At 49.0% G+C, this 70,811-nt stretch overlaps 1 protein-coding gene and 2 long non-coding RNA genes across 6 annotated transcripts in view; 1 reads left to right on the top strand and 2 right to left on the bottom strand.

The window, feature by feature from the left end:
• SLC66A3 (solute carrier family 66 member 3) overlaps positions 1 to 11,476 on the bottom strand; it is a 21,745-nt gene extending 10,269 nt beyond the window's left edge. The window contains exons 1-7 of one of the 3 annotated variants that reach the window (XM_059079394.2): positions 11,196 to 11,466; positions 8,601 to 8,683; positions 8,456 to 8,525; positions 5,669 to 5,726; positions 3,389 to 3,509; positions 2,626 to 2,667; positions 1 to 917 (exon numbers count right to left, since the gene is read on the bottom strand). The exon at positions 1 to 917 is cut by the window's left edge and continues 227 nt beyond it. In XM_059079394.2, coding sequence (XP_058935377.1) covers positions 826 to 917; positions 2,626 to 2,667; positions 3,389 to 3,509; positions 5,669 to 5,726; positions 8,456 to 8,525; positions 8,601 to 8,683; positions 11,196 to 11,338 — 609 coding nt within the window. In that variant the 5' untranslated portion in view covers positions 11,339 to 11,466 and the 3' untranslated portion in view covers positions 1 to 825. Of the gene's footprint in view, positions 918 to 2,625; positions 2,796 to 3,388; positions 3,510 to 5,668; positions 5,727 to 8,455; positions 8,526 to 8,600; positions 8,684 to 11,195 lie in introns of those variants that run through there. The other 2 variants (XM_067008147.1, XM_067008148.1) reach the window with 2 other exon arrangements.
• Positions 11,477 to 41,945: 30,469 nt separating this feature from the next.
• LOC136792098 (uncharacterized) lies at positions 41,946 to 47,598 on the top strand. 2 transcript variants are annotated; one of them, XR_010835263.1, is made up of 3 exons: positions 41,946 to 42,035; positions 45,082 to 45,247; positions 46,991 to 47,598. It is a non-coding gene; the product is annotated as an uncharacterized lncRNA (long non-coding RNA). The 2 variants fall into 2 exon arrangements; XR_010835264.1 differs by lacking the exon at positions 46,991 to 47,598 and adding an exon at positions 46,648 to 46,682.
• Positions 44,252 to 55,156, bottom strand: LOC136792097 (uncharacterized). The gene is made up of 6 exons (XR_010835262.1): positions 54,639 to 55,156; positions 54,346 to 54,538; positions 54,052 to 54,237; positions 47,416 to 47,481; positions 47,225 to 47,324; positions 44,252 to 46,742 (listed from the first exon to the last, which is right to left on the bottom strand). It is a non-coding gene; the product is annotated as an uncharacterized lncRNA (long non-coding RNA).
• Positions 55,157 to 70,811: the final 15,655 nt, after the last annotated feature.

A 70,811-nucleotide genomic window follows, 5' to 3' on the forward strand; every position in this document is an offset into this window, starting at 1 on the left:
TAAGAACTTGGTAGCAATACCCTGCACTGAATATACTTTCAATAGGCAAAACCTGGTCGAGGTCAGCTGTATTTTGTACCAAATTCCAGTAATGGTATCGTGTAGGTGTGATCCTTTTAAAAACGGCAGCATTGTGCTTGAATCAGAAAGTATACTGGGATTGCCTCTTCATGAGTAGAGGCTGCAGGTACCTTTTGTTACGAATTACTTGAAGGCACAGTACGAAGTTAAAGGATTACTTTGGTGTATGAATTCAAGCCAGTTAAATTTTTGCTTGCCTTCGTATCCTTGCTGTAACCTAAGGAGGTATTATACGGTAATATGATACAATAAGGCCATCCTGTTATGTCTATATTACAATTAAACATTAGTCCCAGAAAGTGAACTCTGGTAATTTATTACAATTCCACTTGAGCAAAATCCCACTCCATTCATGTTAGTCTGTGTTACGGAGAGGATCTATTTTTTAAAAGATTGTGAAAGCTGAGAAGTAGATGTAGGTAGCTCTTTGGAGGGGACTTAATCATGACTTTAAGAATAAGGGTCAGCGCTGTCTCCTCAAAATGGGCTTCTTGGGAGGCTTCCATCAATCACCAGCCTTCTCAGAACTGCAGATGTCTGAACCCTACCTTAACCTAATGAAGTGGAGACAGGGATTTTAAAAATCGATGTTTTTAAACAAGCGTTTAAGCGGGCTCTTCCAAGTCTAAAATACCTTTGGCACGGTTGGCTAAATTTATAAAAGACCTGGTTTAGCAATGAGCTTTTTTTTCCTCTGGTTCAGTTATTCAAAATCCACTCTTGTGTGTGGGAATAATATATCCATCATTCAGACTTCACATCGGTCTTCCGGTAGTGAAGTATTGTAGCTGCTACCCATGTATTTAAGGCCAGCATGATCACAAAACGTATAAGAACTGAAATCAGTCAAAAAGAAGAAGTATGTGTTAAAAAATACTGTTTTCACATAAAACAAAATCACCTTCTCTAAGGAGAAGCCCACCCCCCGCCCCCCAAATGAAACAGAACCATGGATCATGTGGACTTTTGAACAACTTTGGTTCCAAATATTTCTGGAAAAATGATCTTCCTATCATGACTACCTTTGGTCACTTGGCCTGATTTCATGATTAATTTCGTCCTAAATGCTTAATTTGGAGGAATCTGACTCTGGTTGGTAAATATTACAACTTTTTAAAACCCCGTTACTCATTTTTTAAGTCTTGAGGGTGGTGGCGTCTCAGAACATTCCATGTTAATTAAGCAAAGGTGGTACACCGCACTCAGATAAGGTAATTGTGAAAAACTAGCCCAAATGTCAAAGCATGTTTCATATTGAGGTAACCATGAAAATGTGGCTCTTTGTTAAAAAGAAACAAATAACCTTAGTGACTTGACAGACACTCTCCTGATAAATAAGGTTTATGAGATTTAATGTATCTTTGGGGTTGTAAAACACTTTGAAGATAGCTAAACTGTTTTTAAAAGAGTATTCTCAGATATATTGATCACTTTCAGGAACAGCTGTCACCTTAGATACAGAACAAATCACAATTAACATGAGGTTTGTTTTGTTGTTTAATTATGGTTTGACTTTCCTTTCCAAGCAGAGAATTCTTGAAGTCCTGTAGGGAAGACTCAGGTCTCTCTCTTTTCCCTTCCCCACTTGACCCAAGTTTATGCTTTGGCCAGAACACTTTTACTCCTTCTCTCAGAGCTGATGGAAAGTATTTGAACCAAAGATAAAAGCCTCGGGGAAGGGACTAGCAAATGCACCCTGCTGTTCCGTAGCGATATTTCTCAGACAATGATTAGCTTATTTAAAAGGTCTACACACCAGGGACATATTTCTAGTCATCATAGAATGGGTGACACCACCTGTTTTAATCATTTTCCAAAAGTTTATATGCTTAATTTGGGAGTTGAAAACTCAACCTAAGGAATTAATGAAATTCTCTTTAGGTTAACCCAGGTATATTTTATTTCCTCCTCCATCACAGTATTCCTTTAAAAATAACAGAACAAGGACATGGAGTCGAATGATTACGTCCCTCCCTTTCCTGCTGCTTGTGGGCAGTTCTCTGAGGCTCTGGACCATCTGGCCACTACCACCTCCTTCCCTCTCATTAGACCCGCCCCCGTGCTCTCACGCCAGCCCTGCTGGTGCGCTCTCCATCCTCTTTGCTCGTGACCTCCACACACGCTGCTCCTTGTAACAATCTCTTCCCTCGTCCCTGATCTCTCTCTTCTTCAAATTAATCTCCCCAGCTCCCTCCAACTAGGTCAGGTTCCCATGTTAGGTGCTCATCCTGTCCTACTCCTTCAAAAAATGTTTCACAACACTTTTCAATAGTTAATTGTGTGATTACTTCACTGTTCATTTCCACTGCTGGTGTGGAAGCTTCACGAAGATAGGAATCTACTATCTTGTGCATATTCTATCCCAGGTACAGCAAGTAGATGCTTAATACTATACATGGTGACTGATGAGGACCAGGAATATATTGTCGCTGGCCTCCAGTGGGGCTAACTGGCTCCGTTAAACCCTAAGACAATTTACAAGTGACGGAGGCACAGATGGCATAAAATTCAAAAAGGAAGTGGGCAGGAAAATATTTTGCTTACTTGTAAGATCACTGGTGGTCATTAAAGTTGTCATTATTCTTGCTGTAAAAGCAAAATTTCAGCAATAAATATCAACTTCTCAGACATTCTGGTATTTAGCTAATATCTTTCCGTTTTAAATGCAGGAATATATGCTGACTGTTCTTGAAAGATTTGGGTAGAAGAGAACCCTGGATGGAGAAAATGGTCCTTTAAGATATAGACGAAACATGAAGAAGTATAATTCAAATATCTAAAACTAGTAATAGCTCTGAATTTTTTAAATGTTCCTACATACATATAGCATATATTCATTTTAGGTAGTTCCTGCAAGAATCCAAATGAACAGTGGAAATTCTAAAGTTGAGACCAAACACTGTGGCTCCAGAGAAACGCCACTGCTGCAAATTATATTCATTCGCAAAAGCCAATGTATGATTCTCATCTCTTTAATCTGTTACATCATAAACATTCACATTTTTAAAACAAGCTAGTGGATTCAGTATAACCAAACTCAAGATGCTTTTCAAACAACAAGAGAGGACTGTTAATATTAGGCCAGGTTTTTGGAGAAAAGTGTGCTTTCACTTCTTTTTAGCAACTTGCAGAAAATGGAGAGTGGTGTGCATTAAATCAGCCTTGTAAATATGGATACACTAGGAGGGTCTATCTGAATAGTTACTTGCAAAGGATTTAAGCTCGAGGGTCTATGACATACGCACTCCTCTGGGTAGACACCCCACGCTGGCAAAGGACACCCCACCAATTAGAGGCTTGTTCTTACCCGCACAGGTATATGAAGCCAGGCTCCACGTGAGAACGCTGACGGCTCCTGAGTCCCTGCTTTTCCACAGGTACTGGAGCTGTGCAAACTTACTGGCTGCACTGATGAAAGTACATAAATTCTGTTTGAGGATAAAACAGGAGAAAGTTAGGAGTTCCTTAGTTTCACCAGAAACTAGATACTGAAAGAGCACCAGATACTTAAAGCATTCTTTGTTTTCCTGGCTGCGTCGTGTGGCTTGCGGGAAAGCGCTGAGTCCTGACTGCTGGACCACCAGGGAATTCCCTGAAATCGCTTTTGAAGCCAAATTTTCATGCCAAGTAATAACCAACTTGCACAAGGACAAAACCCAAATTTCGTGATAAAGAATGGACGCAGCAGTGGGACGTTTACGTATAACCCACCAATTCCACTGCTTAGTGAGTAACTGATGGGTAGCAGGTAGTTGGAAGCTGAGAGTAAGAAAGAACCTGCAATGGCTACAAAGGCTTATCTGTCCCCACCTGCCAAAAACAAATAGATGTATAGCTATTATGATGCTTTCAGAGCCTAGGGGGAACCATGCTGCTTTGCACTGACAGACTCACAAACTCAAAGCAGCAAGCTGGAGCGCATTGGCTCTGGGTTTCTGGCTGTTCTGATGAGCCACGTGGTGAGGTTCCTGCCCTCTGCTCCCCGCAAGGTCAGAGTCTAGCACCCTCCACCCTAAGCCGGGCCCAGGCTGCCGTTCACCAGGCTTTACACATTCACCTGCAGATTATTAGGTTTTCCCGTAACACAGAGTCTAGCAGAGAACAGGGCGGGAAACGTGAAGGGCGCTCAGGCTGCTGCGCGGTCATTTTTAAGTACTTGAATCGTATCTTTGCGAATGAACTAAGAGGAGGTGATTTATCAGTTTATCTAACCACGAAAGCACAGTGTAGGACTTCCGTGGAAACCATCTCTCGATCTGAATTGGGGCTCGCTCTTGAAAGCCACAGAACTGTAAACCTTCTATAACTTGGGTTTTTCAAGAATTCAAACAGCTTCCCTCCCCTACAGGATCCGAGGGTTCGCTGCCCCGCGGAAGCTCTGAAACGCAAGCTCTTTCTCCTCTCTGGGGCTCCAGGACCCTCAAGCCAGCCACCCTGTCCCGAGGCGCCAGTGGCTGCTGCCGAGTTGGCGCCCAGGAAACACGTGTTGTGGACAGTCCCTGCTTGACAAGGGAAACCGGAAACTACCGTTTATGAACTACTAGAGCATCACCCGTGTGGTCAGAATAGAGCATTCGCTGAGAAGGGAACAGAAAAACCCGAAGCTTCCGGCCTTTGGGCCTGATTCCTGACGAGCCTATAGCAGCATTTTCCCGGGATGATGTTCCTGGGGGTGAAGGAACATCACCCCCCAAACAACCAGACCTGCAGCCACCTGACCACAGCGGCAGCTCCGAAGAGACTAGACGTGACCTACTTGTAGCGCGGCCAGGTTGAGCAGACATACAGGACACCCAGTTAAATCTGAATTTCAAATCAACGACAAGTAATTTTTTAGCACAAGTTTTGTCCCATGTAATATGTGGGACATAATTACACTAAAAAATTATTCGTTGTCAGTGTGGTAACCCTTCTAATCTGCTTTCCATGCGTCATAAGGTTGAGAGCCAAGTTCCCCTTCCGACTAGACACCGGAGGGAGAAAGGGTGGCAATTCAGGAGTCTTGGGTGTGGCGGGCAGTGACCGCCAGTTAGCTCTGCTGCTTTTCCCACTGGGTGGAGAAGTTCACGTCAGCCACCGTTTGATCTGTGGTCAAATGCTTCCGGACCCACTGCCAGAATCCTATGCTCACAGCAGGGAATTTTGGGCCCTTAACCAAGGAAGGAGAAAGGGTATAGGGCTTACTTACCCTTTTCCAAGGAAGAAAAGAAAAAAGTGCGGGGGGGGGGGGGAGTTAGAAAAATAATGAGTACGTGGCCCATATGTCATTATTTACCTGATAATAACCTGAAACTCTTTAAGTTATGCTCAGTTCTTCATTCTACTACTACCTACCCGATCCCAATCCGGTTCTCTAGGGCCCCCAAAAAAGGGAAGTAAAAAAAATTGTGCCGTACATTTCAGTGAGAATAATGTTTTTAATCTTTGGATAGCACTGGGCTTTCATCCCACTATCCTTTGGTACAGTTGAAAAATGAGCAGGGTGAACATCTGATCTATAAAGTTTTTTGCAGGGCAGGTGGCGTGGAGAGAAGAGGTAGACAGACTGCTGTGAACACACCTTCTTCTCCAGGGGCGATTTACTCACCATGGCCAGATCTATGATCCACTTCTGCAGGGTGAGGATGAACCAAGCAGACACATAGCTTACCACGTGCTAAGGGACACAGCAGTGGCTTGGCCGCCAGCTCCACTCCCCTCCCAACCCCGTGCGTGTGGAAACAAACCGAGACCAGAGAGGTTACACACCTAAGCTAAGTGTGGGACGGGGAACAGCTCTGCTAGACCTCGTCAGATTCGGAAAAGACAAAAATGATCCAAGTGAACACCTTCTAGGAGTTCAAAAGCACAGAAGCAGATTCTGGAAGAAAATTACAAAGAACCCTGCGTTCTTGGACCGATCCTAGGGCTGGGAACGTCCCTGATGATTTTAACTGCCGGTTTAACTCCTGACCATGCAGACCTCTCCAAGGTTAACGTCAACAGTGAAGCACTTAGGTTCGAATGAGAAAGCAGGTGTCTTCTGCAAAACTGGTGTCACGTGAAGCTGTTTACTGATTTCCTCTTTCCCACTAACTCCAGTGTAAAAATGACGCAGCTGGGGTGAGCAATGCTAGGAGATGGGAGGAATGATACCAGCTTTTCATCAAACTCAGTGATGCTGCAGGAAGACAGCCCGGCTAGAGAAGCAGAAGCAAACACAGGGAGGTGGTGGCCAGGCCAGGGAGGGGACGGCCAGGAGCCTCTGCTGTGAGCTGGGGCAAGTCATTTTCCTTCTCTGGGCCTTGGTTTGCTTATCTGCAAAATGGACTTAACATTCCTTGCCCAATCTACCTCCTCATGGCTTTGTGGAACATCGTAGGGACCCAACAGGCAGCTGTGATTATGATTAATAACATTATTTAAATGAAGAGATTGAAATAGATAAGGCCCTGTGCTCCAAGTCAGTAGAACTAGATACTAGTCAACACCAGAAAGGCAGCCTGAATCTAGGTGGATGGAATCTGGCTTTTTGAACACTCTCTAATTCAAGTCTTAAACTAATGTTGCCCAATTTTGTACCATTGCACCTCATTCCATTCATTCCAACTATACATTTTATAAAACTTCAGCAGTAGTAGCAGCAATTGAGATCCTAGAGGTGACTCGTTTGTAGGGTGGCCAGATTGAACAAATAAAAATACAGGACAACAAGTTAAATTTGAATTTCAGATCAACAACAAATACTTTTTTAGCATAAGCATGTCCTGTGTCATATCTGGGACATACTATTACTTTAAAAAAAATGTATTGTTAATATGGCTGCCCTGCTTATCGGCTCTCTGTAAGTCACAATTGGCATAAGGAGGTCATAAAACATCTTGCTGATACCGCAGAGGTGCCATCAGCAACCAAGTTTTCTAATCTACTGTCTCACCATTTGCACAAAGATAAGCTGTTGCATTTTATTTAAAAAATAAATCACACGGGGCTTCCCTGGTGGCGCAGCGGTTGAGAATCCACCTGCCGATGCAGGGGACGCGGGTTCGTGCCCCGGTCCGGGAGGATCCCACGTGCCGCGGAGCGGCTGGGCCCGTGAGCCGTGGCCGCTGAGCCTGTGCGTCCGGAGCCTGTGCTCTGCAATGGGAGACGCCACAACAGTGAGAGGCCCGCGTACCACAAAAAAAAAAAAAAAAAAAAAAAAAAATCACACAATGCTTTTAATTTCTTCAAAGTACTCTGTTTTCAAAAACCTTTAACCATCTGGCGCTGACCTTGAAGTGTTGAGGGGCAGTGGAGCCACACGATCCCTCTTTTTTTGCAGAGGGAAACTGAGTCAGGGGGCTTACAACTCCATTGAACAGCAGAGGGTCAGGACTCAGTCCGCACCCAGCTCCCCTCTGCAGACAGGCTTTTAGCACAAGAGCCACCACGAGCCTGCCGCCTCCTCAGCTTGTCCTGTGCTCCTGGTATTTTCGTTCTGGAAACGACCCGAAGAGGCAGGCATTCTGATCCCTCTTCACAGACGGGGCCACTGCAGCTTAGAGGCCAGTGCCCAAGGCCACCCCGATGGCAGTGGCACTGGGCGTTCCCACCACTCCACGCCCACCTCCTCACGTGCTCAGTGCAGACGGGGCCTGGCCGTCCCCTCCCTCTCTCCTCCACCCTGAAGACATATACATCAACAGCTCAGATCACTTCACGGATGGGGCAGGATTAACTGACTCCCATTTAAAAGGCTTTCTTGGCCTTTTAAGGAGAGTGAAGTTCAACAAGAGAATAAAAGGGTTTTTACAAGGAGAGTGAAGATGGAAGGCCGGCCCTCAGTTCACAGAAGGTGCTGAGTGATGTGAGCAGGGATAGGTCTGTGTGACTGACCAGAATCCACGGAGACCTTCCTAATGTCTTGACTTTCACTTTGAACCAGCCCTCAGGAGCCCAGACCCACCAACAGGCAGTAAGAAGCCAGGGTGACCAGGTGTGTTAGTGGCAGCGTGTTACACGCCACACGTGCTCGTTATTACATGGGGACATTTTGGGGGGAGGAAGAAAGATCTCCCTTCCCCTAAAGAATACATTTGGACAATGTCGCTCTTAGCAGGAGGGCTTCTGCAGCTAGCTCAGCAGTGAGGTACTAAGTCTACGTGGTGGGTCAGGGCACCATGGGGCTCCCTGACCTCAGAGGGGTGGCCCCTGGGCAGGGACTGTTCTAGAGCATCTCGAGGCTGTGGAGATATCTGCTCAAATGGAATCTTGCATTGGGGATTTTTTTTTTTTTTTTTTTTTAAGTTTAACCAAAAGAATATATATCTGGTAAAGGACCCTGCTTAATAACATCCTGTTAGCAAGGAACACCCCCAGTTCCATCTCGGATTCTCAGATGCTGAAAGGATACAGGACGATGTATGGTGCTGCCCGTTTCACATCCCCCTTGAAATGGAAGACACACAGCAGGAGGATGAGGTCTGGAAAAGAAAGGCTCCGAGTGAGAGGGAGGAGGGGCCCCGAGGGCCGAGGCTGGGCGCAGGGGCGTCGGTTACCTTGTGCGATGAGGATGGGGCACTCCAGGTAGGTCAGCAGTGGGTACTCGAAGTAACACTGGTACCGGAGAAAGACCAGGAACCTGGGGAGAGGGAGGGTGCCTCTGAGCTCGGACCAACCCGACCCACAGCAGGGAGGCCTGGCCGCCACCCAGGAGCACAGGTTTGTTTGCAAAAGCCTAGAACTGGTGGCGGAAGTCTGCAAACGTCAAGGAGCGAGGTACAGGATAAGAAGGATGAAATATCCATTTTTAATCATCTCCCCGATTTCTGAAGCTGGGCACTGGTGTCCGTCAAGTCCCTTGGATGGTCCGTTACAGACAACTTTTATGAATTTTACAGAACCACTGACCAGGATGAGAAGAGACAGGGCTTTCTGGACCCGGGCCTGCCTGTCTCTAAGGCTGGGCTCTTTCGAGGCCCCAGGCAGGTCCCTCGGAAGGTCGAACCCAAGAAGCCACACAGGCCGAGAAAGATATCTGAGGGGGGCTGAGAGCCATCCGTGGGTGGGGCTCCTGGGCAGGGCTTCTAAGCGGCTGAGCGCGCAGGGCCCAGCAGCGAGCGGGGGAGGCCATGTTTTGAAGACGAAGGACACCCCTAGAGGAGTCTGGTGGCCCCCCTGAGTGCTGCGCAGGCTGGCAGGGGGGACAGAAGGGACAACTCTTCAGTTGCTCAAGAAAATTCGAGCTCCGGAGACGCTTCGGCTTGGAGGGGTGGGAGACACCGAGCCCCGAGCCCCACTCCTCTCAGAAGAAGAGGCCCCAGCTTCCTGCCTTCCCAGCCCACACCCTGGCCAGCCAACTCCCTCAGAATCGCAATGCCCTCACTGTCCCTTCAGGGTCTGTCTCCATCCCCGCACCCAGGCTGGGAGGACCCCTCAGGCCCCCTCCTCCCCCAGGGTGAGCCAGAACCTCCACAGACCACGTGGACTTAATGGCTCACACCTTCCAAGCCGGACGTGGCGTTAACAGAGCCCCACGCCCTCACCCAGGCGGCACTCTGGGCGACCCCGGCCGGCGTTTGCCCCTCCACCCCCGGCTGAGCCACCTGCCCGAGGCTGCCCAGGCCTCGTCCCGCAGGCGTCACCTGCTGAGTGTGGAGCCCGAAGTGGAGTGCAGACTCCAGGGCTAGGGCGCTGGGCTCACAATCCCCGGCTGTTACTAACCTCTGGGGCCTCGGCTTCCCCATCTGTGAAATGGGGACAACATGCTCTGTATCTGCACACACGGAGGCTTTAAACGTGTTACCTAAGGTCATGTCTTCTGCCTCTTTCTCTGGCCTCACTGCTTCCAGTCCAGCCTCCAGACTTCGGATCACAAGCCCCTTGCCTGGAGGGCCCCTTTCTCGACGTCGCTACCTCCTCTCCTGCCTGAGGACGCCAAGGTGGCCCCCTCCTCGGGTGCAGATCAGGGCCTCCCCTGCCCCGAATGGGGAACTTCTCCTCCTAGTAATTATCTGTTTTCCTCAGAGAACTGGGCTGGCTCTGAGGCAGGATGTGCTTCCCCAAGGGGCCTGTGGCTCAGACACATCCTACGGCTGGCCCCTCAGATGGGGGTGTCCCGGGTGGGATCCCGCAGGTCCGAGGGTGGCCCCTCACCCCTTGTGCCCTGGAGGTCTCCTGTTTCTCCCTCTCTCGCCCCTGCCTTCCTTCTGGCCCGGGAAACCGGGGTCCACTGCCCCTCCGGTCCACTGCTTCCGCTGAGGACCGGCCCTCAGAGCCGCTGGAGGGTAACTGGGGTCCCTGGGCTGGTGAGGAGTAGAGGGGAGGGGGCCCCGCCTTGCAGGGCGAGGAGCTAGACTGCTGGGTTCACGTCTTCCCCACCAAGTCTTACAATTCTGCTTTTCACCGTTCGGGTCTTTATTATTACTTTGCTTATTCAGAACAGTACTTTTAATTTTTTTTTTTAATTGAGGTATATTTGACATAGAAGATTATATTAGTTTCAGGTGTACAACATAATGATTCAATATTTGTACATATTGTGAAATGATCACCACAATAAGTCTAGTTAACATTCGTCACGTTCAGGTTTTTAAATACTGGATCAGGGCACCCATTCCTGATTTTGATAGAAAAACCGGCCCTGGGAGCAGTCTCGGCTCCCGCTTTTCAAGCGCCAGTTATAGCCCAAGTCCAGGTCAAGTCCTCCTCTCCCTCCCAAAAGCTCTACGTTTTCTGACACCCCGCGCCCTCCGCACCCAAAGGTGTAACTTTTAAAAGCCAGAGAGAGGGTCCTACCCCTCATTTTACAAGCGAGGAAACCGAGACCCGAGAACGGAGTGGGGGATGGTGGGGGGTGGCTTTAGGGAGGATGCAGCTGAGAGAGCCTCGACGTGCAAGCGGACTTGCTCAAAGCTGGATGGTTAGTTTTGTCCCTAATGGGCGGAGTGATGATTTCCTTGAGTGTCGGTTTTCTCATCTGTAAAATGGGCGTGCGCCATCTTTCGTTACCTGCTCAAGGCTTCGGGGGGGAAGCAGCAAATTCGGAGGGGAAGTGAGAGGCCCGCGCTCTCGGCTCCGCTTCCCCCGCCCCTACTGTATTAGAGTCGAGGGTCTCCCGGGCTCCCGTCGGCTCCAGATCGCCCCGGCCTTACCCAGCCAGCTCCAGAAGTAGGCTCGGGAGGCTGATGCCCCGCGCGCTGCGCGCCCCCAGCACGGCGAAGATCTGCGGCAGCTTGAGCGTCGCGCACACGCCCAGCACGCTCCAGTTGCAGAACCACAGCAGCCGCTCCTCCATGGCGCCGGCGCGGCTGGGCCTCCGGACTCAGCGGATCCGGCCGCCGCGCGAAGGGGAGCCGCTCAGCACTCGGCCGCCGGGCTCGCCCGGTCCTTCCGCCTTCCCCGGTTCCCTCTCCGGGCCGCCCTGTCGGGGTCCGCCCCTCCGCCCCGATCCCCGCCCAGAACCCCGCCCAGGGCCTCCTCTCCCGCCCCTTTGTCCGCGCGGCGCCGGTCTCGCCCCGAAGCCGCCCCGGCTCCTCCCAGTCGGCGCAGTCGCTCCGCCCCTCCCCGCTAGCCCGGCCCAGCCCCGGGAGCGCTCCGCCTGGAGCCGCCCCTCTCGGGTCCAGACGGTCGGGGTCCGCCCCTCTTCCCTCCCGGTCGTCCGTCCGCCACCTCGCCCCGACCCCTCCCCAGGCCCTCTCCCTCCGCCCCGGGGCCCGCCGCTTGCCCGCGAGGCAGGTCAACGCTGGCCTTTGCGTAATCTGGCCGCAGCTGATTCACTTTTCCGTGTTAAACCGACTCGTGCAGTTCTGAACCTGCGGGCGACGTCTCCCGCTTTCCCACGGGTTGGATGGGCAGGAATTGAACCGCAGGAGGGCGAAGGGGCACCCCTCACGGGGGGCTGGGCCATTTTGTTGGGATTTTTTACTCCTGAAAAGTGTTTTCCTTTGTTTTTCTCACTAAGCATTTCAGAGGTAAAAACTTAAACGACCCAACTTAGTTTCTGTGCGCCCTCCTCGATTTACATACGGAGAAACAGGCCTTGCGGGGCCGCGCTTTCCTCCAGCCGAGAGTGGGGACGCGTCCTCCCCAAGGGCAGGCGGCTTCCTTCCTGAGGGCTTGGTCCTTAACCCTGAACACTCCCCTCCAGAGACTCGCACTTGAGAGTGAAATTTTTTCTTAAGGAGGTAAAACTAGATTTCTATTGACAAAAGAAGGTAATTTAGACTGAGGGGCTGGGGGTGCATTTTCAGGCTCAAAATGGTATAGGTACTGAGTCAAGGTTACAACGGAACAGAAAAGTCACAAAAATGCAATGCCGGAAACCACCGTAAAGAAAAAAATGCTGCCTGCCGTTCCAGTTCTATAGGATCAGGCCTCTTAGCCACTGCACTCGCCCACCACCGGTGTGGCCCGAGGGGAATTCAGGATGGAGAAAACCAGGAAGCATTCTGTGTGTTGGATTTACTGACCTTTTAGCTAGTTAAGACGCATATTTAAGGAAAAACGTCTAATGACCCCAGATTCTCGCATCTTCCAGTACAGAGAAAAGTCATAACATCATTAACTTGAGATGTCCGTTCTTTGTGCTTAGCAGTAATCTTTTGATGTTTGACTACATGTTTTTCCCAGCAAAAAAAGTTCATATATATCCTGGCTCTCCCTTATCTCTTCTGAGCAGTTCCTTAGAGCTATTTGAGAAGTTGTGTCCCAGGCTACAGTCCTCAATAAGGTCCCCAAATAAATCTTAACTCACGTCTCTTTTTGAATTATGGTTTTCTCAGAATACATGCCCAGTAGTGGGATTGCTGGGTCGTATGGTAGTTCTGTTTTTAGTTTTTTAAGGAACCTCCATACTGTTCTCCATAGTGGTTGTATCATTTTGCATTCCCACCAACAGTGCAGGAGGGTTCCCTTTTCACCACACCCTCTCCAGCATTTATTGTTTCTAGATTTTTCGATAATGGCCATTCTGACTGGTGTGAGGTGATACCTCGTTGTAGTTTTAATTTTTTTATTTTTATTTTTTTGCGGTACGTGGGCCTCTCTCACTGTTGTGGCCTCTCCCGTTGCGGAGCACAGGCTCCGGACGCGCAGGCTCAGCGGCCACGGCTCACGGGCCCAGACGCTCCGCGGCACGTGAGATCTTCCCGGACCGGGGCACGAACCCGCGTCCCCTGCATCAGCAGGTGGACTCGCAACCACTGCGCCACCAGGGAAGCCCCTCATTGTAGTTTTGATTTGCGTTTCTCTAATGATTAGTGATGTTGAGCATCTTTTCATGTGCCTCTTGGCCATCTGTATGTCTTCTTTGGTGAAATGTCTATTGAGGTCTTCTTCCTATTTTTGGATTGGGTTGTTTGTTTTTTTGATATTGATATGAACCTAGTGGCAGGGCAGGAATAAAGACGCAGACATAGAGAATGGACTTGAGGACACGGGAAGGGGGAAGGGTAAGCTGGGTTGAAGTGAGAGAGTGGCATGGACATATATATGTACACTACCAAATGTAGAATAGATAGCTAGTGGGAAGCAGCCGCATAGCACAGAGAGATCAGCTCTGTGCTTTGTGACCACCTAGAGGGGTGGGATAGGGAGGGTGGGAGGGAGACACAAGAGGGAGGAGATATGGGGATATATGTATGTATATGGCTGATTCACTTTGTTGTACAACAGAAACTGACACAGTATTGTGAAGCAATTATACTCCAATAAAGATCTATTTAAAAAATAAAATCATTTCAAAAAACCAAGAAAGAAAAAAAACTTAACTCACAACTTTTACCGTGTGTGTTTTTCTTTCAGTGGACACCATGATTGCTGGTTCTGTGCTGTGAGCCTCAGCAGGGCTTCTGAGGCTTCCCCTCTGCCTGCCCCGCCTTCCGTCCCTGACCCTCCAGCCCGCACTTGGCCGTCGTCCCCACCCGCTGGGAAAACCCAGAAGGTATGGAGTTCTTTCTCCACGTCTAAGGGAGAATGGGATCCATAGAAAAATCTTTCAGAGGAAAACAAAGAGTGTGTGTGTCGGTGGATCTAGTCCTTGTCTTTTAGAGATCCTGAAATATTTACAGATGAAATAATATGTCTAGAACTTGCTTCAAAATATCGGGGTTTTGGGTGGTAGGGTGGGGATGTAGATGAAACGAGAAGAGCCATGAGCTGATAATTTTTGAAGTTGGTGGTGGGTATATGGGGGATTATTATACTAGACTCTCTACTTCTGCATAGGTTTAATATGTTCCATATTAAAAAGTTTAAAAACAAAAGAGAGGATGTGCATGAAGTGCTGTGACTCTGAATGTGCGGATACTGAGTTCTAGAAAGTTGAGGGAGCCCAAGTTCCAGGACTAGATCTAGTCCTGGTGTTACTGATCTGGGTTCTGGGACTCTTGAAGCAATAGAAATCAATAAGAAGCCAGATGAGAAATTCAGGTGAGGCTTTACTGGGACATGGGTCCCAGCAGATTGGTGGGTTGAACCAGAAAGGTGGCTTAGGTGGTGTGCCCACCTCCTTGGCGGTGCCATGTGCAGGGGTCATGCGTGAAACCCTGCTTTTGCCCCCAGCACCTCAGAAGTGGCAGTTGAATTTTGGCCTTTTTGTATCTTATTGTTCATACTCTGCCCCAACTGCACAAGCGTGCAGTTATTTTTGGTCCCTTAAAGTGTCTTTGTATTTAGTTGCTCAAGGAGACGTTTGTCCAGGTGCAAGCTCTCCAATAAAGGATCGCAGGTCGCAGTCTGTCTCACTGGGACTGGATGTGCTTATAGCTCTTGAGATGGCATTGCTTTGGCCCTCTCAGGACACTCGTGTGTGTGTGTGTGTGTGTGTGTGTGTGTGTGTGTGTTATATTTGTCTGCTTGGGCTGCCTTACAAAATACCACAGACTGGGTGAGTTCAACAACAGGGATTTATTTTCTCACAGTTCTGGAGGCTGGAAGTCCAAGATCAAGGTGCCAGCAGGATTGGTTTCTGATGAGAACCTGTCTCCTCGGCTTGTAGACGGCTGTCTTCTCGCTGTGGCCTCACGTGGCCTTTCCTCTGTGTGTACAGCCCTGGTGTCTCTCTTCTTATAAGGACACCAATCCTATTGGATTAGGGCTCCACACTTAGGACCTCACTTAACCTTAATTACCTCTTTAAAGGCCTTGTCTCCCTAATTTTATCACATTGTGGGTTAAGGCTTCAACGTGTGAGTTTTGGGGGAACACAGTTCAGTCCATAACAGACATATATATATATATATGTGTGTTCATATGCACTCTGTACATACCCACATACATATATATATATGTGTTCATATGCACTCTGTACATACCCACATACATATATATATATGTGTTCATATGCACTCTGTACATACCCACAGACGTATATATATATATGTGTTCATATGCACTCTGTACATACCCACAGACATATATATATATGTGTTCATATGCACTCTGTACATACCCACAGACATTTATATATATATCTAAAATGCACATTGAGCTGAGAAGCCCTGGCTGGAGCACTGAGCACGGTGACTGCCCTCCCTGTAGGACTCCGTCTTGAACATTGATTACTTGGCCAAACTTCTGCTATGTGCGTAATGGACCCAGTGACTTCAAAATGCCACTCTCGGACATCCATTTATTTTTCGAATTTTTGAATTTTATTTTATTTATTTTTTTATACAGCAGGTTCTTATTAGTTATCCATTTTATACAAATTAGTGTCTACGTGTCAGTCCCAATCTCCCAGGTCATCCCCCTACTTTCCCCCCTTGGTGTCCATACGTTTGTTCTCTACATCTGTGTCTCTGTATTACTCAGCCATAAAAAGGAACGAAATGGGGTCATTTGTAGAGACGTGGATGGATCTAGAGACTGTCATAAAGAGTGAAGTAAGTCAGAAAGAGAAAAACAAATATCGTATATCAACGCATGTATGTGGAACCTAGAAAAATGGTACAGATGAACCGGTTTGCAGGCTTGACATCCATTTAAAGTGCAGCTCATCTTCAAAGACAGCCAAGTGACTCAGTGCAGGAGCGGCTTCCTTACAGCTGGCTGCATGGAAGGTCCTGTTGCACCATCTTATAAAAATCAAGTAACCTTGAGAGCAGCCCACCCCGCTCTCAGCACAGCCTCTGGGAACGCAAGAGTCAACATCACTCTTCTTCGAGTCACAGATTTGCGTGCCTGGGAGCTCACTCTCTGTGGCAAATTCCAAATGAGTCCCATGAGGCACCCAGACAGAGTCCCGGGAGATAACAGAATGTTCTGGAACTTTGAGGGGTCCAGAAGGGGTCTCTGCCAAGAAGAGTGTGTCAATGAGGGTTCGACCACAGACCACAGAATCTTCCTCCTTAGGCAGCTAATCGTTATTTCGAGGCGCTGAGCAGAGTGAGGAATCACTGGAAGGTTGAGGAGCAGGTATGAGGAGGAGTCTCAGGAACAGCTTCTAGAACCTCCTCCCATCCTTCCCCTTTGGGAACCATAAGTTTGTTTTCTATATCTGTGAGTCTGCCTCTGTTGTTTTTTTTTTTTTTTTTTTGGTGGTACGCGGGCCTCTCACTGTTGTGGCCTCTCCCGTTGCGGGGCACAGGCTCCGGACGCGCAGGCGCAGCGGCCACGGCTCACGGGCCCAGCCGCTCCGCGGCACGTGGGATCTTCCCGGACCGGGGCACGAACCCGTATCCCCTGCATCGGCAGGCGGATTCTCAACCACTGCGCCACCAGGGAAGCCCCCTGCCTCTGTTTTGTAAATAAGTTCATTTGTATTATTTTTTAGATTCCACATATAAGTGATATCATATACTATTTGTCTTTCTCTGTCTGACTTAATTCACTTAGTATGACCATGTCTAGGTCCATCCATGTTGCCGCAAATTCTTTTTTATGGCCAAGTAGTATTCCATCCATATATATTATATATATATAATATTCCATTGGAATATTCCAATGGAATATATATATTCCATTCCATACATATATGCATGCAACATCTCCTTTATCCATCATCTGCTGACGGACACTTAGGTTCCTTCTATGTGTTGGCTATTATAAATAGTGCTGTTATGAACACTGGGGTGCATTTATCTTTTCGAATTAGAGTTTTCATCTTTTCCGGATATATGCCCAAGAGTAGGGCTGCTGGATCATATGGCAACTCTATTTTTAGTTTTTTTAAGGAACCGCCATACTGTTTTCTACAGTGGCTGCACCAATTTACATTCCTACCAACAATGTAGGAGGGTTCCCTTTTCTCCACACCCTCTCCAGCATTTATTATCTGTAGACTTTTTGATGATGACCATTCTGACCTTTGTGAGGTGATACCTCATTGTAGTTTGGGTTTGCATTTCTCTAATAATTAGCAATGTTGAGCATCTTTTCATGTGCTTTTTGGCCATCTGTATGTCTACTTTGGAGAAATGTCTGTTTAGGTCTTCTGTCCATTTTTTTGATTGGGTTGTTTGTTGTTTTGATATTGAGTTGTATGAGCTGTTTGCACATTTTGGAAATTAAGCCCTTGTCAGTTGCATCATTGGCAAATATTTTCTCCCAATCAGCAGGCTGTCTTGTCGTTTTGTTTATGGTTTCCTTTGCCGTGCAAAAGCTTATGAGTTTGATTAGGTCCCATTTGTTTATTTTGAAGCAAAGAGCTTTCTTACAAGCATCAGAGGCTTATCAACAACAGCAGTGACAGCTATAGATGTGCCTAGAATCTGTTGAGTGCCTGCTGTGTGCCAGGTGTTTGACTTTCGTTAAGTTGTTCCACTTATCTGTTGAGGCAAGGAGGCTGTTCCCCAGCATGGCCCTTAGAGGCTGTATGATCTTGGGCAAGCCCTTGACTCTCCTTGGCCTCAGTTTCTTCATTTTAAAATGGGGGTAACTATACCCACCTCATAAGGTTATTGAGAGATACACAGTTGGTGCTCAAAATATGGTAGCTCCCTACCACGTGCAAACTAGCAAAACATTTTGGGGATTTGTGGGCAGTGGCTTTGCTCCTGAAGCAGTGGGGGAGAGTGGCCTGAGGTGGAGTCAGGTATGGGCCCCTAGGAAGGTGTGCGGGTCCCAGCCCCCGTGTCCCAGCTGGGACATCGCACTTGCATGATGGCTCATCTTCAGGGCTTCTCTGTATCCTCGGGAAGTTGGGGAGTGCTAGGATGGGGGGGGGCGTTCTTCAGTGCACACCCACTGGGATAGCTCTGCAGCCCATAATAAGTGTCCTCGTCTGAAAGAAACGCTGCCTCTTCCCCTCTGCACGGTTACATGGACACAGCCTGTCACATGAACCTGACCCCATTCCCAGGGCCACAGCTGACTGGAGCAGGGCAGCTCCCTGACTGAAGTAGGCCTGGAAATACCCTCCCAGGGACCTTGGCCTCAAGTACTGACTGACTCCGTTCTCACCCTGGCTCTTCAATAGGGGAGCCGTCAACTCAGGGGCCATTGGTCATGGCTATTCCCCTCACCCCCGCTTTTATTTGAAGATACCCAAACCCGTAGAAAGGTTACAAGAATAGTTCAGTGAACACCCATATGCTCTTCACTTAAGTTTATCAATTGCTAAGATTTTTATCCACCTTTGCTTTACGTGTCTTTCGACTCTCACACCACCCACACTTTGTCGTCGTCGTTCAACCATATTCGAGTTAGTAACAGACTCATGTGGCTTTCCCCGTAAATACTTCAGCATACATCTTGCAGGAACGAGGGTGTTCTTCTGCCTAACCCAGATATAATTATCACCCTGTGCACATTGCACACTGATACAGTGCTATCCTCTAATACTTAGCTCATGTTCTCTGATATTTAGCCCATTATCTGATATTTAGTCCTTTAGAGCTGGTCACAACCTTAAACACAGGTCACCTTTGATCAGGATCACCTCCTCAGTTATCCTTTGTCTTTTGTGACGTTGATGTCTTGAGGGGAACCTGGCGTTTCCTCTGTCCCCCTCAGGTTGTGCGAGGTGTCTGGGAGCGCTCCCTGGGCGAGTCTCCGCCCCTGCGGGTCCCACCAGGAGACTCATGATGTCAGCAGCCTATGATGGGCAGGTTACATTGAATAAGTAGTTGGTTAAAGGTGGAATCTCCCAGATCTCACCACCTGCTGCTCCCTAAGACTCTCTGACCCGGTGGTTACAGCGTCTTTTACGGATTCTTGCTTAAATCAATTAGTTATAAAATGGTAATTTTCTGTTTATATCATTTCTTCTGTATTCTTCAGTTGAGAAGAGCCTTTCTTCCTCTACTTAAAAGTTTAAAAATTATTGGCATGAACTTGTGGATTCCTTATTAGCAGCATTGTTCTCGGGTGGGATTTGTGGACCCTGGCTTTGCTCTCACAGGTGCGGTCCCTCTGACATTTCTCCCTCCTGTTTTGAACACTTCCTTACTTTCTGGCACAGGAAGGCGCCCTGGGCTGGTGCTCCCTGGACAGTAGTCATTTTTTAATCACATGGAAGCAGGGATGTTGGTTTGGCCATGGACAGGAGGGCGGGACGGGCGTGCTCAGAGAAGCAGTGATAAAAACTGACGAAAGAAGCCTTCAGGCTTCGCTGGGGCTCATCCGCTCCGATGCCAGTCCTTCCCGGAGCCCGCTGCTTCCTAGCCCCTGGGCTCTGAGACGCCCCCACCTACCTGTTGATAATGCCCCTTCTCGCCTTGGCTGGTGCTGACTCTGCAGGCTTGGTGCATCCAGCCTCTTTGCTCTGGCCCAAACGAGGTCTGAGGCTGGCGTCGGGGCCACAGACAGACATGCGTCTGCGCCTAGTGTCCGAGCTCCCACAGGCTGAGAGGCGCAGGGCCCCAGCCCCAGGGCGGGGTCGGGCATAAGCTGGGGCAGAAACAGGAGCAGGTGCCTGGCCCGAGAAGGGCTCATCCAAGAGTGGGCAGACCAGCTCTGGGGTCCTTTCAGTCCAAGGACTCCGCACGCAGCCGGAGACCCAGGGCTCTAGCTCAGGTGTCGTTTTAAGTGTCTTACAGAAAACTCTTGTCCAGAGCTTGTGGAATCGGTCAGGTGTTTGCCCTCTGACCCTCCCGCTGGGGGTGAAAAGTATGCTTTCTCGCCCTAGTGGGGCTGGGGCTGGCCACATGACTTCTTTGGCCAATAAAGGTTATCGGTGGGGTGTACGGAAGCCTGGCCTGGCCTGGCTCTTGGGCTCGAGTGACGTGCCATGAGAAGAGCATGCCCAGGAAAGCTGTTGGCCCGAGAGCACGAGAGACACGCGCGCAGACGTGAACCCAGTCCGAGGCTTGGAGCCAAGTCCAGCTGGGCCCCAGCTCCCTGTGGACCTTGGAGCAAGAAATGGGCTGGTGTGTCCCACAGCATGACTGCAGCAACTCTCTAAAAGAGCCCCCAAAGCTGTGTGATTCAGGGCTCACCGAGTGCTCAGAGCACGGAGCCCTGAGCTGGGGATGTCCTAGGAATCTGTCTCCCCTCCCCCGTCGACGTAGAGACTGAGGCCTGGAGAGGAGATGGCGTGAGATGGGATCCCAACTCTCTGCTAGCTGTGGGACCCAGACCAGACTGAATGATGTCTTTGGCTTAGTTTCCAAATCTCTCAGACGGTGACAATAACTTAGGAAGGAGGCGATTTGGGTGGTGCGCCAGGCACAGCGTCTGTGCACAATACGCCACACCGCCTCTGGGTGGCCGTGTTCCAGGAAGTGTGAGCCGGCCGGCCTCCTGCCTTCCCTCCTGGAGCAGGCATCTGCATCCATATTTAACCTCGATTTCGCTCACTTCCTGGGAGTTCCCAGAAGACCTCTTGCTTTGACCCTGTCTCTCTAATGGAAATAACTTTACTGTGTTGTTGTTTTTTTTCTGGGCATAAACATAAAATGGAGCGTCCTTATGGTAAAAATGCAGATAGAGTCTTTAAGGAGCCACCAGCAGCTGTCTTTTTCCTTTTTTTAACATCTTTATTGGAGTATAATTGCTTTACAACAAAGTGTGTCAGCTATACGTATACATATGTCCCCATATCCCCTCCCTGTTGCGTCTCCCTCCCTCCCACCCTCCCTATCCCACCCCTCTAGGTGGTCACAGAGCACCGAGCTGATCTCCCTGTGCTATGCGGCTGCTTCCCACTAGCTATCTATTTTACATTTGGTAGTGTATCTATGTCCACGCCACTCTCTCACTTCGTCCCAGCTTACCCTTCCCCCTCCCCATATCCTCAAGTCCATGCTCTAGTAGGTTGTGTCTTTACTCCCGTCCTACCTCTAGGCTCTTCATGACATTTTTTTTTCTTAGATTCCATATATATGTGTTAGCATACGGTATTTGTTTTTCTCCTTCTGACTTACTTCACTCTGTATGACAGACTCCAGGCCCATCCACCTCACTACAAATCACTCAGTTTCGTTTCCTTTTATGGCTGAGTAATATTCCATTGTATATATGTGCCACATCTTCTTTATCCATTCATCTGTCGATGGACACTTAGGTTGCTTCCATGTCCTGGCTATTGTAAATAGAGCTGCAGTGAACATTTTGGTACATGACTCTTTTTGAATTATGGTTTTCTCAGGGTATATGCCCAGTCGTGGGATTGCTGGGTCGTATGGTAGTTCTATTTGTAGTTTTTTAAGGACCCTCCATACTGTTCTCCATAGTGACTGTATCAATTTGCATTCCCACCAGCAGTGCAAGAGGGTTCCCTTTTCTCCACACCCTCTCCAGCATTTATTGTTTGTAGATTTTTTGATGACGGCCATTTTGACCGGTGTGAGGTGATATCTCATTGTAGTTTTGATTTGCATTTCTCTAATGATTAATGATGTTGAGCATTCTTTCATGTGTTTGTTGGCAATCTGGATATCTTCTTTGGAGAAATGTCTATTTAGGTCTTCTGCCCATTTTTGGATTGGGTTGTTTGTTTTTTTGTTATTGAGCTGCATGAGTTGCTTATAAATTTTGGAGATTAATCCTTTGTCAGATGCTTCATTTGCAACTATTTTCTCCCATTCTGAGGGTCGTCTTTTGGTCTTGTTTATGGTTTCCTTTGCTGTGCAAAAGCTTTTAAGTTTCATTAGGTCCCATTTGTTTATTTTTGTTTTTATTTCCATTTCTCTAGGAGGTGGGTCAAAAAGGATCTTGCTGTGATTTACGTCATAGAGTGTTCTGCCTATGTTTTCCTCCAAGAGATTGATAGTGTCTGGCCTTACATTTAGGTCTTTAACCCATTTTGAGTTTATTTTTGTGTGTGGTGTTAGGGAGTGTTCTCATTTCATTCTTTTACATGTACCTGTCCAGTTTTCCCAGCACCACTTATTGAAGAGGCTGTCTTTTCTCCACTGTCAGCAGCTGTCTTTGACCAGCCCAGTCCAAGGGGGGACACTTGTCCGTCCTGTGATGCTGCCACGATGTGACCCTGACCCTGACTGTACCGACCACTGACCTTTGCCGAGGCACGTGATCTCAGATTGGACAGGGAGCCCAGCGTCCGTCTCAGACTCTGAAAAAGAAGGCTGCAGCCTCCAGGTCCAAGTGCAGAGGGCTGTGTCCTGTTGTGGGTGACCTTGTCTCTTCCCAGCTGGGTCAGAATCAGGCCTGGTTTGTTCCATTACACTTTGCAGGAGTCGAGGGTTGGCAGTGAAGTGGGGTGGGCTTTATGTTGTGTGGAAATAGTGCGTCCTGAGTAACACCTGATAACGTGATCAAGGGTTCTGCAGATTGGAAAACAGTTCCTTCGTAAAGTTTACTCGGGCTGCTAACACGACCCTTGAGAGGGGAAGGAGACCAGCACTTAGCAAGCGTCCCCTTCCTTCCAGGCCCTGGGCCAGCACTGCTCACGTGAGCGTCACCTGGACCCCAGGCTCCCTGCTTCCCTTTCTGGCCCGAGCCCAGGTCCAGGTGCCTGTCTGTCTGCCCCACAGCACAGAGGATGTGGGATGGGTCCAGGGAACCTGTGACGGCGGCCAGCACCGCCTCGACCCAGGTGCCCTGTAGGCAGGCTCCCCGCTCTTAGCTCTAGCTTCGCTCTGACCACCCTGACCATTACACGGCCAACAGAGGCGATGGAGACCCTGACCGGAGAGCCAACCCTCTCAGCAGCCCCCGTCTGAGGACCGCAGCCTCCCCGGGTGACTGTGCCAGGATGGTGCTCTCCCTCCCGAGAGAGGGCCGCCCTCTGCAAACACATCCTCATACCGTGCTGGAGGCACTGCTCTAAACAAGTACACAGGGTAACTCCTTCGATCCTCACAACAGCCTTACAAAATCTACCATTGTGTCCCTGTACGTGGTAGGCAGAAAAGTAGCTCCCCGAAGATGTCCACGGGACCACGCATATGTCACCTTGCATGCAAAAGGGACTTTGCAGATGTGATTAAATTAAGGGCCATGAGCTGGAGAGGTTGTCTTGGATGATGAGGCTGAGTCAGTGTAGTCACAGGGTCCTTAAAAGACGGGGGCGGGGGAGAGAAAGAGAGAGGTTTGAAGATACCACGCTTGAGGATGACGGAGCCACGGGCCAAGGGATGTGAGGATGTTTCCTGAAGTTGGAAAAGGTGAGGAATCAGATTCCTCCCGCCTCCCGAAAGGAATGCAGCCCTGCCAACGCCTGGAGTTTAGGCCAGTGAGACCCACTTTGGATTTCTGACCTCCAGGACTGCAAGATCGCACGTCTGTGTCGTTTTGAGCCTCTCCGTTTGTGGTCACTGGTTACAGCAGCGACAGGACACGAACACACCACGCTACAGGTGGGGAAACGGTGGCGCAGAGGCTCCAGCAACGCGCGCAAGGCTGCGGCTGCTCAGTCAGGAGCAGGGTCCGAACCCAGCGGACGCGGCTCCTGAGCACACGCAGGGCCCCCTCTCGTGGGGCCCTGACCCTCAGGGAAGCCCCACTGTTGCCGGTTATACGGCCTTGGGCAGGTCCTCGAGTCCTCTCCATGTCGGGTGCGAAGAGGAGCCAGGAGCCCTCGTCCGGCTCGCGTGGGGCTCAGAGATAGCGACCCCCGGCGGTACGCAGGGTGCTGTCCGGGGCCCAGGAGCCGGACCCACAGCAGTGTCCCGCTGCCCCGCACCCACCGCGGGCAGGCCCGCCCGGCCCTCCTCCTGGATGGGCTGCAGCTCGTCTTCCAGCTCCTTCTTCTGCATTCCGTCCACAAAGAACAAGTCCAGGCTGATGAGGACTTTCCCCAGGGCCGGGCCCACCCTGCTGCCCACGGCCTGGCTCGTGGAACCGGGGACTGTGTCAGAGAAGAGAGGCACGTACTCCAGCAGCCCCACGGGGCTCCTTCTTGCTGCCCCGAGGAGAGGGGACAGTTAGGGTCACCGGCTGCGGGCAAACAGGAGAGGCCCGAGCGGGGAAGAGCAGGGAGGCGGGAGAAGACGGCCTCTGCACGAGGCATCCTCGGGGTGACCCGGACCCGGGACTCACCGCTCCAGCCGAGAGATGCTCACTTCCCCCTCCTCGCACCCAGGGCTCCCTGCACGGGTGCTTCCAGGACCCCTTCACCGAGATGCTCGAGCAGCCGAGGGAGGGACCACGCCCTATAACCCCTCCTCCACCCCCACCCCCCACCCCCGGCCTAAGACGCTGCCTCCCGCGTGGTGGGGACGCCGTGGCGGTGGTTTTGTTTTTTGGTTGATTTTTACTTGAAATCGAACGCACACACAGAAAAGTGCACCAGACACAACTGTACAGCTCAGCCGGCGCCCTCGCGGCGAGTGCCCTGCAACCCGACCTGGACCAGGAGACAGAACGCCGCCCACCTGAGATGCCTCCTTTTAGCCCCGCAGTCACTGCCCCGACCTCCAAGGCGACCTGCCCTTGACTTCTTTTGCCTGGTGTTGAACTTCACCTAACAGGGCCGGGTCTCTTCTCTCTGGCTCCGTTCTCTCAAGGATGTGTTCCTGAGATTCACCTGCGTTCGCGTGTGTGGGGGCAGCTCCTCGGTTCTCAGCGCCAAAAGGCAACTCCGCCGCGCGATTTGGGTGAAAGCTCCGCAAGTTATTTATCTGCTCTGCCACCGGGGCACTTGGGTTCGTTTCCAGTTTGGGGGGTCTTAGGAGCGGTGCTGCCCTGGACATGCTTTCGGGTGACTTCTGTAACTGAAGGACGGAGGAGTGAGGGAGTGTCTGAGTTATGACTCATCTGATGAGCCTTCCCTGCCCTTGTTTATAGTTAACTTCGTGCTGCCCCGCGTCAAGCATAAGAGACAGGACCAGTCTTAAGAAACAGGATCCGGGCTCTCAGCTGGCAGAGTCCATGCCGAGGTGGCCCCATCGTCTGGGCGGGCCGAGGGGTTCAGGGGCCAGGTTGCTCATACACAGCCCGGGGCAGGGAGAGGCTCTGTAGCCTGAGAGCCTGGGCCAGGGGCTCAGGGCAGGAATTCAGGCCCCGTGAACGAAATCTTCGATCGCAGGGCAGACAGCAACCCCTCAACGCCAGCCATACAGATGTCAGCCAGATGTCAGACCTTCCCTAATCCCCACAGGGCCGTGCCAGTGTGGCCACCACCTTGGTTGGCTTGCTACGCTGCTTGGCTTCCAATCATGGTTCTCTAACCATGCTTTATAGAGCCAGATTCCTTCGCCCATTTGTTCATTCCTCCAATGTGAACTGAGTGCTAAACAGCCGTTGGGTGCTGGGGGTGTTTGTGAAGTAACGAAGCCATCTCTATTCCTTCGCCAAGGGAGCCCACGGCCAGGTGACATTGCTCGTTGCACAGTTACACGATGTTCCTAAGGAACGGGATGGAGGTGCCACGGAGTGAAGACCACAGCGCTCCGGTCACGCTTGCTCAGCAAGGGGAGATTTCTCAGAAGGAGCCCCTTGGGCGGGGTCTTGAAGGATGAATAGGAGGCCAACATACCAACCCTCCTCTGTGTGCCCCGCCCTGGGCGTCTCTTCTGGATTCTGCTCTCATGAAGGAGGTGCCAAGGAGTTGGGTCTTCATGGGTGAAAAGGATTTACCAGGTGGAAAAACTGGGGCAAATGCCAAAGCTTGGATGCAAGAGAGAACATTGGTATTTGAGCAGCGGCGTTGGGGCTGGAGGGGGGCCCCGGGATGTTTGGAGCTGTGTCGGGCGCTCACGCACAACGGGGACACTGCTGCCTTTGAGCCACAGGGCAAAGAAGATCAGGAAGGGACAAGCAGGTGAGGTGACGGGGCCGTGGTCCAGGGGAGAGGAGGTGATGGAGCCCACGCCGGCCTTGGTGGAGCGCTGGAGCGGAGGAGGCGGGGTGAGAGCCGCCGGGCCACAAAGAGCCGCCAGCACTTGTCGGAAGGAACTGAGCGGCTGTGACCTGCTGGGACATCAGTGTAAAAGCAGAGGCTGTGGGGCTGGGACCCTGTCTCTCCTCCTTCTGTTCTTCCTGCAGAGCTGAGATGAGAATGGCTGGCATTTGGCGACTTTGAAGTTTTTCTCCAAAAAAGGTGAACTGAACGCGCCTGGGGCCCAGAAACAGGCTCCCCTGGTGGCTGCTCTCTCTTGGGTGTTTGTGACCCCAGCACAGCTAGGACAGGTCCCTGCTGTGCCTGAGGAGTGCCGGCTCTGACGCCCTGGAGCCTCTGGAAGGGGTCCCGTGAGTGCATTTTGAGAGCACAGTGCCTGCTGTGTGGAAAACCACTCATAAGGCTGACTGCAGAGTGTGGTCCAGAGTAGCTTGGAACAGCCTGGAACAGCCGAGCAGTTTGCTCAGATACCTCGGCCCGGGTCCCCCGGCCACATGCTCCAGAGATAAGGAACAGGACCGAAAAGGCCAGCGGGGGCATCCAGAATGACCAAGTGCCTGATGTATGGAGAGGCTGAATATTTCCTTGAGGCTTGGTTTAAAAAATTTTAAATTTATTTAGAAACTATTTCAGACTGATCGATGGTAGAGGGATGGATCGGTATCAACAAAGCAAATACAATAAGGTGTTAATTGTAAATCTAGGGGGTGGGTATATGGATGTTCACTGTACCAGTCTTTCAACCTTTTTTTTAAAAAAATAAACTTATTTATTTTTGGCTGCGTTGGGTCTTCACTGCCGCGCACCGGCGTTCTCTAGTTGCCGCGAGCGGGGGCTACTCTTCGCTGCGTTGCGCGGGCTTCTTATTGTGGTGGCTTCTCTTGTTGCAGAGCACGGGCTTTAGGCGCACGGGCTTCAGTAGTTGTGGCTCGTGGGCTCAGTAGTTGTGGCTCGCGGGCTCTAGAGCGCAGGCTCAGTAGTTGTGGCACACGGGCTTAGTTGCTCCGCGGCCTGTGGGATCTTCCCGGACCAGGGCTCGAACCCGTGTCCCCTGCATTGGCAGGCGGATTCTTAACCACTGCGCCACCAGGGAAGCCCTCAACGTTTTTATGTGTTTAGAAATTTCCAAAATAAAATGTTGATGGGAAAAAAGATTGCACCTGCCAGTCCAGCTGGAACACATTTTCTTTCCACAGTCACTGACCTGGAAAAGCATCCAGATTCACTCTGGGCGGGTCTCACTGAGCCCCAGCCCGGGACGACCCTCCAGCCAACCTCCCCAGCCCCGTGGAATCAGGACACCGGGTTCCCGTCCCAGCTCTGCCAGTGACTTGCTAAGTGTCCCAGAGAAAGTCATTGCCCCTTGCACACCTCACGACTTGTGATATAACTTTATATATGACTTTGTGAGAGAGGCCAAAAATCCCTGGATTTGGGGGATTGCTGGAGCTGTATTTTATCGGGTTTATCTCAACCCCAAGAAGGACCTTAACTGCAGTGCTGGTAGATCTGTGCAGCCTGGGCTCAGGGGTGCAGTGACAGGCGCTGTGGACTAGGTCAGGTGGGAGCAGCACCTGGGGAGGTTCCCAAAGCTGGGGGAGGCCCCGCCGGGCTGGGCAGGTGGGGGCGGGGCTTGCTCGAGGAGCCCCGCCCGCTTCGTATAAACTCCGCCCCTTCCGTGTTGGCCATGTAGAGAGAGTCCTTAACTGTAGTTCCCCACTGCAGGGTAGGACAGAGGGGCCCAAGAGCCCTGGGAGGAGCCCTTGGAGCAGGTTTAAAGAGCTGAGCACGTGTCGGGAGGGAGCAGAAATGAGGGTCAGCGGAGGAGAGGGCGGGGATGGGGTGCGGGAAGAAGCGGAGCTCGGGCAAGGCAGGGGCGCTGCCAGGAAATGTTCGTCTGCATCTTTCAGGCCTCCTTCTTCTCTGCTACACCTCCCTTTCCCGGATAAAAATTCTGGCTCAACACGAATCCCCTTTTCCCTGCAATGCACACACCTTGAAGGCTTTATAAAAGGCGGTGAAAATAAAGAAAGGATTCAGGGCCACCGTTCACACCTTTCCAACTGCCCCTACCAAGTCCCCAGAAAGTTTCTTAGTTTACTAGGAAGCATCATGAAAGGTAATTTATCTGCCGCTAAATCGACACCCCTTGGTCATCCAACCACTTGCACATTTGAAAACTCACTTTCCATCTTACTCCTTGTTATATACTTGCTGGCAATGTCCCCACCATTTTGTGTGCAGCTTAAAAAACAACAAACAGGGGCTTCCCTGGTGGCGCAGTGGTTGAGAATCCGCCTGCCGATGCAGGGGACACGGGTTCGTGCCCTGGTCCGGGAAGATCCCACATGCCGCGGAGCAACTAAGCCCGTGAGCCATGGCCGCTGAGCCTGTGCGTCTGGAGCCTGTGCTCCGCAACGGGAGAGGCCACAGCAGTGAGAGGCCCGCATACCGCAAAAAAAAAAAAAAAAAACAACAAACAAGTTAACCTATGGTAAACATCTTTTCGTGTTTCTCTTTTCCTACCTCTCACGTCAATCCGTTTCTTAGAGTTGATATACCTTAATTTACTTAGCCATTTTTTCTGTTCTTGGGCATTTATTTTGTTTTCAGGTGTGGCACTAGCTGTGATGAATATCTTCCTGCCTCTGTTTCTTTCTGTTGAATTGTTTCACCAGGACACATTCCCAGAATGGGATTGTGGGTCAGAGCACACAGACAGTTTAATGACTTTCAGTGTATAGATTCGGTGCATAGAGCAGTGTTGCTCTCCAGCAAGGCCTGAATGTGTCAGCTTTACTGGTCTTGCCAGAACTGGGAGCTGGGTGGTGTGTCGGGGTCTCCAAGACCACCCCAGGTTGACGATTCGCTAGGAGGACTCACGGGACTCAGCATACGGTGATACTCAGGGCTGTGATTTATTACGGCAAAAGGAAACAAAGCAAAATCAGCAAAGGGAAAAGGCACGTGATTTGAAGTCCAGAGGAAACCAGGCACAAGCTTCCAGAACCCCCATCCGGTGGAGACACACGGATGAGCTCAATTCCCCAGTAGCAAGTTGTGACGACACATGTGAAACGTTGTCCACCGGAGAGGCCCCTTGGAGACTCAGCTCCCAGGGGGCTGGTCACGTAGGCACCCTCTGCCTAGCACATACCAAAATCCCAGACTCCAGAAGGAAAGCAAGGGCTCGGCTTAAATCATATTGGGCCGCAAACTGGTTACGCACAGTGAGCCGTTCTTTTCAGAGGATGGAGGGAACCCTCCCGAAAGCCAGGGTCGCAGACACCAACGAAGGGCCAGTCTCATGAGCAGGCTTTCTGAGGACAGCAGTCTCAGGCCTGCTGTGTCAAGTCTTCTGTGCTTGTGCCACGTGGTAGCCTGACACTAACCACCCCCGTTTTCCCCAGGAGCGTCCTTGAGAATTTCCAGCAATTAGGCGCTCTACATTTCCAATACCAAGCTAGGCTCTGGGATATAATTTAAATATGCCCTGATAGCTAATTACATTAAAAATAGCATTTGTATAGCACTTCAGGACTGAGAGTGTGTTCACCTGCATTTCTCCCTGACGCAACATGACAGCCTTGTGCGGAGGGCTGATCATGTCTGGATTTGGGTGCAGAGCCTGGGGGCTCAGAAAAATCACCACCCTCACTGCTTGCACGGGCAGGAGATGCGGTGCCGGGGCCAGAGCCCCTGCTGACTGCCATTTTTGGTCTCTTCTTAAAATTGTTATTTGCAGAGGAAAAGCATCCCTCATAAACAGTCTTACTTTGGCTATGCAAAAAAGAAACTCAGTGGTTGGTATTCTGGAGGCTCTGGATTCCTGGAAGTTGGGAGCATTGGAAAAAATATTCTGGGCCATTGTCTTTATTTTCTTTATTGTTTTCTATTTTCTGTAACTTCCCGCTAAAAGGCAGCTGAGTGCACTTCAGGAGGAAGAAGTTGAATTGGGGATGGTTGCAATACTTATCTTGGGCAGCAGGGGGCAGTCTGTAGCTTTGCATCCTCTGTCGGGCCTGGAAACGCCAGGTACCTCTCCAACAGTCTTCCCAGGGCTCCGGAAAGAAGCCAGGCATCTTTCAGGCTTGAGGCACCGTGAGAATGACTGTGGCGTCCAGAGAAGGTGTCCGTGATGGAACCCAGCAGCGGGCCTGAGGGAAGACGTGCCAGGCACAGAGCCCTCGGTGAACAGTGGCTCAGGGCTGGGGTGAGGCTTTAACAACTGGTAGGGCCCTGGCCCGGCCAGTCGGAAAGGACCGGAGGCCTCCCGCTTGCAGGTGTGCAGAGGTGAGGGGGGCGAGGAGCAGGGGCACAGGGGCAGCTCTTTTCCAGTTGCTACGGGTGGGTATCAATACTTTTAACAACTGCACCAGTACTTACAGTCTGAATATTAGCCCAGGTGCCTTCCAGCCCAAGGGCCGTGGTGTCAGTGGCTCATAGGATTGGTTTTTTTTCCCCAAGACAAGGGGACAAACTACACTCTAATAGTGGACCAGACCGCCTTGGCTTTGGCCTTCTGAGCCCCCATCTGAGGCCTCATGCCTCATCTCATCCCCTGCCCCCCACCGACTCACGCAGGTCGGCGTCCCCAGGAGCCCGGGCTGGCAGACCTCACGCCTGCTCCAGGCTTGGCTCCCACGTGGTCTCTGACCTGGGCTGTGCTGGAGCTGGGAGTGGTTGGGCAGGCTGGGGGAGGGGGTGCGGAAGAGAGCACCGGGCCAGGTACAGAGCGCAGGCTCTGGGTCAGGCCGACTCCATCCTGGCTCCGGCCTCACCCTCAGTGTGACCTTGGCTGGACCCCTTCGTCTGTCTCCCTCCCCTGTAGCCCCTGCGCTGGGTGACTCCATGCTGGAGTCCGATTTGTCTTCACCCCAACTTACAGATGAGGAAACTGAGGCTCCGAGAGCTTGCCTGCGCTCCTGAAGCCAGAAGGTTCTGCAGCTTGGGGACAATCCCGCATCAGCTCCTCCCAGGGCCCGTGCCCTCTGACCGCTCTCTACTCCCTCTCCGAGTGGGAATCTTCTGTTCTTTTCTAAAGGAAGGAGTCAGGGAAGGCTTGTTAAAGGAAAACATCTGACAGTGAGTTTGGAGGAAGAAGGAAGCAAGTGCTGGGGGTACAAGAGTTATAGCTTTCGGGCTGCACGACCAAATTGGGTGGAAAAATAGTTTGTTTACTGATGGAAGTTTCACGATTTCCTGCTTATTATTTTGCCAATATTAGCCCTGATTTAATTACTGCAAAGGCCAACAGCTGCCTCAGACACATTGGTTCTACAAATTAGCGGGGAATCTGTACATCAGAAGGGGTCCCCGGGAGACTCCACAAACTCAGCCCGGGCCTGGGAAAGCCCCTTAAAATGCTGCAGCCGCTCGTGGAAGAAAGGTGCTTTCCTCCAGGTTATCAACTCTCATGACGTCTGAGTTATGGGTGATTTAGTGCCTCCGGGGAGAGAGGATGCGTTTGCATTTGCATCTTGTAAATTCTCCCGGGAACAAGGGCACTGGGATGGGATGCCTCCTGCACTTTGCATCAGGTCTGAAATTCACTTAGTGACTTTACCTGCAGAAAGGTGGTAACATAATGGTGGTTATGAGCAAGCACTTAGGGGTCAGAGCTGGATGCGAGCGCTAGCTCCTGCCCTCGCTAGCACTCAGAATGCTGAGAGCAGCTTTGCTGGTGAAGGCCCTGGTTTGCAGATAGCTGTCGGACAAGCTTCTTTATGGGGCAGACCCCGTCTCAATCCCCTTTTTCCGCTACTTACAGTTTTCCTGTCTCAATCCCAGTCTTACCTCCTCGGAGGAAGGTGGCGATAACAGCAGTCACCCCAGAGGGTCACGGCAACGTGCAATGTCCCAAAGTATGTGTAAAGCTCTTAGCAAACTGCCTGGCAGCTGTTAAGCATAATGCTGGCTAATATTGTCGTGATTCCGTGGCAGCCTCCACGTAGAGTAGCCCCAATGCTGGGTTTACGGGGCTTTGCTGCAGCCAGGAACCCAAGGCCATCTCGGAAAAGAGCCTCGTGATTGGCCTGTGCTGGAGGATTCTCGGGAGAGTGTTAGTCATTTTGCAGCTGCAGGATGGCCTTGCCTAGGTTTCTTTGTTTTGCTGTTGTTGTTCTGTTAGCTTCACCCACGTCCTGTCGGAGACCTTGTTTACCTCGGTTTGCCTGCCAGCGGGGCGAATTTTCACTTTCTCAATGATTACACGGATCTTAGCTCTCAATGCCTTGGGTCTCCTTGAAGCTAACACGTGATCATTCTTCCCGATAGAAACTGGAAAGAAACCTTCCCACAGCCTTATGACTGCACCTGGGCTCCAGCTGCACCAGGCTGGCCCTACCCTACGTCTCCGTGCTTCTTGCACCCTGGGACTCTCTCTGTGGTTGGCTCTTACTTGACATTCAGGTCCCAGCTCAGACCCCATCCCTTTCATGACTTCCTAATAACGAGCTCCCTTCGGCTCTCCGCCAGTCTGTCTCATCGCTATTTTCTTCTTAGCATTATTATCTCAAATTATTTTGTTCACTGTCTGTTTCCTTCACTACAAAACACCATAAATGCATCTCCAACTAGAACGGTGCCTGGCATGTAGTAGGTACTCGGTAAACCGTTGTGGAAGGAAGGGAGGAGGAAGGAATATCCCTATGCATGATCCTTCCCTGTTTGATCCATAGGATTCTAAGGGGTTGGAAGAGGAGCTTGACGTCTTGGGTCTGGCATCCCTCTCAAGCCAGTGGTCCCTTTTGCAGCATCCTTCCGGTGCTTCTGTTGAACCATATCCATTGCAGAGAGCTCTCCATTACGACATGCCTGGTGCTCTCCCGTTAGAAATGGCTTTCTTAGAGAGGGTCTGAACTTCTCCATTCTGCCCCTAGAACTGCTGAGAACAAGATTCAAGATGGCCTTCTAAGTAACTGAGGATGTCTCTCAGACCTCCAGTGAGTCAGCTTTTCTCCAAGCCAAGCCCCCAGTCTCTTTAGACATTCCTCCTATGACATGGGTGCTTCTAAGTACTTCAACAGCATCTCTAGCAGGGACCCTGAAACATTTGAAGGATGTCCTTCAGAGGTCCAATAAGAAGGAAAAATACCTACCATCAGAAGGATGTTGTGAGCATTAAGTGGGATAATACACGTGAAGGAGTTAAGCACAAGCTAAGTACTCAATAAAGGTTAATCTTTTGACACTGGGAGTTATCTTGGAAATCCCACATACTTTGGGCTGAGGGCATGTCACTCCAAAGAGAATTTGCTCTTGTTTCTGCACGTGGGGAACCGTCAACACAAGGCCACTCATAGATACTTTCTTGACTTTGGTTTCCAGGCCAAACAGTGTCAATTCAAACCCCAAACCCAATGAGGGCAGGTAAGTAGATATGGATTCTCACAGGGGGCTCTCTCTCCCCGTTAGCAAGTGGGAGTGGAGACATAGGTTTCCTTGTCATCTCGTTGTGTTAATTTTTTCATTACACCTTGTCACCGAGGGGATGGCCTCCAAGGATCCTGCATTTCTAAGGAGTCTCTTTTCCAAGTCCCTACCTCGTGCAGGTCCACGGTTTTGTTCTGGTTTCTAAATAGCATGAACATCAAGCCTCCTTGTTTCCGAACTTGGCAAATGTCCCCAAAGGGCAGGAGCTCGAGTTCTCAGCTTTGCCTCTGTTTTTGGCTCCTGGGGATTTCTTTTAGTTGATTTCATGCATGGCTGTGTGTTTAAGAGGATATTTATCATATATTACCCAGGATTTGTAGGTGTTTTGTGGCAATAGGCTTTTCAGATAATGGAGATTTCCATGTCGCTGGAGATAAAAAGATCTAGATGGATTTTATGACTAACTCAAACCCACGCAGCCTGAACAGAGCCAGACCGCACCCCACTCTGTTACACCCTGCTAACATGCAGGCTGACCTGTGGGTAAAAGCGTGCTTCCCATTAGGCCTTTGGAGATACCACATCTGGCTCAGAGACCCTACGAGCCCCTTCCTGGGCCTGTAGGTATGTGGACAACTTGGGCTGGGACGTGTGGTTTGGTGACACCAGCCTCCCTTATTGTCACACTAAGGCCACCAATTGACATCTGTCATTGTTCATCTCTAGATTCTGCTGCTGCTTCTTTTGTTTTTACGTAGAATTGTGGAATGAGGTGGACAATTTTTCTCGCTAACATAGACGATTTAGCTCCTTCTTTCCTCGGGGCTGTCATCCTAACAACCTCATTAAAGTGAAATGAGATTGGTTCCCAGTGACTCTTCACCAGCTCCCAGCAATTAGCTCTTTTTTTCCCACTCAGCATTTTAAAAGTACACCATTCTGCAGGAAGAAATATTTGTAAATGATGTGACAGTCAAGGGCTTAATCTCCAAAATATACAAACAGCTCATACAACTCAACAACAAAAGAATGAACAACCCAATCGAAAAATGGGCAGAAGACCTTAACAGACATTTCTCCAAAGAAGACATACAGATAGCCAGCAGGCACAAGAAAAGATGCTGAACATCACTAATTATTAGAGGAATGCAAATCAAAACTACAGTGAGGTACCACCCACACCAGTCAGAATGGCCATCATTTAAAAGTCTAGAAATAACAAACGCTGGAGAGGGTGTGGAGTCAAGGGAACCCTCCTACACTGTTGGTGGGAATGTAAGTTGGTGCAGCCACTGCAGAAAACAGTATGGAGGTTCCTTAGAAGACTAAAAGTAGAACTACCATATGACCCAGCAATCCCACTCCTGGGCATATACCCTGAGAAAACTATAATTCAGAAAAATAAAAGCACCCCTATGTTCATAGCAGCACTATTCACAATATCCAAGACATGGAAGCAACCTAAGTGTCCATTGACAGATGAATGGATAAAGAAGATGTGGTACATATATACAATGGAATATTACTCAGCCATAAAAAAGAACAAAATAATGCCATTTGCAGCAACATGGATGGACCTAGAAGTTATCATACTAAGTGAAGTAAGTCAGACAGAGAAAGACAAATACCCTATGATATCACGTGCATGTGGACTCTATGATATGGCACAAATGAACACATGTACAAAACAGAAACAGACTTACAGACATAGAGAACAGACTTGTGGTTATCAAGGCCGCGGAGGGAAAAGGAAGGATTGGGAGTTTGGGGTGAGTAGATGCAAACTATTACATTTAGAATGGATAAAAAACAAGGTCCGACTGTATAGCACAGGGAACTCTATTCAATATCCTGGGATAAACCATAATGGAAAAGAATATTAAAAAGGAAGGTTTATATGTGTATAACCGAGTCACTTTGCTGTATAGCGAAGAAATTAGCATAACATTGTAAATCAACTATACTTCAATAAAAAAACTAAAACTGAAAAAAATTTTTTAAATTACATCATTCTGGAATTTTGCTCAAAACTGGTCAGTCTTGCTAGTGTGTTTCTAGATTGCACCGTTTCTCCATTCTTGAAAACTGGATCACATTTTCCTGTCCTCAGTCTACTGCCCCCTTTCTTCCTCTCTTGATTTGTTACGTGTTCTTGCATTTGATCTGTAATGAGGGCTCAAGCTCTTTCACTTTCCTGCTACGAATTGTCTAGTTCTGAAACCGTGAAATTAGTTAATGTGACCAGAAACATTTATTTTTTTTACCATCTCTCTCTCTTTTTTTTTTTTTTTTTGTGGTACGCGGGCCTCTCACTGTTGCGGCCTCTCCCGTTGCGGAGCACAGGCTCCGGACGCGCAGGCTCAGTGGCCACGGCTCACGGGCCCAGCCGCTCCACGGCACGTGGGATCTTCCCGGACCGGGGCACGAACCCGCGTCCCCTGCATCGGCAGGCGGACTCTCAACCACTGCGCCACCAGGGAAGCCCCCATCTCTCTCTTATCTGCAATGATGATAATGCAATGCCTACGACGTGAGAACTCTGGTAACAGAGCGTGCGGATCAGAGTTGAAGTTGCATCAGTAGGCCAGATTAAGGACTAAGCTATTAAAAAAAAAAAAAAGCCCCCCACGTGGAATGAGTAGGATTCAGGTTAAACCTCAGGACCGGAAAGGGAAGGGGGTGGGGACTAACAGTTATCATTTAACAGCTTTTTTTCCCAGGCCACATGCCAGACCCTTCCACAAATCCTACAGCCACCGGAAGCCTCGGACATTGCAGTGTGGCCCGACTAGGATGGTGGAGAGCTGCCTACAGCTGGTTTTGTAACCTGTGGAATTTAATTATTTGTTCATTGTGCATTCATATATGAACCCATCAATCTTTTAAATTTATTTTAGTTTTATTTCTTGGTATATACAAAGTAACTGCCCCGTCTAGTTTAGTTTTCCAATCTGTAAGCCGAGGTGAAGGGGTGGGCTAGATAGTATCTTGGGGACCTTCTAACTGCAAGTTATAACTCCAGCTACTGCCAGGTGGAAAAACTAAGGTCGGACAGAAAGGGGGCCCAGGTCAGCAAGGGGTCCGGCTTCTGTCCTCAGCGGAGACAGGGCAAGCCCTGGAGCTGACCTTCCCTACCGTCAGGTCTGTGTTGGGCTCACGTGCACTTTTTCTTTTAAACTGGGAAGGTGATTTTAGGATGCCAGAGTTGAGTGGACAGGTAGCTTGGTTGTTGGTGTGTAAATCAGCAGCGCTGCCCTGCTCCTTCCCTACCCTCTCTTTCTGTGCCGTTCCTTAGCCTTCCAAGGAGCCCAGAAAATCATCGCAAATGTACAGCAAGATTCGAGCAAAGCAGAGAAACTCTGTTAACAAAAATATTTCTTTCAGTATTTTGGTCGGGCGTGCAGGCAGCTGTCAGAGGCTCTGAAGCTGAATTCCAAAAGTAAGGCAGAGCGACTGATGATCTGGGCGCATTTCGACACGGAATTTCCCTTTACTGTTCACGGATGGGAGTTGGCTCAGGGGCGCGGCGGTGACCGTGAAACAACGTGGTGCGTCGAGGGTCCCCGTAAAGCAGTGAGGTCCTCCCAGGAACTCACTCCCGGGCTGTTCTTCCCTGCGAGGGACACGAGGGCTGCATGAGGACCATCCTCAGAGCTGGGCCGAGTTTGCAGGCACACCTTCCTCCGCGTGACCCCGTAACGTTCGTCACCGTCTGCATCCGGTTCGCCCACTCCCTGCCCACCGCGCCCAGCAAGCCTTCCGGCTGCCGCCGACCTGAGCACCGCTCTCAGCTTCGCAGAGTGTCACTCCTCTGCCCATGCTTCAAGCCCCTTCGAGACTTGGCCCTGCCCTCCCTCTCCACCCGCTACCGCTGCTCCATCGTCCTCCCTTTGCTCCAGACTCACTAAACCACTTGTCACTCCCGAGATGTGTCAGGAGCACCCGCAGTGTCATCTTCCCAGAAGAGCATCCTCCCACAGGACCCCCCCGTCCGGTACCCCGGCCCCAATCTGGGCTCCATCCTCTCTTCTGGACAGCCCCCCTCCCCCGCAGACTGGGACTTCCCCCGTCACACGCCCCCCTGTATCGCAGGCACTTGCTTGTCTCTCTCTCCCCACGTGGGTTGGAGCAGCTTGAGGGCAGGGAGCTGCAGTCCTGAGTTCCTGGGTGTCCCTGGCACGTAGCATGAGCCTGGCCTATAGCAGAGGCCCAGCGAGTCTCTCTCAAGTGGAGGAATGAATAGAAACTGAAAATAGCTAAAAGTCACCCAGGCCGAGGCTCATACACCAGGAGATCACCAAAGCAGGAGGAACTATCATCCTTGCGGGAGCAAGTTCCCACATCGGCTCATAAAAGGAATCAGGAGCAGTTTCCGGAAGCTTCTGAGCAAGGGCAAAATCCTCGGAGCAGGTGTGTCCTTTCACTCTGTGACTGTAGGGGGCACCCTCCTTTGGCTGCCGTGTGTGGTGTGTTGGGGGCCCATCTCCCCGCGCAGGGTGGGTCCCCCAGGAAGCTCGCCCTGGGACAGAGAATGAGTTCAGGCAGGTTAGTGAGGGCGGTGCTCTGGGATCATCGTCTGCGGGAGGAGAGAGGGCCGCCCTGCTGGCCAGACGGAGAAGGTCGGTAGCGGTGCCTAACAGGGGGCGCGGGGGATCTCAGCTACTCCCGGGGGTGCTCTGCAGCCCATCCGAGTTCCCTAAGTTGGAGCAGGGAGCCGGGCCTTTGCACCCCCAAGATGACCCTCATGGGATGCAGGCTGCCCCCACCCCCAAGGAGGGGCATGTCGTGGGTTCAGCTGTGTCCCTCCAAAAAGATGTGTTGAATTCCTAAGGCCCCGGCACCTCTGAATATGCAAGAATCTGCTACAAAAAACTAGGGCTCACAGGGACCTTATGACTGGGGGGCAGTGCAGGTAAGAGACGTGCTGTCAGAAATGAAATCCAAAGTAGGCTGAGTGCTTTTCATTCATTAATTCACTTATTCACATAGTTCCGTCATTTTACAAATATTTATTGAGCACCTGCTATTTGCTGTATTAGCGGCACACCAGGGGCACACAGAGGAGGTGTCATGAGCCCCTCAGCCAGGCGCTAAATGGCTTTTCTGGGGTTACCAGCCAGTCAGGGCAGGGCAAGGACCAGAACTGGGGTCCCCCGGCTCCAGCCTTTCTGTGCTTCTGCGGATGAACCTGCTTTCTTTTCCCATGGGATCTAGACCAGCAGCTTCATTCCCTGCGCGCCTGCCATGGCCCTGGCCACACCCACTAGATGTAATGTGATGGCGTGATTATAGAAATGGATAACACCCCGAGCTTCCTCAACCTCCCTGCTCTAATCATACACAACCCCAGAACACATTGTAATAATTTGTCACCCATTTTCCAAGGAAGAAGGCATTAACTCTTAATTATAAGCCAAGGCTAGAGATGAGTAAATAAACATGCATGCCAGTCTGAATGCTGTAATTAGAACTACCATTTGACTTAAGAAGAGTGGAGACGTTTTAATTCCAGGCCTCTGCTTGAATGTTGAGTTGCTGCTAGGGAATAGCCCATGTGTGTTAACACTTTAAGTTCTGAGCAGGCGGTAGCACAGCAAGAAGGCAGCTTTTTGTAAGTGGGGCTGGGATGTACCCTGCATGGCACTAGATATTTCACTTCTGTGTTTATTTCCCAAAGCCAAGTTAACATGATGATTCGTATTTTTCAGACATTTCTGACAGATATTTTGAATGATAATTTTGCATAAAAAATGTCTAACACTATTTGTATAACAGGTTGGGTGAGAATGGGGTGGACATACACCATCTATTCATTTAATATTTTTTCTCAGGTACCCACTCTATGCCAGACACTGTTCTAGGCAGTGATGAACACAGATGACTTGGACCTAGGGATTGTCATACTGAGTGAAGTAAGTCAGACAGAGAAAGACAAATAACCTATGATATCACTTATATGTAGAATCTGAAAAAATGGTACAAATGAACCTATTTACAAAACAGAAATTGAGTCACAGATGTAGAAAACAAACTTATGGTTACCAAGGGGGAAAGTGGGGGGAGGGATACATTGGGAGATTGGGATTGACATACACACGCTACTATATATGAAATAGATAACTAATAAGGACCTACTGTACAGCACAGGGAAATCTACTCAATACTCTAATGGCCTATATGGGAAAACGATCTAAAAAAGAGTGGCTATATGTCTATGTAAAACTGATTCACTTTGCTGTACAGCAGAAACTAATACAACATTGTGAATCAACTGTACTCCAATACAAATTGATTAGAAAAACCACAAACGACTTGCTTTCATGGAGCTTACTTTTTAGTGAATGGAGACATACAAGAAAACAATAAACAAGTATGTAGCTACGTACATAATACATATAAAATGTTGCCTTGTGATAAGTGCTGCAAAGAAATATAAGTCAGGAGCAGGGGATAGAGAGCGAAGGAGGTGGGTGCTGTCTTAGGTAGGGTGACTGGGGAAGATTCCGATGAAGTGACATTGCAGCGGAGACCTGAATGAAATGAGGGAGCGATGGGGATACACGGAGAAAGAGTGTTCAAGCAGAGGAAACAGCAAGTGCAAAGGCCCTGAGGCAGCCGAGGCAGGAGTCTGCCTGGTGTGTCCCAAGACCAGCAAGAAGGCCAGTGTGCCTGGAGAAGAGTGAACCAGGGGAGGAGGTCAGGAAATATAAGATCAGAGAGGAAGCAGGGGACAGATCAGTAGCCTGAGGGCCACAGTGCGGACGTGGATTTTACTGTGAGCATGATGGGAGACATCGAAGGGTTTTGGGCAAAGGAGTGATGTGATTCAACTTCAGTTTGAAAAGAATCCTTCTGGCTTTGTGTGGAGAATGGATTTAGGCGGGGAGGCGGGTAAGGAGACAGCCGCCAGGGGAGGCTGCTGCACCTCTTCTTGTTGGGGTGCTTCAGCACGTGGTTCATGAGCAGGTCAGGAGCCAGTCTGTCGGCCCCAGTCACAGCTGTTTGGTCCTGGACAAGCTGCTGAACCTCTCTGTGCCCCATTCACTCACCTGTAAAATGCGGATAGTACTGTCACCTTCCTCGGTGGTTCTCAAAGTGTGGCCCTCAGGCCAGCCTCATCACCTTCACCCAGGAAATGACCGGAAGTGCAGGTTATCAAGCCCCACCCTAGACCTGCTGTTTCAGAAACCCGGGGGGTGGGATTGGGAATAACAGACACGTATATCCTAATTAGGTTCTGGGAGAAGATGGCAGCTGATGGGTCCAGTATGCGGTTGATAAATTCCAATTAGGTGGGTTTGGAAAGAAAGATTTCGGTTACGGGGGATAATCACCTGTTAGTTGAATTGAATTTTCTTTTCTCCTGGCTCCTCAGTGGCTAAGTGCACCATTAGACCCGGTAAGTGCTGCTATTTGCTCGCGGACTTGCAGCCACCTGAAAATCTGGTGCCGTAGCGGCCTGCACAGAGGGTTTGTATGGGGAAAGGTATTAAGATAGTAATGTGTGGGAAAGCCCCTCCCTGAGCCTGGCACTTAACAAGTACTTCATAAGCATTGTCTTCACGTTGGAATAAATCGGAAATTAAGGCTTTTTTTTTTTTAATCGCAGGAATATATATGTTTAAGCTTCTCAAACTTTAGCGTCCATAGGAATCAGCAGGTCTCGGTGGGACTTGAGATTCTGCATTTCTAACAAGGTCCAGATGATGACGGGGTTCTAGTCTGGACCCACGCTTCGAGATGGGGAGATGTCCGGCTGCCAGCATCACAAGGGCATGACTGGTGTTAGTACAGCGGTGAGCTCTGGAGGGCAAGGCCCATCTGAAACGTCGTATGCCCTGGGGTGATGGGGGTGATGGATGTGAAGTGACGGAATGAACAGCTTGATGTCTGGCACTCAGTGTGCAATTAATAATTGTTCTTGACTTTCCATGACTAAACCAGGAGGAACCAGGTATACCGCAAACCCTATAATAAAAATGTAGACAGAAAAAAAAATTTAGACAGAAAGATCATAGTTGACTCTCATTTATAATCCAACCTCTTCAGCGAAAGGATTCCCTTTAAGTCGTCAGCTCTTCTAAACACATTTCAAGCAGGATGCACTGATGGATTTTTCGGGTTTTAGGAATCCACCCATTGCTTACGTGTGCGTGCACCTCCGTGGGCTCAGGAGCGGGTCCTGGTGTTTCCCGCGGGCGTGGGCTCATCAGCTCTGCTGACGCGGGTGCTGCTTATGTTGGGACAACTCGTTCTCTCTCATTTCCCAGGCCCCACGGGTACCTGTCTGCTTGGGCCCCTCCCGTGTTCTGATCCTTTCTCCCAGAGACACTGCTTTGAGGGAATTGCCTGCAGTTGGATGTGCAGTGCTCGCCTGTTCTCTCCTCCTCGGCTCCCATTTACCAGGACAGCTCTTCCCAGCCTGTGTGAGCAGGTATGGGGCTGAGGGAGGCAGCAATGGCTGCCCTTAAAAAACATTTTTTTAGCTAAAATGTACATACCATAATATTCACCTGTTTCAAGTATACAGTTCAGTGGTTTTAAGGCTATTGATCAAGTTCAGCAACATCACCACTGTCTACTTTCAGGACATTTTCTTTGCCTCCAAAAGAACCCTGTCCCTGTTAGCAGTCATTCCCCATCTTCCCTCCCCCCAGCGCCCAGCACCCCCTAATCTTTCTGTTGCCTAGTTTGACCATTTCTTATAACTGGAATTCATACAACATGTGGCCTTTTGTGTCTGGCTTCTCTGTAATGTGTTCAAGGCTCATCCATGTTGCAGCCTATGTCAGTGCTTCATTATTTTTTTAAAAATAAATTTGTTTATTTATTTGTTTGTTTGTTTGTTTATTTATTTTTGGCTGCATTGGGTCTTCTTTGCCGCACGCAGGCTTTCTCTAGTTGTGGCGAGCGGGGGCTACTCTCCGTTGCGGTGCATGGGCTTCTCATTACGGTGGCTTCTCCTGTTGTGGAGCACGGGCTCTAGGCGCACAGGCTTCAGTAGTTGTGGCTCGTGTGCTCAGTAGTTGTGGCTCATGGACTCTAGAGCACAGGCTCAGTAGTTGTGGTGCACGGGCTTAGTTGCTCTGTGGCATGTGGGATCTTCCTGGACTGGGGCTGGAACCCGTGTCCCCTGCACTGGCAGGTGGATTCTTAACCACTGCACCACCAGGGAAGCCCCCAGTACTTCACTGCTTTTTATGGATGAAAACTTCCCATTATATGGATCTACACCCATGCTCGTAGCAGCATTATTCACAATAGCTAAAACGTGGACGCAATCCAAGTATCCACTGACAGATGAATAGATAAGCAAAATACAGTCTATACATACAATGGGATATTATTCAGCCATAAAAGTGAAGGAGATTCTGCCATATGCTACAACATGGATGAACCTTGAGGACATTATGCTACATGAAATGTCAGCCACAAAATGACAAACAATGAATGAGTTCATTTCTCTGAGGTACTTAGGGTTGCCAAATCATAGCGACGGAAAGGAGAATCGTGGTTGCCAGGGACCACAGGGCGAGAGGTGGAGAGTTACTGTTAAATGGAGACAGAATTTCAGTTTTACAAGACAAAACTCTGGAGATGGATGGCGGTGACGGTTGCGCAACATTATGAGTATACTTAACGCTGCTGAGCTGTGCACTTAAAAATGGCTAAGATGGGGCTTCCCTGGTGGCGCAGCGGTTGAGAGTCCGCCTGCCGATGCAGGGGACACGGGTTCGTGTCCTGGTCTGGGGGGATCCCACATGCCGCAGAGCGGCTGGGCCCGTGAGCCATGGCCGCTGAGCCTGCGCATCTGGAGCCTGTGCTCCGCAACGGGAGAGGCCACAGCGGTGAGAGGCCCGCGTACCGCAAAATAAATAAATAAATACATTCCCTGATGAGTGGGGGTTTTTTTTGTTTTTTTAAAATTGAGGTATAGTTGATTTACAGTAGTATATTCGTTTCAGGTGTACAACAGAGTGATTCAATATTTTTACAGATTATACTTCTTTTAAATTTATAATATTACAAAACAATAGCTATATTTCACTGTGCTGTATAATATATCCTGTTGCTTATCTATTCGACACATAGTGGTTTGAATCACTTAATCATCCCCTGCCCCTACCCGGCCCCTCCCTCCTTCCCTCTCCCCACTGGTAACCACTAGCGCGTTCTCTATATCTGTGAGGCTATTTCTGTTTTGTTATATACATTCATTTGTTTTCTTTTCTAGAGTCCACATATAAGTGATAACATAGAGTATATGTCTTTGTCTGACTTGTTTCACTAAGCATAATGCTCTCTAAATCCATCCACATTGTTGCAATGGCAGAATTTCATTCTTTTTTTTTATGGCTAACAGTCCATTGTGTGTATGTATATATATACACGTATATCACATCTTCTTTATTCGTTCATCTGTTGATGGGCACTTAGATTGATTGCTTCCAGCCCTTGGCTATTGGAAATAACGCTACAGTGAACATCGGAATGCACTGATACGTGTTTTAAAAGAGGGTATGAGAATAACTGCCTTAGACCTATGAAATAAACTTATGTCAAAGATTTTACTTAATTCATTTACTAATGGGAGAACCAGCAAGACGTTACAGTAGTTCAAAGGAAAATTCAGAGACAAACACAAACAAGTAATGCTAAAAAAGAATTTATAGGTAGATTCAAACTTGCCCTTTTACAGGAAAGGGAGGGGGAAAAGCCATTGTCCTTCTAGATAGAGTTAATTTGCATATCTATGGACAAGAAACATTCGGATTGCTAGTGTTAGTTATAATTTACAGAACTGTAAAACAGCTTAAATGAAATGAATAGAAAGTTCTCGTCAAACTGAATCTTGTCAAAGAAAATCCACAGAAGGAGAAAATCCAGGATAGACGATGCTTACTTTTCCCTTGAAGACACCCAGTAATCATTTTGGTCTATTTCAAAGTTTTTCACATATGAGTCATATCTGTCAAATCTAAAAGATGCATTACCCGTGTTCCCCAATCCTTTTTCTTAGTCTGAATGCCCTGATGATTTTAGTTACTTCTCAGGCTGTTTTATGATTTATCTTTTTGTGGCTCTTAGCCTCCAGGAAAGCACTACTAACTGTCCATTCCTCTTTTAAGCCCAGTTGCATGCCAGTGTCTGAGCTTTACAAGCAGGGGCTGTAAATAAGTCATGACGGACAGTCCTTCCTTCCTCCGTGACGGAGATGTTTATGGATTAAAGATGGATTTCTACTTGGCTTCTGTGTGCTGTGTTGGATGCATTTTTGGCCATAGATCAATCATTTCTGTTTCTACTATTTTCAAGTAATCACCCAGGCCAATGATTTCCAAATTCTTGCTTGATGTGATACTGAATCATAGATGTAGTTTGACAAGAACTTTCCACCCTATGTCCACACTGCCTCTAATAAAAGTTATGAATAACATCTATCTTTAAAGTGGCTTAAGATCAGTTTTGCCTCCTTGCAGACATTCCTAATGGTGATGGAGGCCCCTCACAGACCCCCCAAGTGCAGCGATCCGTGGCAGAGAGGACTGAATGACCCCGCTACAGATCCCAGATGGCACTGATTTCCTCTTGGCCTTGACTCCATTGTCCAGACAGACCCAACTGTTAACTCTCCTCCACTGACAGGTAAAGTATTTATTCTTCCCCAGTCAGGTTTTTAATTCACTGAAGATTTAGGGAGCACCTACTATGTGACAGGCCAGGTCCCAGGTGTTTATTCACTGTGGTGAGTGAGAGAGTCATGGTTCCTGTCCGGGTGAAACCGACACTTTATTATAAAAAGAGAAGAAACTGGGCAGATGATTCAGAGGAGCCTGTCAGGAAGCAGTTTAGGTACAGGAAAGAGGGTTAGGATGGGCTTTTGCCTGGGGAGACACAGCGGGATTGGAGAGAAAGGGAAGGATGAGGGTATTTAGGAAGTAGAATTTTTTATAGCCTTTTTCTAGGAAATTCCATAATTTCCCTTTAGAAAAGATGCTGACATCATGTATTTGTTGGTCTGTAAAGGATTATATGGGCATGGAGGAAAATATGAATGTGTACATGCTAAATTCTTAATTTGGGTTTTGTGGGTATAATATTAGCTTGGGTTCTCAAATCTGTATTAGTCTGGGTTTTCCGGAGAAACAGACCAATAGGATACAGTGGTGGGGGGAGAGGGGAGCCAAAAGCCAAAAAGAAAAAGAGACCAGTAAAACAACAGTATGGTTCATAGATTGATATGTTCCCACTTAAGCATTTTTGTAAAAATTTGATGTGTATATATGCAAAAGAGAAAGTTAAAAAATAGGTTTAAAAGGACTTTGGGACCACTTGCCTCATCTCGTGATTAATTCATGTCATTGCTTAGACAAATGGGCGATGGCTTGGTAAAGACTGGAAATGGCTAACTGGATATCTAGGATGACTATTTGATTCCCTACTGGTAGGAATTCAAGAGTACTCAGTCTTCCTGTGTCTGCTCACTTATACCTGTTTTATTCCTGATAAGAACCACATGTTTGTGTCCCTCCCTGCACCCCCATTCCCATTAGAATGGAAGTGGGACCTGCCAATTACTCCTTGGACAAGTAGCACTGGGACTTAAATTAGACTAAAGTGTAAATGACTACCATCAGATCTGTGTACTGATTTTGGGTGGAGGAGTGGAAAGAGCACCAGGAATGAAAGGCTTAGAAAAGAGTCTGTCATTCAGTGGGTTGAAGGGTCAAGAAGAGAGGTTATAGAGAAGCTCCTGGCTTTGCCAGCTTTGCTCAGGGAGGCAGCTGCGTGCAGTAAGGAAAACAAGTACTGACGTGGGTTCAAGTCTCACTGCATCACTTATTTCCTGAGTAACCTTGGGCAGGTGACTTAACCTCTCTGGGGATAAAGGTGCCTACCTCACATGGCCATTTAGAGTTAAATGTGATAACATGTGTCGTCCAACCACAGAGGAGGTGTTTGGTTGGTGTCATGCAGGAGTTTTTCCTGTTCCTCCTGTTCAGGTGCTCTGAGAGTCGATGGCAGCTTCCTCTTTCTCGTTATAGATGAATCCACAGTCAGACAGGGGTTCACTGGCAGATCTGATCACTTGCTGGCCGCACTTTCCTCAGCCTGCAGGAGCCTGATGGGGGCCAAGCAGCTGCGAGAGGGTGAGCAGAGCTGAGTATCAGAGTGTGTGTGTGTGTGTGTGTGTGAGAGAGAGAGAGAGAGAGGGTGCTTGTGAAGCCCTCACCCCAGTGCTTAGCCCTGATAGGCGCTCAGTGAGTGTGCGCTGATAGTCATAACGGTGGTTATGCTGGAAGGGGTCTGGGAGTCGGGGGTGAATCTGGACCATCCCTTTGACCCACCACCTGTCTGGAGAGGTGCTCAGCAGGCTTTCCTCTACAGGCAGGTCCTCTGCAGAGCTTCAAGACCCTGTGTCATCAGCCCACCTCTCTCAGCGACCAGGCCCCCAGCAGCGCCTCTGGTCTGGCCCCGGGTCCCCTTCCTGTCCCAGGGCTGGGCCACAGTTCTCCTTGCCTAGTACCTGTTCCTACCTGTTCCCCGGGTCTGGACCGACCTTCCCCGCCCCTCCCTCCCCCGCGCTGTCCTTCCCAGCCCCCGCCAGCACCACTGCCTCACCTCGTCCGGCATGGCCTATGCCCTTTCCTCCCTCGCAGCCCTCTCCTGCCTTCCACGCGTCGCAGGACACGCTCTGCTCCAGACGAGGATCACCACGTGCCTGCGAACAGGAGGCAGGGAAACAGTTCTGCTTCCGCACGGTGGCTCCGTGTCTTTACGATAAAGGACCGACAGTTCAGTGTTGACCTCACCTGCTATCGTGTCCCTGTGGTTGGAGCTGACGGCGCGGCGAATGCAACACAGACACGTGGTTTCATCTGATTTCGAGGAAGAGGGAGGGGGGAGGGCGGTCAGCTCCGAGAGCTGCTGCCGCCTCGCTGCAGCTCTGCTTGCCCGCTGTGGTTTGTTGACTGTTTTCAATATTTATTGCCTAATGAAATGACAAACTTCATTGGATGCAGCTGTCTTGTCAAGGAGGAAGCAAAATAATTAAGTGTTAACATTATACTGCTTCAATCCCCCAGGCTGGGCTTGCTCCTTGTAAATTGAATGACTGTAAAAGATCCTAGAGCCGGCCTGATAAATGGCCCGTCACCTCCTACAGGAAGGGAACTCCACGGTCACCAAGACCTTCTGGGCTTCTAATGTCAAAAGTGACAAAGGGACCACGCTTTCCTCCTTAATGATAATCCCTTGTCACCCACTGGTGGCAGAGGGTCCGGGTGGGGCTGCTCGTTTGCCTAATCTGCTAAAGACGCCTGGGTCAGGGTGGCTGTAAGCTCCCGCGGGGCAGGGGCCCCTGGAGGCCAGGTTTGGGAAATGGCAAAACCCAGGGCACAGCCTCTCCAGGTCTCCTCCAGACCCTGGCCCAGCCCGGGTGTCTGCGCCCTGTTGTGTGACAGGCCAGACTTGACCTTCCCACGCCGGCACCCCTCCCCCAGCACACCCACCCTTCTCCTCCTTTCTGACGCCAAAACCCAGCCCATTCCTGGCTCATGAGGTCAGTTTTAGTTCTTGCTTTTGAATGTGGTACAATACACATAACATGATAGTTATCAGTTTAACCATTTGTCAAAGGCACAATTCATTGGCATTGACTATCTCCACGATGTTATGCAACCATCAGCATTTCTCTACCCCAAACTTTATCATCGCAGCATGAACCCTGTGCCCAACAAACAATACCTCTCCCTTCCCCTACCTTCCCGCCTCTGGCAACCACCATTCGACTCTCTGTCTCTATGATCTGACTGCTCTGAGGACCTCCTATAAGTGGAATCATGCAGTGTCTGTCTTTCAGGGACTCACTTATTTCACTTAGCGTCGTGTCCTCAAGCTTCGTCCACGTTGTAGCATGGGTCAGAATTTCCTTCCTTTGTACGGCTGACTGATGTCCCGCTGTATGTATAGATCACGTTTTGTTCATCCATCCACCTGTCGCTCTGGCTGTGGGGAGAGGCGCCGTGGCCCGGTGAAGGGGGCTGCAGGGTGGGCTTTGTTTCTTGCCTTTGGGCAGCTGCTCCCGGCACTTAGCCCCCTGCACGGGTTTCCCCTCCTGCCCTTCGCGTCCCCACGCGCTCCGGCTTTCCGTTCAACGCTTCTCCCTTCCTCTGTCTTCCACGTTCGTCCAACCCTCACACCCTTTCTTCTTCTGGCTGCATGACCCTGCCCCACTCCGGCTCAGTCCCTGGGAGAAGGAAGGCGGATCCTCCAACACATTATCCCGAGTGACCCTGCTGGCGGCTGTTCTGGGACTCCAGGCCCGCCCTCTGTGGGCCTCTTACAGGTGAGAAGGCTTACAGGTGAGGCCGCGAGGGGCTGAGCGACCCAGCAGGGCCATGGGCCAGCTCGAGGCACAGAGGTGGCCATGGCACTCCTGTTCCTGGGTAAGACAGCGGGAATTCTTCCCACGGCTCCATGTGCTGTCTCCAAACTATATACCTCCAGGGGCACGGTCACCCGTTATTGCTGCCATTTTAAATTTTACACCGGCTCAGAGCAAGACGAATGGAAAGGAAAGCAGCTGGGCTATTTATTAGAAAAGAGAGCATGCCAGCTGCAGACAAAAGCCGAGAGCAGCGATGGTGGCTTCTGAATAAACCCAGCCTCACCTCACACTTCCACTGGCCTGAAGCGCGCAGTCAGTGGGTGACATAGTTCAACCTGCCTGCATCTGACTAGGCTTTTTTTGCTCTGGTTTCTTCTTTGCTTTTCGTCTGGGGAAGGGGGTGCCGGGGGCAGTGCTCTCTGAGCCGAACAGCTGCGCAGAGAAAGTCACAAGATGATCAAACGGGTCTCAAGGTCGAACGTGCTTCGGCTTCTCGCCACGTGGCATATGAAGGAGAAACAAAGCAGGCCTGAAGTTCATCCTTTCTTCCTTTTATGTCTTTTGGCTTCTGAGTCATCGCTAAGCAAGTTCTTCCCATTCCCAGAGTATGGAGGAGTTTACCCATATTTTCTTCTAGTACTTGAAGGTTTTTATGTTTTGCATTTATGTCTCTTTTCCATTTGGTGTCTATCCTGGTGTTGATTAATGAGAAAGGCACCCAGTTTTATCATTTTTTCTTGTTTACCCACTTACTCCTCTTGTTAAAAAGTTCATCTTTTCCCCACTGACTTGGGATGCTGCCTTTATTTTATGCCATGTTTGGATCTATAATTTAATTTTTCTATTCTGTTCCATTGGTCCATCTTCATTCACTAATATCATACTATTTTGGTTGAAGAGATTATAAATGGTACATATAGAGTGACCCTTGAACAACTTGGAGGTTAAAGGCACTGACTTTTCCCAAAGTCAAATCTCCAAGCCCTGCTTTTTCTGCCTCAAAAGCAGAGGGATTGATGAATGACTCACCCAAGGGCGGGAAAAGCTGAAACAGTTTGGACAGAATCAAGATTCAAACTCCAGTTCTTGTGATTCCACTTACTGCGATCGCTAATCGAGAACAAAGTTTTCTCCCCACACTTAAAGAGCTGTCTAATGAAAATATGGGTACTGTGCGGAAAAACATCGACGTATAAAGTGGGTCCGCACAGTTCAAGCTGTGTTGTTCAAGATCAGGTGTGACTCTCTTTTGTTGTTCTTTTTAAAAAATTTTTCCTGGCTACTCTCACTTACTTCTTCTTCCAAATGTACTTCGGGATCACCTCGTGCATTTACACCTATAACTTAATTTAGGGAGAACTAACATCTTTATGAAGCTGAGTTTCCCTGTCAAAGGACATAGGATGTCCTTCTGTTTATGTTTCCCTTTGTTTTCTCAATGGTACTTTCTAGTCTTTTTCTCATACAGGTTTTGGACTTGGTGAAGAACAGAGAAACTGCTGCTCCCATCTTCAGTTAGGAACAGGTGGTTAGTCGAGAGCCTCCAGCAGGTAGCTTTGCCCAGGGAAAGCGTCTGTACCCAATTCCAATGTGCGTGTGCGTCTTCCCACACCACTGAGCAATTCTCCGACACCAGCTGGGTGTCCTGTAATCCAACCCAGTTCTGACACTACCTTCCTGGAGAGGGCGTCCCATCCCAGAGACTGAGGGTTCAGTCCTCCAGACTGCTCCCCTGTCTTCAGCATGGACACAGATGCCAGGCGAGAGTCCAGGTTATCTATCACCTGTGCTTTTGAATGGCTATAGATCGGAGGTTCCAACGACCTTCTCCTAGGGTTGGATTAATTTCGCTAGACCAGGTCATAGAGCTAAGAGACACATCTTACTTACTAGATTACCAGTTTATTATAAAAGGAATTAACTCAGGAACAGCCAGATGGAAGAGATGCACGGGGCGAGGGAAAGGGCCCAGAGCTTCCATGCCCTCTCCAGGCGCACCATTGTTCCTGCATCTCTGTATTCACCAACCCGGAAGCTCTCTGAACCCAGTTCTCTCAGGATTTTATGGAGCCTTCATTAAAAAGGCACGATTGATTCAATTATTGGCCATTGGCAACTGATTCAACCTTAGTCCCTCTCCTCTCCCTGGGTTGGGGGTGGGGGGTCGTGGGAGGTGGTGTAGGACTGGAAGTCCAGACCCTCTCATGACAGGTTCGGTCTCCTGGCAACCAGCCCCATCCTTGGGTGTTTTCCAAAAGTGCCTTCGTTGACATAACAAAAGACACCTGTGTTGCTCTCATCACTTAGGAAATTCCAAGGGTTTTAGGAGCTCTTCCAGAAAGGGGGACTGATGAGACCAAATACATATTGCTTATTATAAATCACAAAATAGCACACCGGATCCATCTCAGCTTTTGTGCCAATTACAGTGCTCTCAGGACACCCCGAGTCAATCAACTGAGCAAGGCCAGTGTAAAAGCCTGGCCATTCCTGCCCCAAACAGGACAACTTTAACTCCGGGTCTGTGGGTTTTCCCTGTCCCATCCTGCCTCGTCTGCTTTCAGCTTTTTGCTCTTGACTCTATCTTGGCATCTGCTTTCCAGAGAACCCACACTGCAATGAACATTTATTTTTAAATGTTCAAGTTTACACTTGAGTATATCTTCTTTCCTTTTTTATTATGTGAATGGAATACCATTTAAAGTGGACTTTGTTTTAACATATGGAAGTTACTGATTTTTCTCTACAGTATTCATTGTATAACCTACTTTTTCTAAATTCTTATTGTTTGTAGTTTTCCCATTGGTGTTTTGGGGTTTTACACACACACACACACACAAATCATTAGTGGACAGTGAGAGTTTTACCTCTTCCTTTCTAAATCTTATGCCTCTTCTTGTTTCCTCTTGCCTAATTGCATTGGCTAATACTCCAACACAATGCTAAATAGTAATGGTAGTAAAAGGCATCCTTGTCTTATTGTTAACTTCAGCGAAAATCTTCTAGTGTTTTCCATTTAATGTAATGTTGGATTTTACATATATATATATTTTCCATATATATGTATATATGAAATCATATTAAAATATTCTTGAATTCCTATTTTACTGATTATTTAACATGAATGAGTTTTGGATTTTGCCAACTGCCTCTTCAGTAATTTTGCTTCTTTGCACTATTAATATTATGGATTACATTAATGAATTTCCTAATATTGAATCAACCTTGCATTTCTGGAATAAACCGCATTTGATCATAATGTATCATTTTTTAATAAGCTGTTGGGTTCTGTCTGCTAATATTCTAGTTAAGATTTTTACACTGATGTTCATGAGTGAGATGGGTCTGTGTGGGGTTTTTTTTAAACAAGTGCATCAGGTGTATGGCTTAATAGTATGCTCATTTTATATCATTTGGAATAATCCCTTCTTTTTCTATATTCTAGAGTAATGTAAGTAACATTGGGATTATCTGAGCATAAGAGGTTTGGTAGAATTTGCCCATGAAACCATCTGGATCTGGTTTGTTTTGAGGGACAGGGAAGGTGGTGTGGGGCTCATGAACTACTTTGTATTTTCAGAATTGTCTCCACTCCCATCAATTTTGGTAAATTGTAATTTTTGTAGAGACTATTTTATCCATTTTATAAAAGTCTTCAAATTTATTTGCATAGAATTTTGCAACGTAGCCTCACCTTTTGTATCTGTTGTGATGTTTATATCCTTCTTGTCATTTCTGATCTTTCGTATTTGTGTTTTCCTTCCTGATTATGTTACCCAGTGATTTGTCTATTTTCTTGTCTATTTTTTCCCTAAAATACCAGATTTTTGATTATTATAACTACTGCTTTATTCTAACTCTTCAATCATGTTTTATCTTTAAGCAATTTCTCCTGTTTTATTTTAGTTTACTCTGTTTTCAAGCTCTTGAATTTGTATTTAATTCATTGTCTTTATTTTCCCCATTTATATTATTATTATAATTTAATATATACATTTTTTCTGACAATTGCTTTTGCAATATCCCCTTGATTCTGATATATCATGTTTTCATTCCATTATTTTCAAGATATTGTGTAAACTCCTTTTGTAGTTCCCATTTGTCCTAAGAATTGTTTAATACTATGTATTTTAATTCCAGGTAGCAGGACTTTTTTTTGTTTATTTTATTACTAATGTTACAACTCCTGTTGTGTTATGATCAGAGGATGTTGTTTGTACAATTTCCATTCTGAGAGATTCACTAAGATTTTCTTTGTGGCCTAAGAGAGTTAATTTATATAAATGTGCTATCACGCTATTATTTATCATTGTTGGATAGCGGATGCCAATTAGATGAGAAAGAAAAACGAAGCATACAGATTAGAAAGGCCGCAGTAAAACTATCATTATGGTGAGATGTTATCATTATTTAGCTGAAAACCCCAAAAGAACCAACAAAAAAACTATATAAATCAAAACCCTTCAAATATATATATATATAAACATAGTGTAGGACTAGTTATATAGATTGTAAACATTTTGTATAAAAAATATGCATCTACCGGATATGTTTAGCCATGCAAAGGTTCTGGAGGGACACCCAAGTAGGGGAAGCACTGGTTGCTTCTCGGGGGAGAAATGGGAGACCCAAAGATAGGGTTTGATTTAGAGCAGGGGTCCCAACCCCCCGGCCGTGGACTGGTACCGGTTGGTGTCCTGTTAGGAACCGGGCCACACAGCAGGAGGTGAGGGGCGGGCGGGCGAGTGAGCGAAGCTTCGTCTGTATTTACAGCCGCTCCCCATCCCTCGAATTACCGCCTGAGCTCCGCCTCCCATCAGATCAGCGGTGTCATTAGATTCTCATAGGAGCGCAAACCCTGCCGTGAACTGTACACGCGAGTGATCTAGGTTGCAGGCTCCTTAGGAGAATCTAATGCCTGATGACCTGAGGTGGAGCTGAGGCAGTGATGCCAGCTCTGGGGAGAGGCCTGCAGATACAGATTTTCATTAGCAGAGAGGTGGGACCGCACAGAGACCAACATAATTCAACTGCTTGCAGACTCATATCAAAACCCTACCAGTGGGCTTCCCTGGTGGCGCAGTGGTCGAGAGTCCGCCTGCCGATGCCGGGGGCGCGGGTTCGTGCCCCGGTCCGGGAGGATCCCACGTGCCGCGGAGCGGCTGGGCCCGTGAGCCGTGGCCGCTGAGCCTGCGCGTCCGGAGCCTGTGCTCCGCAATGCGAGAAACAGTGAGAGGCCCGCGTACTGCAAAAACAACAAACAAACAAAACCCTACCAGTGAGTGGCAGGTGACAAGCTGCACCTGGTGGCAGGCTTTATAGTGGCAAGTGAGCTGATGAACTTGAACTGTACCGCTGCACCTGGTGGCAGGCTTTAAGTCAGAATCCGACACTTACTTTAGTCTCCGTGTGGTCCCGTTATTTTATTCACCGCTTCCATCCGCGCCTCTTTCCCGCGCTGCGCACTTGTCTCAGTCCCAGCTTTGGGAAGCCCACAGGCTAACCCTGGCCAGAATGAGTAAAAAACGAACGTCGCTGGAGAGCTTCTGTGAAAAGGGGGAAAGACCCAAGGATGAGACAGCAGCAGACTCTAAGACTGCCAACAAGAAGAAAGCTGCATTTAAAAGAAAATACCAAGAGTCCTACTTAAATTATGGGTCCATCGCAACAGGTGATTCACATTCTCCAAGCCCGCTTTGTATAATATGTGGCGACCGGCTAACCAACGAAGCCACGAAACCTTCAAAACTGCTTCGCCACATGGAGACCACGCACCCTGCTTTGAAAGAGAAGCCTTTGGAGTTTTTCAACAGAAAAAAACGTGAACACGAGGAACAGAAGCAATTACCGAAGGCCACCACTTCATCACGTGTGTCTGCGCCGAGAGCATCACGCTTAGAGGCTGACCGCGCTGCTAAAGCTGAGAAGCCCTTTCCTGTTGGTGAAGACTTGATCCTGCCGGCTGCTAAGGACGTTTGTTGTTAAATTTTAGGAGAGGCTGCAGTTCAAAAGGTGGCACGTGTTCCTCTTCCGGCTGGCACCACTAGACGAACTGACGAAATAGCAGAGGATACTGAGGCACCGTCGTGAGAGGGGATTAAAGAGTCACCGTGGTGCCCGATCCAGGGTGACGAGCCTGCCGACGTTGACAGCAAGGCCACAGTGCTGGTTTTTGTGCGATATGTTTCTCAGGAGGATGTGAATGAGGATACATCACGTGCACTTTTGTTGTCAGCCAGCACCACAGCTGCAGAACTATTCAAGGCTTTGAATGATTACATATCAGGAAAACTGAATGGGTCCCTTTGTGTCGGTATAGGCACAGACGCAGCAGCTGCTGTCACTGGACGGCTTTCTGGTTTCACTACTCGGGTCAAAGAGGTCGCTTCTGAATGTGAGTCTATGCACTGGGACATCTATAGAGAAATGCTGGCTGGCCAAAACACGTCACCTGAACTTAACAACTTTTTGCAGGATGTGATTAAAATTATCAGCCCCATTAAAGTACATGCCCTTAACTCACATATGTTTGCGCAGCATATGGACGCAGAGCACTCACGTCTTCTCTTTTATACAGAAGTGAGATGGCTTTCTAGAGGTAGATCACCGGTCAGAGTTTCTGAGTTACGAGAGTCACTCCAGAGATTTCTTTTAGAACAGTCACCAGGGGACTTCCTTTGTGGCTCAGTGGTTAAGAATCTGCCTGCCAGGGCTTCCCTGGTGGCGCAGTGGTTGAGAGTCCGCCTGCCGATGCAGCAGACACGGGTTCGTGCCCCGGTCTGGGAAGATCCCACGTGCCGCGGAGCGGCTGGGCCCGTGAGCCGTGGCCGCTGAGCCTGCGCGTCCGGAGCCTGTGCTCCGCAGCGGGAAAGGCCACAACAGTGAGAGGCCCGCGTACCGCAAAAAAAAAAAAAAAAAAAAAAAAGAATCTGCCTGCCAATACAGGGGACATGGGTTCGAGCCCTGGTCCAGGAAGATCCCACATGCCGCGGAGCAACTAAGCCCGTGGGTCACAACTACTGAGCCCGTGTGCCACAACTACTGAAGCCCACGTGCCTAGAGCCTGTGCTCCGCAACGAGAAACTACCGCAATGAGAAGCCCGTGCACGGTAACAAAGACCCAATGCAGCCAAAAATTTTAAAAAATAAATAACTTTATAAAAAAAAACAAAAAAGAGTCACCACTGGCAGCACATTTCAGTGACACAGAATGGTCACAAAACTTGCTCACTGGTGTGACATATTCAACCTGCTGAAGGAACTCAATCTGTCACTTTGGGGGGAGAATGGCAATTGTATTCAAGTCGGCAGAGAAAGTGGCTGCATTCAAAGCCAAACTGGAATTATGGGAGCCATGAGTGAACACTGGGATTTTTGTCATGTTTCAGACATTAGCAGAGATTTTGAAAGAGACTGAGCCAGGGCCTTCTTTCTCCCAGCTGGCGCATGATCACCTATCTCAGCTTTCAAAAGAGTTCGAGCGTTACTTCCCAACCACAAAAGACCCCCGAACTGGGAAGGAATGGATCCGTGACCCATTTGTGAATAAGCCAGGTGAATTGACTTTGTCTGTACTGGGAGAGGATCAACTGCTTGAGATCGCAAATGACAGTGCCCTCAAAAGTATGTCTGAGACAACTTCAAATCGCCTTACGCTCTGGATTAAAGTCAAGGCGGAATATCCTGAGATGGCCGCGAAAGTACTGAAAAGCCTGCTTCCGTTTCCAACATCCTATCTTTGTGGAGCGGGGTGTTCTGCAGTGACAGCCACCAAAACGAGATTACGGAGTAGACTGGACATAAAGCCACACACTTCGGGTGTCACTGCCTCCCATCACCCCCAGATGGGACCATCTAGCTGCAGGAAAACAAGCTCAGGCCTCCCACCGATTCTGCATTATGGTGAGCTGCATAATTATTTCATTATATGTTACCATGTAATAATAATAGAAATCAAGTGCACAATTAATGTAATGCACTTGAATCATCCTGAAACCATGCGTCCGCCGGTCCGTGGAAAACTTGTCTCCCACGAAACCAGTCCCTGGTGCCAAAAAGGTTGGAGACCGCTGCTTTAGAGCTAAAACCTCGTCATGGTAGCCTTTCCCTGTGGTCCACAGAAATATTAGTGTGACCAGGAAATCCAGGCATCTAGGAAGAAAAGAGGTCCAAGAAAAATTGTGAAGAATAGGAAGAGAGGTGCTCTGTGCTTAGACTGCAGAACAAGGGGCTCTCGGGGTGGGAGGAGAGGCTTCAGGCTTCCGCCTAGGAGATGAGATGGAAGTGGGCTGAGTCCTGAGTTCCTTCTGCTGAAAAGAGGCAACTTGAGATTGGATGATAGCAAAGCCCTTATAGCAGATATCATCTCTCCAGTTGTCTTTGAACAGACCGTGTTTGCTCACTCGTTTTCCTGAAGGAACTGTGGAAAACAAGCCGCTGTGTTTATGACTGTGGACTTAATGGCAAAAAAAAAAAAAAAAAAAAAAAAAACCACATCATTTGGGGACCATTCTAAGCACAGAGCTTCTGTTTGGGAACTTTTCTTTTTAAAGAGAGAGAAGTCAGGTGTTTGCTCTTGAAGCGTTGAAAGCTTTTTTATGCTCTTGCTTTAAACAGTGTTGTTAATGGAATGAGAGCTTTTTTTTCCTCCAAAAATGGTCTATTATTGCTTCAGAAACCCACGTCTTTAGAAAAGCCATGGTTTCTCTTTGCCAGCCCCGATTCCATCATTGATGGGGCCACCTGAATTTCTAAGCGCTATTGCCAGACTTTCTCTTAAATGTTGAAAATGCACAGCCTCTTGGAATTATCCTGACAAATTATCCTTCCTTTGAAGAGAAAGCTAAGCCATAACCCTCTTTGGTAACGCTGTGAGGGCTGAAATAATTCCTCAGGGCCGCCGTTTGCGGCTGCTCCGGTAGAAGGCCGCTGGGCTCGGAGCCAGAAGTCTTGTTATCAAGCCCTGGATTCACCATTAGCTTGTTCTGTGAGCTTGAGTGAATCACCCGACCCTCTCTTCTTAGTTTGTTCATCTGTTGAAGAGGACAATACACATCCTGTCTCATAGGACTGCTGGGACGTTTGAAAACAAAATTACATGTACAATTAAGTGGTACAGTGCTCGGCAGGAGATAAAGGTCCTGTGTCCGTTTCTAGTTTGAGGCAAAGGTGTCCGCACAAAGACCCGTGGCATCATCTTGGAAACTCAAAGCAAAACAAAAGCACACAAAATCCTGACCAGCACAGGTCCCTCAGCCTGCCCCACACGGACTCTTGGGCTTCTGTGCCGTCTCTCCGTGCACTGGCCTTTGAGATCCACGGGCCCAGAGTGTTTCAAGTTACAAAACCGTCGGGCTTCCCTGGTGGCGCAGCGGTTGAGCGTCCGCCTGCCGATGCAGGGGACGCGGGTTCGTGCCCCGGTCCGGGAAGATCCCACGTGCCGCGGAGCGGCTGGGCCCGTGAGCCGTGGCCGCTGAGCCTGCGCGTCCGGAGCCTGTGCTCCGCAACGGGAGAGGCCACGGCAGTGAGAGGCCCGCGTACCGCAAAAAAAATAAATAAATAAAAAGTTACAAAACCGTGACCCCCAGACAGGCCTCCAACCGTGCATATTCCCCACGCCAATGCTCAGCCCCCAGCCACAGCACTGCCAGAAAAGCCTCCCTGGAATTTCTCATGGCAGAATAAATTTTCTCAAAAAGGAATCTAATCTCAAAAACGGAAACATCGGTATTCCTAGGAAGTAAAATTCAAACAGGAACAATTTATGTTAAACACCAGACAGGATGGATCTCACGCTTCGTAATACCTTGTCAACACCTGAAAAAGTTCTCCAGAAAAGCTTCCTGCAGAGGCTTTGGTGTCGCTACTCTGACGGCCCCCACGAGGTAATGGTTACTCTGGCCAGTGCCCCCAAGTCTGGAGGGGGCCCCACACCAACTCCACTCCGGGACACCAGACACCAGACACCACGCACGCGCCTGGACCGCCCCCAGACCTGCGCCTAAGCCGCAGCACGTGTGGAGACCCACGGGCCCTGGCCTAGTAGCAACTGTTCAATACAACACACCCTAGTCTCCTTCCTTGACACCTGTGCCTGGAAGACAAGGTTTGCTTTCATATTTCTTGGGCAGTTCTCACGGGTCTCATGAGAAAAAGTGGCCGTGCTATGACTGCTGGCCCCAGGCCTCACCTCCCTCTGACGTCCGCCCTTCTCTCCTCTCCCCGCATCAGGAGAGACCAGAGCCTGTGAATGAGAGGCCTCAGCCGTCACAGCCTCCCAGGGGCCACCACTAAACTGCCCCTGGGCCTGGCAGTGTGCACACCCAGTGCCCCCTTTGGGATGGTGGGCCTGCAGCAGACTTGGGGTCATTTGGGTGGGAATTCTGGGCAGCTGGCACTTGGTCTGGGAGAGGGGAGGCCCGGGCTCCAGGTGGGCACAGCACTGACTTGAGCCGTGGTGAAGGTCAGGGCGGCACCTCTGAAACGTGGGGTCAAGGGCAGCGTCCACAGGCAAAGCTCACCTGACTTCAGGTGCGATAAGGGGTCATCCAGGACGTGGAGGGGTCTCCAGGTGCCCCTACACACAGTCGATGGCGGGGGTGGGGGGCGGGAATTAGGGACCTGTTCTTGGCAGGTAAGAAGCAGGATTTGAAAGAGGGCTTCAAAGATGAGTCAGGGGCTCCCCTGGTGGCACAGTGGTTGAGGGTCCGCCTGCCGATGCAGGGGACGCGGGTTCGTGCCCTGGTCCGGGAGGATCCCAAGTGCCGCGGGAAGGCTGGGCCCGTGAGCCGTGGCCGCTGCGCTTGCGCGTCCGGAGCCTGTGCTCCGCAACGGGAGAGGCCACAGCGGTGAGAGGCCCGCGTACCGCAAAAAAAAAAAAGAAAAAGATGAGTCAGGGTCATCGAGGCCAAGAGGGAGTGTTGCTGGGGAGGGTATTTTAGACAGAGGGAAAACCTCCTTCAAAGGAGCGGAGGTGTGAGAAAATATACAATGTTCAGAGAAACCACATCCGATTCTTGTGAACAAGATGTGTGCTGGGGTGGGCTGTTGAGGGGAGGGGGAGTGACCGCTTCCGGGACATCACCACGAAGGGGATGGGGAACCACTGAACTAAAAGCAACACTGAGAAATGGGAGAAGAGGTCAGAGCATCCCCGGCTAATGTATATTTTCACACACACACAAAGTGCTCTTACAACGTGGGCAGTGGTCCCTGTATTTGCAAATTCTGTGAAGCAACATCTTATGCCCGAGCACGGATACTAAAACCATTTGACGCTTAAAGTTTCGATGCCACATTAATTTTTATGTTAGTGGGTTTTTTTAAGCTACAGAATAAAAGAAACAGTTCCTGCAAGAATTTTGTTTTCAAGAACTGCATTTATTAGAAGATTTTATAGCACTGGGAGTTTTCACAGGCTTCACAAGCCACAATATTGTTCCAAACAAGTAACTCCAAGTCCTGCCCCAGGATATTAAGAACAAATAGCACAGACATGTTTCTTGTTCTCGTTTTCATTTATATTATTCAACAGGCTTTTAGGAGTGCTTATTGGTGGAATGAATCTGAACAGAGGAGGCCACCGGAGGGGAGGAAAATGTGAGTTGTGAATATGACTTTTCTACCAAACAAAATGAAATGGAATTTAAATCCAATATAATAAACTCCACAGGGCACACCTATTGTCTTGGTGCAGCAGAATTCCTCTGTAATGGCTGTGCTGTTGGCATTCACCCTCCTTGCTTATAGTGACTAAAAATGAAATGGTACAGAAGGCAAAAAGAGGTGCTTGGGACCCAGCAGGGGAAAGTGGGCAGCTGGCTCCTGATTCAAAATCCATCTCTCCTTCATCTTGGCTGATTTTGTCTAGCTATCCCCTTCACCCCATGGGATTCAGGGAAGGTCATTCTCCTTTTCTGTGACTGGTCCAGGTATGCAATTGAGAAACAACTCTTCTTCTAGCCCTTATTAGATTTGGATGTGATGGCTAGACAGCTGCAGCCACCTTGCAACCATGAGGAGAACTAGCCCAGAGATAGGTCAACAAAGGGGAAGGTGCAAAGAACTGGGGTCTTTGAAGATGTTACCGAGTCATTGAATTAAACAATCCTGGACCCATCTTGCCTTGGAAAGCTTTACTAGGTAAGATAATACATTTTTTTCTGCCTGCAACTGACGGCATCCTCACCAACAGAGAAGGAAATGAACTTTTCTAATCTCCCCACATCTCTCTTCTCGTATCTTTATGCAGGTAGTCAGTTCATAAGATTAACGTGAAAGTTCTGGTGGGATCTTTGGACACTGGTGGAGGCCTTTGCCTTAGACAGGATGAGGGGAATTCTGTAACTAATGACAACCGAAAAAAGCAAGAGAGGTCAGCTCAGATAGCTTATAATCTCACCCAATATAATGCTTATGTACCTACATATAGTCTTCATACCAGGAGCTAGAGTGGTCATACAAAAAGAGCACTGGACTTTAAGTCCAAAGACTAAATTCTAGATTCTGCTTTTCACTAGCTCTGTGGGTGATCTTGTGAAGGGTGTTTTGCCTTCTCTGGGCCTCCGTCTTCTCTTTTTAGAAAGAGAGGTTTGCATAACACTATCTCTGGGTTCCCTTCTGGCGCTCACACTCAGTGACTCTGGAACCCTTTAACCACTTGTGTCTTCTGAGAGTGTGACAGCATCACCTGCCCCCTCTAGAGCAGGGGACAATTTCTCCCGTCCATTTGTTGCTGTGCTAATGGAGGCACATGACCTAGAATATTTGGACCAGGATTAAGTCCTATCCATCCCTTGGATTTTATTTTATTTTAAAAATTTTTTAAAATTTTTGTCTGCATTGGGTCTTTGTTGCTGCGTGCGGGCTTTCTCTAGTTGCGGCGAGTGGGGGCTACTCTTTGTTGCGGTGCATGGGCTTCTCATTGCGGTGGCTTCTCTTGTTGTGGAGCACAGGCTCTAGGCACGCAGGCTTCAGTAGTTGCAGCACGTAGGCTCAGTAGGCTTGCGGACTCTAGAGCACAAGCTCAGTAATTGTGCCGCGCGGGCTTCAGTAGTTGTGGTGTGCGGGCTCTAGAGCACAGGCTCAGTAGTTGTGGCACACGGACTTCAGTAGTTATGGCTCACAGACTCTAGAGAGCAGGCTCAGTCGTTGTGGCGCACGGGTTTAGTTGTTCCGCGGCATGTGGGATCTTCCCAGACCGGGGATCGAACCCGTGTCCCCTGCATTGGCAGGCAGATTCTTAACCACTGCGCCACCAGGGAAGTCCCTTCCCTTGGATTTTAAATCTGTGTCTTTCTGGGGGTTTGAGGTAATGCTGACTTGAGGAAACTCAAGAGGGCTGAGACGTGCTGTATAAATAATGGCAGGTATATAGAGCAGTGCTCAAAACTATCATTAGTATTAGTCTTTCTCGTTTATCTGTGCAAATATTCTGCCTGGTACCTTTACACAGGAATTTCCTACTTCCTGAGCATTTTGAATAAAGGCGGCAAAATCCTTGCAGGCAGGCCCAAATTGATTGATCTCTGTTCATATCTAGCACCTGCACTGTAAGAATTAAATATGTGCTAGTGGAACTGATCAAAATGAGGGGAAGTGAACGGGTTCACTGTCAATTCTTGGTTCTGGAAATGAGAAAAGAGCTTGAGGCCCTGATGCCTTCCTCACCTCGTCTCCCCTATCGTCTGCACTTGCTCTCTGCCTACCAGCCACGCTGAGCTTTCTTCCTTAGCTCAAAATAGTCATTCTCCCTTCTGCCTCAGGACATTTGCATAAGCCTTGCCTCTTCCTGGACCACTCTTCTCCCTGCCCCACATACCCCAGCCCAGTTAACTCCCACTTGTGTTTCAGGACTCAGATCTAACATCTATCCATTCAATATTTATTGTCTTGGTCAGTTTGAGCTGCTATAACAAAGTACCATAGACTGGAGCTTAAACAACAAACACTTTTTTCACACAGTTCTGGAGGCTGGGAGGTCCAAGATCAAGGTACTGGCAAATTAGGTGTCTGGTGAGGACCTGCTTCCTGGTTCACAGATGGTTGTCTTTTTACCCTGGCCTCACATGATGGAAAGAGAGGGCGAGAGAGCTCTCTGGGTTCCCTTTTATAAGGACACTAATCCCATTCATGAGGGTGGAAACTCCCAAAGGCCCCGCCTCCTAATAGCATCACACCGGGGTTAGGATTTCAACACATGAATTTTTTTGAGGGGGACACGAACATTCAGTCCGTTGTGTTTATTGAGCACGTGCTATGTGCAAGGCCCAGGGCTCGTGGCCGTGAATCCTCCCTTGCCATACCCTCATGCGAGTCCTGGTCCCTTCTTTCACTGACTCCATCATAGTTTGCAATAATAACAGTTGTGTGATTATTTGATTTGTGTCTGAGTCTGGCAGGCTGGACCGTCACGTCTCTGCTGCCAGCACCGTCCCTGTGATCTGCACTGGGCTGTTGGCACATGGTCAGGGCCTGCCACATCGTAGGTACTCGACACTTTTTTTGAATGAATAAATTTTTGAAGAGATTTTGTCGTAGTCTAGTCAATGCACAGGACATGAATGGGCTTGCCTTCCTCAGAACCTCTTTCTACAGGGCCTTTTGAGGGTAGAGGGAACCCACCCCGTGTACAGATGTGTGTCTGAGGACTTGTACGTCCTTTCATGGTCCGGGGCAGAGATCCTGATCTAAAGTATCAGGGATCTGTATGTTTTAAATGCAAATTTCTTCAATCTTTCCTCGGTATTTTGACCTTAAAAAAAAGCACCGGCTTTTGTCAGGCTTTCGTTTGTTGGAGAGACTGTGGGTGGTCCAGGTTTGAGAGCGAGCCTGTGTAGTTCCCTGCGTGGGAAGAAAGAAGCATGCCGGTTGGCTTTGTTCTCCGCAGGTAGATTGTTCTGGAACCTGAAGAGGAGACAGACAGGTATTCGATAGAATAATCACAAAAACGTCTCTGTCACAAAGTTTCTTCCTGTGATTGTTCACAGGGATCTTCCCTGTTTGAAAAGGAGGAGTGAAAGAAGACATTCATGTTATTTGGTTGAATGGAAGCTGTTGGAGCTTCCTGGGTAAAGCAGTTACTGATAACGTTTTTAGATTTTAGGGGGAACATGAGGACGTCTTTCAATTCAATGGTGATGATCAACAAACTTCCTGGCCAAAGTTACACTGGAGACATCATTTCTTCTGACCTTGCTCAGCCAGGACCGTGTGGCTGCCTTTCTCTGTGCGGCTCTTTCTCCCTTTCAAATTGCCAAGGATGAATACCTATTTTACAGATGAGGCAACGGAGGTAGAAGGACAAGAGGTGACTTGTCTGAAGTCCCACACCTGCAAAGTGGTACAGCTAAGAATCGAAGCCTCAGGCCTCTTTCTGCGGCCTCCAGATGCTTTTCACTTGAAACCAGCGCGGGTCACGACGAGAGCGCTGGCTGGAGTGATGGGATGAATAAAGCCAGGAGGATGGCTCAGCTCGGGTCGCAGGAGACCAGCCCCGGGAGAGCGGCTGTTGAGAGCAAACTTCAGGCGATCGGACCCTGCCCTTTGGGAAAACAAAAGCACCAGCACCTTGGACGTCTCTACACGGTTCAGAGCGGGAGTGGGGTTGACGTGGGGACAAAGGTGTTTGAGACTCATCCAGCAGGGGTCAGAGCCTTGCTTTTTTTTTTTTTTTTTTTTTTTTTTTTTGCGGTACGCGGGCCTCTCACTGCTGTGGCCTCTCCCGTTGCGGAGCACAGGCTCCGGACGCGCAGGCTCAGCGGCCACGGCTCACGGGCTTAGTTGCTCCGCGGCACGTGGGATCTTCCCGGACCAGGGCACGAACCCGTGTCTCCTGCATCGGCAGGCGGATTCTCAACCGCTGCGCCACCAGGGAAGCCCCAGAGCCTTGCTTTTAATGTGCTTTTGATTGTGAAAGTGTTTCTACAGATTTCAATTTTAACGATTCTTATAGCACAGGGAACTATATTCTATATCCTGTAATAAACCATAATGGAAAAGACTATGAAAGAGGATAGAATTATGTATAACTGAATCACTTTGCTGTATAGTAGAAATTAACATTGTAAATCAACTATACTTCAATAAAGATAAATGTGAAAAATTAAAATAAAAATTCTTCTCCTAAAAGCTTTGCATCCTGTCCAGGTGGGCTTTTAGGTATATAATTCATATTCATCCATTCATTTGGCAAACTGATGTTCTACTATATTCACGCTGCCTTGGTAAACCCTATAGGACTGAGCCCTGTAGTTAATCTGTATCCCTACTTGACTTCTTCTCCGCAGATGGATACCTCCTCTGCCCATTCCACCCAGGAAAGGTCAGCTTTTGGTTTGCAGACTCCATTTTAAAATTTAAGAATAAAAGTTACAGTGAACGACCTATTCCCTGCGCTTTACGTAAATTATCTTCTTTCATGTATTTTGCTTCATTGTCTCCCTTAATTTCATTCTTACCACCCTGGGATTTTCTCTTATTCCCATTCACAGATAAGGAAACCAACACTCGAAAAGACGAAGCCGGGCTTCCCTGGTGGCGCAGTGGTTAAGAATCCGCCTGCTAATGCAGGGAACACGGGTTCGTGCCCCGGTCCGAGAGGATCCCACATGCCGCGGAGCGGCTGGGCCCGTGAGCCATGGCAGCTGAGCCTGCGCGTCCGGAGCCTGTGCTCCGCAACGGGAGAGGCCCCAACAGTGAGACGCCCGCATACAAAAAAAAAAAAAAAAAAAAAAAGACAAAGCCGTTCGCACAAGGTCTCAGGGCCCTCTTAGGGCAGAGGCGAATCCGGAATGCGGGTCAGGTCTGCTTTTGCCCAGGCCTCTGCTCTTAACCAGCACACTATACAGGCAGACCTCATTTTATTGCACTTTGAAGATACTGTGCTTTTCGCAAACTGAAGGTTTGTGGCAACCCTGCATCGAGCACATCTCTCGGGGCCATTTTTCCAAAAGCACTTGCTCACTTCCTGCCTCTCTGTCACATTTTGGTAATTTTTGCAATATTTCAAACCCTCCATCAGCAAAAAGATTATGACTTGCTGAAGGCTCAGGTGTTGGTTAGCATTTTCTTAGCAATGAAGCAGTTTTTAATTACTGGATGTACACTGTTATTTCAGACATAATGCTATCGCACACTTAATAGACTACAGTATCTTGTCAACAGAAATTTTCTGTGCACTGAGAAACCAAAAAATTCGTGTGACTCCTTTTATTGCGATACTTGCTTTGTTGCGCTGGCCGGGAACGGAACCTCAGTGTCTCCGAGGCTTGTTCTATCTCCCACAGTGACAAAGGGCAGAATATGAGCCATTATCAGTAATGTGTGTACCTCACAAAGTAGTAGCTCAATAATACTAGCAATTCTACATCTCTTAAGCATTTTACAATCTGCAAAGCATTTTGAAGTATGTTGTGTGGCTGGGTGCTTGTAACGACCCTACAAAATAGGTCTTATCTTCCCCAGCATATAAAAGAGGAAATTGGAGGTATTTTTTGCACGGCATCTATAGCTAGCGGGAGGCAGGGTGATGGTTTGAACTCAGGTCCTCCAGATGTTGAGCCTGTGGTGTCTCTGATACTATAAGCAGAGTCTCCTTGACACCCAATGAGAGCAGGGCGTTGGGAAACAGACAAGGACACATATGCACACACACACACACACACATACACACACACACACACACACACACACGCCCTCAGAGCACCAGGGCCTGTTACTGCATGTTACTACCTGTCCATGGAGTCCTTTTTCAGACATTTCAGTGTGAAAAGGGAAGATCCTAAGATGTTATGGCATTAAATGCTACAAACAGTAAAAGTTGCTAATTATCTGAAAAGTTTAGCTGTCATGGATTTTTAAATCTTATTTAATTAAAGTTCATCTTGTTTTTGGGTAGCCAGATAAAGATGCTTTGTTATTCCGTCTAAATCTCAAACGCACACTGGCAAACCTCAAACTCACACATTAAGGACCAATGCTGCTAGCTCCAGGTAACTCGGCAAACATTGCAAAATCCACTCGCACCAGAATCTACTGCCCCACGTCTACACACCTCTCCGTGGGTCTGCCCATTGTGTGGGAAAAAAATACCTCTTGGCGCTTTTAATGCTTTCCCCCAAAGAACACCTCTAACTAAGCAGAAGCAGTCTGGATCCCCCAGCTGGAATGATCTAAGTGGAATTAAATATTTTTAAATGATGTCTTGATAGTTGTCAAAATTCCTGGGCTTCTGCTGGGACTTGACAGCTTGGTAATTGCTGATTCGCTTTTATGCTAATTTAACTCGATCCTATTTGATGGTTTTCCTGTTAAACTCTAAGATTCGTTGATCGAGTCAGGGCTCCTCCTCCAGCCTGACTGGATGGAGGGTGTGGATGGCAGGGGCTCCTGCAGCACCTGCAGCCCTGGCACCTCACACAGGAAGATGCTCAGTACATATGCATTTTGTGGGTAAAGGCTGTAAAAGGGTGTGTGATTTTCCAGAAGGGAAATCGGTGATTCTTCAGCCCTGCAAGCATTCATTTACAGCTGTCACAGGCAGACGATTTAATTGAAAGGATATAAGTTTTAGAGTAAGACGGAGCTGGATTCAAATCATTTCTCTGCCATTTTACTTAGCTGAGTGACTTTGGGAAAATTCCCTAACCTCACTGGGTGTGTATCCTCATCTACGATATGCAAATAATGTATCTACCTTAGGGTGTGGTGTGTATTTAAAGAATTAAGATATTTTGGGACTTCCCTGGTGGGGTAGTGGTTGGGAATCCGCCTGCCAATGCAGGGGACACGGCTTCCAGCCCTGGTCCAGGAAGATCCCACGTGCCGTGGAACAACTCAGCCCGCGAGCCACAACTACTGAGCCCGTGTGCCACAAGTGCTGAAGCCCACGCACCTAGAGCCTGTGCTCCGCAACAAGAGAAGACACTGCAATGAAAGCCCGTACACTGCAGTGAAGAGTAACCCCCGCTCGTTGCAACTAGAGAAAGCGCACGCGCAGCAGCAAAGACCCAATGCAGCCAAAAATAAATAATTTATAAAGAATTAATATGCTTAAATACCCATGGCAGTGTAACTTTGGCACGTGGTATTCAAGAAACACTGGCTTCATTTTTCTTTTCTCCTCTTAAGCAATTGGGATGCTGTTTTCTGCTGTTTTGTTACTTTCCTTCCTTTTCCCCAAAGCACAAAGAGATGAGCAAAAGCACAGCCTCCATCCTCAAAGGTCTCGTGGGCGATGGAAGCATAGAAGTCACACGGGGCCTCCAGGCGGCGGCGAGGTTGAGTCCGGACTTCCTGCAGAGCCCTTGGCACTTGGGTGGCATGTACAAGGAGACCAGAAAGCATCAGTGGACCTCCCACCCAACGTTGCACCCCTCTTTTATTCTAGAACCAATTCCTCTCCTTAGCTCCGACTCTCAATTCTGGACCCATGAGCGAGGATCTATGTCACCTTCCTTCTTTCCAAGTGTACAGTGAAAACAGTAGGACCTTAAAATAAAAATCTGTTGCATGAAATCAAGCGTAGCAGAAAATGGTACACAAGAAATAAAGACTTTCTTCTTATTCTGTTATTCATGATTTTTATTTAGAGTTGCCATTCTCCTGAGGTGGTAGAAACTTAATTTTGGTCAACAGGGGTCTCCTCTTTCCCCTTGGGTAGCATCTAGGTACCGAGGGGCTTATGTCAGGTCAAAGCACCGTGTGCCCACAGGGACACCCGCTGTCCACTGCTCCTGTGGCCGATGCCGTGTCCTCCACCCCTCCCAAGGGTCACAGCCCATAGGTCTGCACCTCTCTGCTCAACCACGCTCGCTCAGGCCACGCCTGCCCGGTAATTGCCCCCTTCTCCCCGCAGGCTCCCCCATCACTGCAGGGCCACGCTACTGTTTGGGGTCATCTATGATGGTGTCGTTCTTGACGTCCAGGCAGCTGCCCCTCTCTGGGTCTTCCTGCCTCCTGGACACCCTTGAGGAACCAACCTCAGGCTTCCTTTGCTTGGGGTCCCACCTCTCTATCGGGGATTTTGCTCAGATCCTGGCCTCTTTGATTATGTGTACTAGGTTGCACTCTGGATGTCTCCTAACTCGGGACGAAAACAGACTCTACCCGTCTCTGCAAAGCCAGGCTGGAGAATTACTTCGAGACAAAATGTAGAAAACACAGGTCTTCTCTTCAGACCCTCCTCCTTTCACAGCTGTTTCCACCAGCAATACGTGTGTTCTAAATACAAGAGGAGAGCTTTCTGGCCAACCCCCAAGCTCAAGGCGGGTGTTCTTTGTAGACAGGTATGAGCACTGCATCTTGGGTGTGTGGGTCTGGGTCAGGATGAAGGGGAGGCCCCAGAACTTGCCTCCAACCCTCCCTCTGTTCTAAAGCAGAACACACACTGGTTTCACATTTTTACTTCCCTGGCCACTTGTTCCTTCTCGTTTTCTATTTTTAACAGGTTTTAAAAATGCCTGGGATGTTGGGTTTTTTTTTAAGATGGAAATCTAAATCTTGACATGATGTGGAATTTTAACCACAGAAAAGAGCACAAGGTCTTCCCAGAACATATTTTAAGAAGGTACCTTTGCCTTTTCAATTACCATATTCCTGGGGAGCTCTTCCCTCCAGTCCTTCCTGACCCCCACCTCTCAGCTAAGGCTCTCCTCCTCCAGGGAGCTTTCCCTGGTTGCCCGGTCAGCAGCGGGGGCTTGCGGGTGTGAGTCTGTGCAGCAGCCCCTCTATGTCACTGTCTTAGTCTCATCAGGCTGCCATAACAAAATACCACAGACTGGGTGGATGGCTTACACAACAGACATTTCTTTCTCACAGTCCTGGAGGCTGAAGTTCAAGATCAAGGTGCTGGTGGATTCTGTTTTTGATGAGCACGTTCTACCTGGCTTGCAGATGGCGACCTTCTCCCTGTATCTTCACCTGGTCTTTCTTTGGTGCGTGCACAGTGGCAGAAAGAGAGAGAAAGAGAGAGAGGGAGAGAGAGGGAAATGTCTCTCCCTCCCTCTTATAAAGCTATCAATCCTTTCAGATTAGGACTCCACCCTTATGACCTCATTTCACCTTCATTACTTCCTAAAAGCCCAGTCTCCAAATACAATCACCTTGGGAGTTAGAGCTTCGACACACGAATTTGTGGGGGACACATCTTGGTCCATAGCAATGGCTCTCACATCTCCTCTGCCTTGTGGATTAGCTCCTTAGCAATACACAGGCCTTTCCTGTGAGCTCAGTGGTGTTGGAGGGCCCAGCAGACAACTGTCTGTCTTGGCCGTCTTGACCTCCGTCCCGTGTCTGGCCTCTCTGGGGTCTGCCCTCAGTGCTGACCCAGGCTCTTGGGTTGGGCTCAGTCCTCTTGTCCTGGCGCCTCTTCCTGTCTTTGGTGAGGATCCCCCCCATCTCCCCATCAATTGGCTGTGGACTTCCAAACAGCTGGACTGCCCTCTCCTCCAGCCTCCTTCCCTGCAGGTGGCGTTTAGGGCGTGGAGGGAGTTCTCACAACCTAGCATCTCAGTTAGCACCGTGGGCTCGGGGGGCCAACAGGCCTTCCCCCAGGGCCCGACTGTGAAGCCACTGGCTCAGCACACACCCCACCTGCCCATTCTAGCTGGGTCTCCTCTTCAGAAAGTGGGTGATGCCCCCAGCTCACAAGGTCTGGGGACACCGAACGTGAGGATATACAGCACGTACTCTGGGTGAGGTAACTTTTAACTACCCGTGTACACGTGCTTGCAGACATCCGTGTCCCGCTGCTGAGTCTCCATGGTCTGTCTCTGTCACCTCCTTGCAGGCTCTCCTAAAACGCCCGTTTCCTGCAGGCCT

This window comes from Kogia breviceps, chromosome 11 (assembly GCF_026419965.1).
Source record: "Kogia breviceps isolate mKogBre1 chromosome 11, mKogBre1 haplotype 1, whole genome shotgun sequence".
In the NCBI taxonomy this organism is placed as follows: domain Eukaryota; kingdom Metazoa; phylum Chordata; class Mammalia; order Artiodactyla; family Physeteridae; genus Kogia; species Kogia breviceps.